This window comes from Diuraphis noxia, unplaced genomic scaffold, assembly GCF_037042655.1.
Source record: "Diuraphis noxia isolate RWA-SAM2 unplaced genomic scaffold, SU_Dnox_SAM2 contig0005, whole genome shotgun sequence".
NCBI lineage: Eukaryota > Metazoa > Arthropoda > Insecta > Hemiptera > Aphididae > Diuraphis > Diuraphis noxia.
The window spans coordinates 23,825,351-23,888,884 of NW_028301715.1; the positions used below are offsets into that span (position 1 = coordinate 23,825,351).

The 63,534-nt window shown below is 30.1% G+C and overlaps 6 protein-coding genes across 7 annotated transcripts; 3 read left to right on the forward strand and 3 right to left on the reverse strand.

The window, feature by feature from the left end:
* Positions 1–4,061: 4,061 nt before the first annotated feature.
* On the reverse strand, positions 4,062–46,384 carry LOC149055099 (uncharacterized). The gene is made up of 8 exons (XM_089228924.1): positions 46,264–46,384; positions 45,972–46,124; positions 6,450–6,575; positions 6,225–6,351; positions 5,509–5,624; positions 5,145–5,396; positions 4,823–4,968; positions 4,062–4,504 (listed from the first exon to the last, which is right to left on the reverse strand). Exons 1-8 carry the CDS (start codon positions 46,282–46,284, stop codon positions 4,249–4,251), a joined length of 1,197 nt encoding a protein of 398 aa, XP_089085050.1. The 5' UTR covers positions 46,285–46,384; the 3' UTR covers positions 4,062–4,248.
* LOC149055100 (uncharacterized) lies at positions 11,326–16,199 on the forward strand. 2 transcript variants are annotated; one of them, XM_089228925.1, is made up of 10 exons: positions 11,326–11,663; positions 11,801–11,961; positions 12,027–12,125; positions 13,229–13,375; positions 13,487–13,585; positions 13,645–13,764; positions 14,259–14,402; positions 14,494–14,744; positions 14,810–14,969; positions 15,967–16,199. In XM_089228925.1, exons 5-10 carry the CDS (start codon positions 13,510–13,512, stop codon positions 16,077–16,079), a joined length of 864 nt encoding a protein of 287 aa, XP_089085051.1. In that variant the 5' UTR covers positions 11,326–11,663; positions 11,801–11,961; positions 12,027–12,125; positions 13,229–13,375; positions 13,487–13,509; the 3' UTR covers positions 16,080–16,199. The 2 variants fall into 2 exon arrangements, with proteins under 2 accessions (XP_089085051.1, XP_089085052.1); XM_089228926.1 differs by having other exon boundaries at positions 11,326–11,961; positions 13,487–13,573.
* LOC149055101 (uncharacterized) lies at positions 26,747–27,601 on the forward strand. Its single transcript, XM_089228539.1, has 4 exons — positions 26,747–26,867; positions 27,007–27,159; positions 27,234–27,359; positions 27,458–27,601. The coding sequence occupies exons 1-4, from the start codon at positions 26,847–26,849 to the stop codon at positions 27,599–27,601; spliced, it is 444 nt and encodes a 147-aa protein (XP_089084665.1). The 5' UTR covers positions 26,747–26,846.
* Positions 28,184–29,920, forward strand: LOC149055102 (uncharacterized). Its single transcript, XM_089228705.1, has 4 exons — positions 28,184–28,300; positions 28,413–28,664; positions 28,842–28,987; positions 29,327–29,920. Exons 2-4 carry the CDS (start codon positions 28,473–28,475, stop codon positions 29,580–29,582), a joined length of 594 nt encoding a protein of 197 aa, XP_089084831.1. The 5' UTR covers positions 28,184–28,300; positions 28,413–28,472; the 3' UTR covers positions 29,583–29,920.
* LOC149055103 (uncharacterized) lies at positions 31,642–33,429 on the reverse strand. Its single transcript, XM_089229775.1, has 2 exons — positions 31,851–33,429; positions 31,642–31,784 (listed from the first exon to the last, which is right to left on the reverse strand). Exons 1-2 carry the CDS (start codon positions 33,337–33,339, stop codon positions 31,726–31,728), a joined length of 1,548 nt encoding a protein of 515 aa, XP_089085901.1. The 5' UTR covers positions 33,340–33,429; the 3' UTR covers positions 31,642–31,725.
* A 5,725-nt stretch (positions 46,385–52,109) lies between the features above and the next one.
* Positions 52,110–53,815, reverse strand: LOC149055104 (E3 SUMO-protein ligase ZBED1-like). Its single transcript, XM_089229501.1, has 2 exons — positions 52,563–53,815; positions 52,110–52,483 (listed from the first exon to the last, which is right to left on the reverse strand). The coding sequence occupies exons 1-2, from the start codon at positions 53,791–53,793 to the stop codon at positions 52,110–52,112; spliced, it is 1,605 nt and encodes a 534-aa protein (XP_089085627.1). The 5' UTR covers positions 53,794–53,815.
* Positions 53,816–63,534: the final 9,719 nt, after the last annotated feature.

The window sequence follows — 63,534 nt, forward strand, 5'->3', positions numbered from 1 at the left end:
AAGTTAAGATTTATCCAATCAAATTAAGACGTCCGATGCCAATGTGATTTTGTCCTCAAAAACACAGTTTACCGGAATATTGATCCTCTCTTGTAGAGTTGGTAGTAGCCCATTCGGCTCCCGTTTCTCTAAATATTAAATACAAATTATAAAATTTTACCTTTCGGGATCTTATAAAATAATATGAACTTTTATTGGCTACCCTAAGTTGGCCCTTGACTTGATAGTAAGTCTTGATGGTAACTCTACCATCTAAACCGTTCAAAGTAACTTCTGGTTTAAGGCAAGGGGATGCATTATCTCCAATCCTTTTTAACCTAGTTCTGGAAAAGGTTGTCAGAGATATGAACATATCAGAGGAAGATCAAGTCAAAGATAGGCCTGCTAACATATTATGCCGACGATATTGCCATCTTAGGAGACAATATTGAAATAGTAAAAATACATTGTAAAAAACTGATGGATGCGGCGAATAAAGTTGGTCTCAGAATAAATGATAAAAAGACAGAATATATGAAACTAAACAGAAAAGACAGGACGTATCACCACGGGGAGAGTATGAATGTAGATGGACATATATTCCAAAGAGTTCCACATTTTAAATACTTCGGTGTCCTCTTAACTCAGGACAATGAGTTAAAAGTAGAGATTTCCAAAAGAATGCAACTGGCCAATAACTGCTATTTTGGTGTGGGAACCCTGATAAAATCAAGATCAATATCTTTGAACTTAAAAATAAAAATATAAATGACATTAATACGTCCTGTCGTCCTATATGGGTCAGAAACATGGGCACCAAGAAAAATAGAGGAAATAAAACTAGACACATTTGAAAGAAAAATTTTAAGACGTATATACGGACCTTGTTTCGACTCAAGAACCCAAGAGTGGAGAATTCGAACCAATGAAGAACTACAGAACTTGTTTCAGAGACCATGTATTTCAAACGAAATCAAAAAAAGAAGACTGTTGTGGGCAGGCCACGCCTGGAGGAAAAAATACGCTATGATTAACACAGTAATCAGGGAAGAACCGAAAGGAAAGAGTAGGTAGACCACGCCTAAGATGGGAAGATTGTGTGAGGAAAGATGTTAAAGAGGTTGATCCAGGAGCAAACTGGAGAGAAATAGCAGAAAATAGAATAAATCGGAGGGAAATTTGTTTTGCGGGATGGTCTTAAAGGCCGGAAAACCCCCCCAAAAAAAAATAAAAAAAATACCAAAATGGTAACTAGTAGAGCTGACTTGACACGCTATCAAACCGTACCGATCGGTAGGCGTGTTAGTGTGCCGCGGCTGGCGGTTCATGTGCCGCGGGACAATTCGTTCCGTATATTCACGTGCGGGTGTTGATTCTGACAACATGGTACTTTATTGGTGGGACGGTTATGGTACTTCTGGTTGTGGTTCCGGTGTGACATACCCATCTCCGGACATCGCATTGTCTCTGCTATGCGACGTTGGTCGTCGCCAAAGCGGATCATGCGGCCCTCAAGCATGGCCAGTCGTGATTCCAAACTGTGCGCATGCGTTGAGGTCACTGCCGATTGCCGTGCCTCCTGAATTATGCCGCGGGCAATTTGGATCATATCGTGGCTTGTTGGTTGGTTGTGTTTTTGTTGATTATTGTTGGTGGTGTTTAGCGGCTGGCGTGTGTCGGGTGTCTGTTTAGTCGTCCGCTGTGGTCACGGGTGGTCCGGCATGGTGCGCCTGACTCGAATCCGAGACACTTCCCGTTGGCCCAATGGTCTCCATAGGCTGGAACCGGGGACGGCGTTGGCCTGCAGGTCCATGTCAGCGAAATGCTGAGACAATCGGATTTCGAGAGCGTCTATCATGCCCCCTTCCGGAAGCCTACGCTGTCTACACTTGTAACGAGTTGACTTGTAACGGTCAACTCATTAATGTATTTCCCCGATATCTCGTTCAGTTGTTTTTCCGGTGTTATTGACGGGAAAATAATTTAATGCGGTTGTTGTTGTTATTGTTGCTGTTGACCGTTTATCGGTGTTTATTTACTTACGAATGTAGGTCAGAGTGGGTCTGTTGTTGTTATGCTTGCCGGGTGATAACACTATTCGGTTTTCGTAACGTTTGTCGTTTTGTGCTCGGTCCAGTCGACTATCGCGATTACGAATGCAGTCCGATTTTGGAGTTGTGGTGCTGAGCGGTGGTAGTGTGACTTTCTCGAACTCTAACCTAACCTTACCTAACCTAACGTTCCTACCTGTCCTACTCCGTGTGTGTTTGCGGAGTCGCGCACGGCAAAGTCGGTGCGTCCGTAAGTCGGGTGGCGCAGACCGTCGTTAGTCGTCACGTACTTCAAGACTACGTTACGTAACGCCGGTTTTTCCGTTATAGCCTGTAAAACACGTTTCCGTCGTCTGGAATCGGGAGTTTTTTCACAAGTTGTACAACAGGGAAATGTGATGGGGGTAGTATGGGGTAAGTCAAGATAAACAGCGTTTACTTACCGGTGATTCCTGTTCGGGAAGCCAACATTTGGCGGTCCTGGAAGGATGCCGCGTGGGTCACTGGTGGAGGAAAAAAAACACAAACAGTTCGCGGTAATATGACTTTTTATTGTGGTGGTTGTAAATACAACCACAAGACAATAGTCAACACGGAAAAAAACAAAGAAAGAATGTTCTCTCAATATGATTGTCGTATTCGGGAAGGTGAGGCCCGTGTGTCGGTCAGGAAACTCACTGTCGACCGGTTCGGAGTCTCGGCGGATCGACCGTTCCAGGGGCGCTTATCGCGCGTCGGTGTCGTCCGTCGTCGTTTGGCGGTTGAAAAGAGAAGTAATAGCGCGGGGTTCCGCACAAAGGCCGTTTAATTTCAAACGGCTATTACGCGGGCCCCCGTCAAGTTATATATGGGTGTAGTATTTTTTTCTACATGTTCACATGTTAATTATTTTAATTATTATAACATTCTATTTTAAGAAACAAAAAAAATTACATTCATATTTTCGCGTTTAAAGAACTGCACATTAATTTAGATTTCAATCAATTATATGTGACAGTGATAATCAATATAAAATATTGTGTGCGTAAAATTTAAGATCATGTAAAGAGAGATACTAAAATTTAAACACTGAATATCAATAAATATGATGTGTACACGATTGATACATTTAAATTTTAGAATATGCATTATAATACGTTTCTTGAGGATGATCGTTCATTTTTATCTTTTGACGATAGTCGAAAATTTAATACGATAATAAATATTAAATATATGTATAATAAACGTGTTCTATTTTGTCTTGCTCAATATAAATGTTAATTGACGGTGTGATAGAAAGTTAAAGTTTTACTCTTCAAAATTCTATAAATTGGTTATAAGCATCAATGATTCATTCAAATTTTAGAATATGTGGTTCTCAGAAATCTTTCTTCATTTTTTGTGAATATCAAGAATTTAATGCGAAAATAATAATAAAAATTCCATGTGTACAAAAAATTATATCATCCAATATAAATGTTAGTTTACAGTAAGAAATTAAGTTTTAGTGAATAAAATACAACACATTTTTTATGAGTAATATATTGATTCATTTAAGTTTTCAGAATATTTTCTTTTGTGAACAATTTTGGTTCATATTTTATCTTTTAGAGATTATCTTTTAGAGAAAGGTATCTGAAAAACCACATATTCTAAAATTTGAATGAATCATTTATGTTAATAACCAATTTATAGAATTTTGAAGAGTAAAACTTTAACTTTCTATCACACCGTCAATTAACATTTATATTGAGCAAGACAAAATAGAACACGTTTATTATACATATATTTAATATTTATTATCGTATTAAATTTTTGACTATCATCAAAAGATAAAAATGAACAAACATTCTCAAGAAATGTAATATAAAACATATTCGAAAATTTAACATAAGTACCTTTCAATCAACCCTATCAATATTTATTGACTTTCAATAGTCTAATTTTATTATTTTTTTTTATTTTAATTAAAAAGAGGAATACAATAAGAAAGTAAATTTATTATTGTACAACATATAGAAAGTTATAATTATTAAACTTCTATAAACATGTTAACATCATTTTTAATATGTTAGGTATTAAATAATATTTTCTAAAAATATTAATTATTAATGATAGTAAAAAATATACGAACATTTTCAGAAAACGTTATTTTATATATAACGTATTAAAAATGATTTAAACACGTTTATGGAATTTTAATAATTACTTTAATTAATTGCTTTTTGTAGCAAGCTGATTACATGTTATCAACTTTGACCATATGATTGTATAGGTCCAACAGTCTTTTTGAATATCCCATCTCGTTGTCATACCAAGCACCGATCGACACAAATTTGTCACCAATAACCGACACTTGGTTAAAGTCAACTATAGCCGAACAATAACTGCTAATGAAATCGGAACTGACAAGTTTTTCGTTGACGCATGTTACTATGTCGGATTCCCAAAGTGCTGGAGACTTCAAATCCTCTTCTTTTACCGGTGTTTTAACACTGTTAAAATAATGAAAAATGAGAATCAAACAAATAAAATCTATTAAAATTATTTGATTCCTATGTTATATCGGGCACATCTACGGTTTAATACTAAAAATATTAATCTAATTATAAATCGCAGCACTCAGTGTTTATAAAATAAATATGACCATATGAGTTTTTCAATCACTGTTTTAGATTTTGATATTGTACTACTCTGAAAAAACGCATTGTCGTTTGAACACTCATCTCTCGCATACAGCGAAAATTACCATATAGACTAGGTATTTCAGTACTACATATTTAACGATATAATAAAAATATATTTTACGTTACCTTATATATAATTTAAGCAGTGAAACGTCCAACACAGGTACTCTTATCGAGTCTCCGGTCACTTTTCCTTTTAATTCTGGAATGACGATACCCACGGCCTTCGCGGCGCCCGTTGTGCTGTGTACAATGTTTCCCGCGGCCGATCTCTGAAATTCAAAATCATAATCATTGTAGGTAATACATTTTTGTTTTCATTTAATCGTGATCGATGACAAAAAAATATCTCTAATTACACAATGATATGAGTTCATCATGATGTACGAAATAAAAAATAAATAAATACATATTGTTATTATTCGTCTTATAAAAAATAGCTACTCACTTGTTTAACTCCATCCAGGACTAGCTGAGAAGAGGTCATTGCGTGAACAGTCGTCAGTAGACAGTGTTCAACGCCAAAGTGTTTGTTGATTATGTGCATTAAAGGAGCCGCACAATTAGTTGTACACGAGGCATTCGACACCACCATCATGTCTTTTTCATACTTGTCGAAGTTGACACCCTTCACAAACATCGGCGCGCTTTTGCTCGGAGCGCTGATGATGACTTTTTTGACACCCGCTGCAATGTGTTTCTAAAAAAATTTAACATTTATCATTAAACGTCTAATTCTAATAAATTAATAAAATACAAATTAGAAAAATTATAAGAAATATCCCACGTAAAACGTATTTCAAAGCATTTACCTTGGCATTTTCAACTTCTGTAAATTTTCCCGTCGAGTCTATGACATAATCAACCGGCAACTCACTCCATTTGATATTTTCGGGATCCTTTTCGTGAAATACCTTCACGGTTTTTCCTGTCGGAATCACGACACATTATTAACCGTTATACTCACATTTGTTTTATAGTAAAAACAACGTATTTAAATTATTACAGTATACAATAATATTATTCACAATACCTACATATTTTGACAAATTTTATTGAATTTTTCGACATATTACAGTTTTTGTAACATACTTTGAGTTATAAACGGAATATTTCTTATCATAAATTAACATATAACTTAAATGTATTATGTTAAACAATTAAATCCTATTCTGATTCATAATAAAACAATAAGTTCTACGATTCTACACGATTCAATAACTTATTTCTCAGTCAATAGTGATAAATGCAAAATATAGTAACAACTATCAAGATTAAATTTTGACATATTGTTTAGTATTGAATTTCAAAATATTATATAGTCATGAGTAGATAAAGCCGACTCAATAATTAAAATTTCACACGCAATATATATACCTAGAAGTTAGTATATTTGACATTAAAAAACGTTAAGTGATTTGAAAGTTGATTGATTTTTTAATAAATTTTGTTTTCGTGGCAATATTTTACAATATGGTATTTAGCAGACATAATTCCTATTCCTATAATCATTAAATGTTGTTTTTACCGTCGATGTCTAGAGTGTTATTGTCCTTTATTGTAACGGGTTGGAACATCGATCCGTGCACGGTATCGTATCTTAACGAGTGGGCGACATCCTCTATTTTAGCACCAGGCTCGTTGATGGCCACCACCTGTGAGTGACGAATGAAGAGTTTATAAAACAATTAACGAATAACAAACGATCGCTTGTCAGACAAATATAGGTCGACCAACGTGCAATAAGACTTACGTTCATGTTTTCATAAAGTGCCAACCGGAGTACGCATTTACCTATTCTACCGAACCCATTAATCGCAAAAGGTGGTGTGCTGATACCTGTTACGCTATTTGAATATGTCGATACTTTATCTTCTCTCTAATTAAGATTATTTAAAACAATTAACGATGAACTTAAATTGAAAATTCTCCTTGAAGTTAGATATGACTTACATTATTGATGATTTGGATGGCTATATGGTGAACACCGCGATGAGAAAAAATATTATTTCTTCTGCTACAAACTCCTGCAGATGGCACTTGCTTAGTTCTCAATGAAGTTGAAATTAAACGGAATGCGTTTTTAAACATTGTGGAGCTGCTGTTCTGTGAATATTTTCAGTGATCAGAGATTAATAGTAATTCGATAATAATGAAAGATTGAAAAGTATTATTTTCTTCAACTACAAAATGTAAACTAATAGAGAAATAAACTTATATATTATATGAATGTTTGTTGAGTTACCTTAACGATATAATGTTTCATGAATAACAATATATAATCCGTGTTTGCATATTAATTGAGCCAAATAATTATTTTTTTATAACGTCTTTGAACGCGAAAACTTGTAAAATATAAGAAATGAAAATCATAAATTTATGTTTTTAATTATTGTACGTATGAAACGGATTTTGTACTTAATAAGCATTGCCTGAGACTTTTTGATACAGAACTACCTGTGAACAGGTGAATTTTATCGACATCATATATACTCTTTGCTCTAGCACAGCTAATATGGTCGAAACAGGCAATATGCTGAAGAGGGTTTCCCGAACGTGTCGAGATAATGACTGACCGAGACTCCAGGCAGTCGAAGCGTGTCACGAATCGGAAGGAGACTCCACGAACGACCAGCTCTCAACTCACATTAGTTATTTGCACTCACGCACCACGGCCCGGATCGGAAACCCTCATTTCATATTATAATTAATTCATAATGATAAACTGTAATATTGAGACAATAATTATAAATTAATACCTAATGCAATACACCTATATATTATGTCGAGTACTTTATTTTACTTAAGATAACCTTGGTCTCTAGTAATAAAATCAGACACCGAGGTCGAGTCCCCAAGACCTCGTACATATAAACAAAACGCAGATCTAAGGCGTGCCAGGGCGACAGAAGGACGATGAGTCGTTAGAGTACAAAGTAGACAATCCATCGGTTCTGCTCGGTCGATAATATGAACTACAATTAAAACAATAAACAGTTACGTTTTGGTTTTCTTTTACTAATATTATGAAACGTGATATTTTTATGTTTTTTTATGATTTTCTAAGGTATAGGTACATGTTTTTTTATGATTTTCTAAGGTATAGGTACATAGAAAAACACCTTTTGAACTTATATAGTATATTTTATTTATATTGTACATACATCTAATTCTGCAAAATATGATATAACATAAATAGCTACCTACTATAAGCGAAGTGAAGATATTAATTTTTATACCTAATACTTCTCATATTTTATAGATTAGGTCAGTGGTGCTCAAACGTGCTGTGTGGAGTCCTAGAGCTCTGCGAGAGTAGTCTAGTGTTTCAATGGTCGTATATGTATTAACTAAATTCAAATTATTATTAGATTAGATTCTGAACGGAGTGATGAATGTATTGATTTTACAATGATGTGTGTGTTTTTTTTTGTGTACAGCATAACTAGTCGAAATAATGCTTCAATTTAAAACTTTGGGGGTGGATTCCGATGTAGAAGTGAATATCCTTGGTGCATTTTAGAGGTCAAAAGTAAACATTTTCCAACAGTTTTCAAAAAAATCGAGAAAAAAAAAAAGACAGATAAACGGGAATTTTTACGCAAAACCAGTTTTCGACCAAATCGATTTTTTATATGGTTGTAGTTCAAAAACTAATCACTGTAAATACTTGAAATTTTCACCAAATGTTTATGTTAGTGAGTAGGACAAAAAAGTATGTTCTGAAACCTGAGCCAACTGAGCCTGAGCCATCTCTATTCATTACGCCACCGCATCCTCACCGCCGCCACCAACGCCACCACCGCCGTCTCACGCGGTTTAATATTTAAACCACAGGATACTAATAACTTGCAGCTGCGTACACAAATAATATCGATGAATACACCATATAGGAGACATTTGACCACAATGGCGCCACCGTTGTATATTTCCTGCCATTAGGATTATTCGATATTAAAATACCTAAAAGTGAATAACTTATTAATGACCGATTTAGTCGCCAGGATGTCACCCGTCTTAACATTAGTCCACATAAATTAACCTAACCTATTATAGAGACTCCTGACTGAAAGAGCCGGTAGCCGTTTAGGCCGTCTGCTGTCTTAAACTGGTGTACACGTATACGCTCCGTCTGTATAAATTTTAGTGAGTTTTTATTTTCAAAAATAATTTTAATCATGGCTGGTTCAATTGTTAACATGCAAGCAATTTACAATAAGAAGACGTTCACTTAGGTGCCTCCAGCACCGCCCACGGATCTCATCAACTGCAGTAATTTTACACTTGACTTCACCGGCCGCAAGTTTTGTAGGACTTGATCCTACGGACGAATTCAATATCGTAGTCCAAATAATCACACCATTACGGTATATATTAATATGCCCGTCGATTTTTTACGACGTATATTTTCCTTGATGGGAAATATATTGTCGTTTATACTTGACATACCTCAAAAATACAAGCGAAATTTATTCCTGGAAACAGAAAATATTTCGCTATCTAGTATGGTGTATCAAGGAGAAAATATGCTTGTCGTAGAATCAAAAGCACAAGCCGGGTGTCGAGTTTTGCTAGATCGTGCAGATTTAATAAAATTACAATATTTAGAATGGTCAATTCATGAAACGCATTTCCAATAGCTTGCTGTAGGTTTCGATAATGTATCACATAATTTTTTTTCGATTATTCTAGTGTTGCCATGCGTTTCATTACTTTAGAACCTGATGGAACACTATTTTGAGGTAGGAATGGTAAGTCATTATGTTTATCATGTAGTTCTAGGCCCTAAGTCGAACGGAGTGATCACCGATACAGTTTCGCCTTATGCTAGCCCAGTACTGCTCGTGAAGCATGCAGACAAGAGCAGGCTGTGCGTGGACTTCCGCAGACTGAACAAGCAAACTATTAAACAACATTACCTATTGCCGGATATGCCCGAGCAGCTCGAGTCGCTGGCAGTTGGACAATTATTTATCCAGTTGGACCTGGCTAGTGGTTATTTACAAATTCCTTTGACAAGGCAGGCGGCAGAGAAAATTGCCTTTATCACGGCTGACACGACTGGCCTGCAATTTACGGGCATGCCTTTTGGACTGTCGGGCGCGGTGGCAGAATTCACATGACTTATGCAAAACGTATTGGGGCCATTGCAAGGTAAGGTTGTAAGAAATTATTTAGACGACATGGTCATTGACGGCCAGGACTGGCCAGACTTGCTGGGGAAGTTTGAGATTGTGTTAGAGAGACTCAAGGATGCTCAGCTGACGTTGAAACCGTCAAAATGTTCTTTTGGCAAGGAGAGCATCGAGTTCCTCGGATTTGTTGTAGGAGGTGGCGAGATAAGGCCGGGATCTAAGAAGACACAAGCCATCAGCGAATACCCAGTCCCGACGGACGCGCATTCAGTAAGGCGATTCCTTGGGTATAGTGAATGATTCTTGTTTTAAAAATTTTATGGCCCTTAACATAGGGATAATAATAATATGATAATACTTTTAAGTCCTCATCACAGTTCATTTGTAGATTATGCACGTGAAATGTTAAATTATTTTGTAAAGCATTTGAAAAGATTTATGGTCAACATTTAATGTCACACAATGTACATTGGATAACTGTGGCACATTTCCCTTTTGAGAATTATATGCAGACACTTAAGAGTATGCTCAGAAAGCCACACAAACCTTTAGAGCAGGTTATAATGAGGTACAATGAAGGGGCTAATTTAAATTCTACCAGTACTTGTGAAAAAGAACCACATGGCTTATTATTAAGGCCACATAATAAGGGACCTTTATTAAATGGTATAAGTACTAATCCCCAGTATAGCAGTTTTATATTGGGTAATTGTAAAATTAAAAGCAAAATTGATGCGGATTCTTATTTCTGTACTAAAAAACATGAAATTGTTAAATTAGTAAATATAACCTATTCAAAAATTTCTGGAAATGTAATTTTAATTGGACGACAGTTTAAGGAAAAAGAAAATTTCTATTTACAACCAATAAATTCATCATTATTTGAAATATAAAGGGTAAAAAACTTATCTAATGATTTGAAGCACTGGGATATAAAGTGAGGCTAAAACAAAAATGATGATAATGCCTTGTAATAATGAACTTGTTGCAGTCCCATTACTACACTCTATTTAGTTTTATTTTTTTTTTTATAAAGTTTTCCTGACAATTGGTCATCTAAACTTAAGGCTAAAAGAATATAATATTTTGACGTTTTGAAAAAGGTTAACATAAAATATTTACAGAATAGTAATAATTGATAATATAGAAATTAAACAACGTTTGATAAACTTAGAACTAATTATATTATTATATACAGAATAGGTATGAATAATTAAGATTTATTAAGAATTAATAAATGATAGAATACTTTAGTTTTATAAATAATACAATTTTAAGCTAGGTATAATTTAAGTAGGTATAATTAAACGTATTTATTTACTAGGTTTAAAACAATATTTTTTAACAGGAAACAATTTTTGGTATTACCTACATTGTTTTGTTATAGGAAAAAGTACTTTTTATTTTTTAATAGTTATATATTTAGAATTTAATTTATGTAATATTTTCCCTTCTGACAATATTATTCAAGTATAATTTTTTAGTTTTCAATAATAATACAATACTTTTAAAGCTGTATTTTGATAAGATATTTATAAACAATGTGGTGAGTCAATAGTAACAAGTTAAAATGTTTAACTGACCTACCTACCTATATAAGTTGTAATTTTAACTAAACATATTTAATTTGTTAACTATAGATATTTAATATGTGGTCTATTGTTGAATTTATTGATGAACATACAATTGAAGTTGTGCCAGCGCATTGGGTAAAGAACAACAAGTGCGCTTGGCCAAAAAAAAAAATGTAAAATCTAATATTGAAAAAAGAATGATTCCAAATACTTTTGATTTTAAATATTATTCTCCTAGAGTAATTAAAAAAAACATTGGTACATTTTTTTATTTTTAAATATTCATTATCTTTTAGAAATTAATTTACTCATATTTAAATTAAATGAAAAACATTAAACTATTAATATTTTTTCTTAAGCTTTTAGTGTCTTTATATTTATTTTAATATGTTTAGAAACTTTACAAGTGGCTATAGGGCTAAATTGAAGAATGCTGAATATACTTCAGACTTATCAAAAACTGAAGAAATTTGTTATAGAGGGAAAACCAAAAAAACAACAATTCCTGACCCTCCATTTTACTTGTCACATATGGAGACTTCTAGTGTTCAAAAAGGTAAACAAGTATTTAAGATTTTAATGTGGACTATATTTGAGATACCAATACATTTATTATTTCAGATCATGTTAATAATAAATTTGAGACTCCAAGTTTGAAAAGTGTACCATTAGCAAAAACATGCAAAAGAAAGCTTTTTGACTCCAATTATATTTTTGAAGGTAATAATTATATACTATTAGACTTATTCATTTTAAAATCTATGAATAATTTATATGTAATTTTTATATTTAGAATTAAGAATAAAAAATAATTCTTTAAGCTTTAAATATTTAAGTATTCACTAATAAGTATTTTAATGTTGGATTTGTGTAAATTAAGTGTAATAAATTATACAGAAATACTTACCTACATTTCTTTTAAGTTTTTTTTTACATTTAGTTGATTTTGAAAACATAAGACTGTTAAACTTTTAATATTTACCTATAATTTCTTTTAAATAAATTGATTTGTTGTTGATTTGTTTTTTAGTTGTATAAGTTTAAAACTGTTTAAAATGAAACATTACAATTTTAATATTTACCTATAATTTCTTTAAAAAAAATTTATTTGTTTTTAGTTGTAAGTTTAAATAGCTGAAAATGAGACATAAGACTGTCAAAATGTAAAAATGTTTACCTTTAATTTGTTTTAACTAGAAACTACCTACATTTATTTGTTGTTGAAAAATGTTGTTATTTTGTTAAATACAGGACATATTTATTTGATATTGGTTATTTTTTAGTTGGAAGTTGAAATTAATACTGTGAAAACTATTACCTATACTATTCATTTTTAAAATAAAGGACATATTTAATTAATTGTTGGCTGATTATGAAAAACAAAACTTAAAACTTAAAATGTTATGTAAAAACATAAACATTATATATAGTGTAAAATAATAAAATAATGTATTTGCAATCAAGAAGTTAGTGTAATTTACAGCTAATTTTAATTCCATTAAATTATTCAAAATGAGTAAACATTATTTTAAAATTAGGTTGGGGGAATTCTTATATAATACCATATTTTAATATAGTTTTGTGTGTGTCTCACTGTGTACTGGGTCGGGGTACAGTGAGTCAGCAATTTAAAATTAACTATTTTGATAATATCTTAAAATATACCTATTTAAGTTATGAGTTATGTTATTACATCATTTAAATGCTTAACACAATTGTTAAAATAAATCATATATACACAAAATCATAAAAATTATTAATTTCAATGATATAAGGAAAAGAAAAAAAAATGTCTCACTGTACCCCGGTCACCCCTATTTTAGATGACTCAGATAATTTCATCTCAAGTCGTTCACTCAATTTAAAACGTCATACCAATGAAATTGATTGAAATTCAAATGGTTCAAATTCTCCTGGTGAAACATGTAAATCTACTAATTATTATCAAGCTAAGAATTCTACACGCCAAGGTACCTGAATACTTATTTATGTTTTAAGATTAATTTTATATTATAATACTTCATAGGTATATGTTATTAAAATCATTATATTTATATTATTCATTTTTTTTATTAATTTAGTGCTTTCACTGAACACTCCTCAGATGTCTAATATAGTAAATAAACCATATGCTAATTATTCTACTCAACCGGATTTTACAGTTACTGGTAATTCCCTGGGTAATTATTAGACAAAAATAATGTATATAATATTTAACAGTTAATATTATTATTTGTAGGTTCAAATGTCAAACAATCTATAGTTTATACTTCTTCGTCCCCATTTAAAGTAACTTCGGAAATTAATGATGACTATCCATCAAACAATATGATGAATGAACCGCAAAAATCAAATTCAGGTGGGTATGATATAAAAATTATGTAATAACTAATAAGTGATCAAATCAGTAAAAGTATAAGTACCATAAAATGTAAAAATGTGTGCTCCAGTTCTTAATGCATTTAAAATTGCTGATAGTTCAAAAAAATATAGTTTAATGTTGTTGGTATAAGTTATGTGAGTTTTAGACGTAAGCATTAATTTCAAAGAAACATGTAGTCGTGTAAATTATTTTCATAAATGAACACACATTAAGGTTGAGCTATATATATAATCTTATAAAATATTAATTAGGTATTTCTGCATCTCAAATACTTATAGTTAAAGCCAAGCTAAGTAAATGTATGTATATGTATAGATCAGCTGTTTATATTAAATAGTCATAAAATATAACAAAAAATTTCAATTATATTTTGTTACTAAAACGCCAATTATTAATTGTATTCAATTTGCATTTTTATATATTTTTTATGCACAACAAAATAGGGAATATATTAGTTTGGTAATTTTTAGGTTCAAGTGGTATAAATAGAAGATATACAGAGAAGCATATGTATAAAGAAGGGTCTACTGGGAGGTCTACACCTTTACTACAAGATAACATTGAAATAGTGGCACCATCAGTACTTCCTTCTACTTTGCAAAGTTTTGATACTGGTTAGTATAAATTATAGAAGTGTCCTTCTATTTATTGGTTTATATTATAAATTGGTTCTTATTGTTAAATACCTTTTTTTCTTTATTACAGAAATTGTTAAACGTATATTACAAGTAGTTTTAAAAATAAGGTATGATGTTGAAAGCTTGGGTCAAAAACTGCAACAAATTGATAAAAAAATAGAAGAAAGTTGTTTAATTAAATCAGCTGTTAATGAATCAACTTATATTGAAACAATAAATCAAGAAAACGATTTTGAATCTCTACTTCCTTTAATGAATGAAGATGATCTTAATATGTTTGAAAACAAGCTCTCTAATAGAAATTTTAGATTGAATGTGGTAAGTTTAATAATGTATAATCTGTATGTTTTTAAGTATACAAATTCAAATTTAATGTTTTTCAGGTAAATGGCCTCAAGCATTTAGTTAGAAAAACTTTAGCTTCATCAATACGCCAAGTAATGTGTAAACTATTTTCTGATGAATTATTAAAATACTATAGTTACATTGGTAAAAAAAAAAAGAAAATATTCTCGACATTGTCATCTTGTACAATTATTTTTGGTAAGATTGTTATAGTACACTTATAGTGACCATATTTTTCCATATAGGTACATACTATAAAAAAAAACTGTTTTAGCAGACTATGTATTTTTAATAATACATACTTATTAATACCAATATAACACACTCTTAAAACTGAAATTATAATAATAATAATCCCATAGGTGCAAATAATGGTTGAGGTTAGGGGGGGGGGCAAAGCCCTAGCTACTTAATGAGGCATTTTTGGAAGTTATAAATGTTTTATTAATAACAATTTGTTAAAATATTTATAACAAAACATTGTAATTTGGTAGTGCATTTTTATATTGGAAATAATTCTTATAGTGCAATTTTCCGTAATTTTTAATGCAATACTACAATAAACTTTACTAGTTTTTTACTATTACAACGTCCGTGCTCATATCAAATTGTAAAAGTTTACTTATAATATGCTAAATATTGAATATCAAAAAATATATTGCAGTACCTTTTTAGATACTAAAATAATATTAAACACTTTTATGTTGAAACCTTGATGTTAAATTTATCCTTTATACAAACACAAAATAGTTTTTAAAAAAGTATTTTTTATAATATGAAATTCACAATTTATAAGTTTTTGCAAAACAACATACCTTCTTATCAAATGGAATGAAGACTGTTGAAAGTTTAATTTAAATAATTGTATACATTGCTGTTAAATTTGTAAGCTCTATTCTGAAAATCACTAATCAGGTACTCAAATATTAACTAAAATTGGTTAGTAAAAAAAAAACTGAAATGAAGAAATGTTAGGAGAGGGCTATGCATTTTTTAGGTGGGGGGGGGGGGGGCTTAGCCTCTAAAGCCTACCATCCTTATTATTAACAGTTTAAACTGTAAGTGAGTCTTACAGTTTAAATTTTCATAGATTAAATAATAGGTAGCAGTAATTGAATAAATTAATATTTTGTAAAAATGTATAAAATTTAACAGTGATCCTTAATAATTGAAGTTATCACCAATTATTTTTCAGAAACCATAAGAAAATGTAAAGATTTTCAAAATGCTTTGAATACTGAAATAGAAGGACCTATTAAAATATACATCGCTGGGGCAGCATTTAGAAAAAATAATAATCTTATTTAATTAATTTGTTGTTAATTTCTTTATTATTATAAATAAAAGTAATGTTTATAATACTAATTAAAATGTATGTAAATATATGTATCCTCTACCTGTTATTTGGGTGTTGAGCAAAATATTGGAGGGACAATAAATACCCAAACCTATATATGCTTTGTACCTATATAGATATGGTTTTTTTACTGTATTAAAAAATTAAATAAAGAATATCTATACAAATGTAAATGTTCTTTTACTTTATAGTGGTATAATTGTAATATCCTAATAATATATACCTACTTAAAAAACTGCATTGTTTTAAAGCATACAATATGATAAATAACTGTAATATTAGGAACTTACAAGGTTTGATTTCAGTCCTCTAAAAAATATCAATGTAATGTAACTTTTTTTGTCCTATTCTCCCATATTTGGACCAGAGTTTAGATTTCAACTAATTTTAACTATTGTTCTGACTGCATGTCCAAGTAGATTTAAGGGATTCCCATTCCAACCCTAGCAAAATAGTTTTAAAAAGTATGACAAAAAAATATTTTAATTAAATACTTTTTATATTATATTAATATTTAAAAAATAATAATACAATATTTATTTCAAAATAATATTTAATATATTTTTTTTTTAATATTATAATAATAATACAAGTATAATAATATAGTAATAATGTACACCTGGCAGAATAATAATACTAAAATATTACAAAATCATTTTTATTTTGTATTTATACTGAAATAAAAATGATCAAATAATATTATTCATTATATTTGTAATTTTATAAAAACATTATTATACGTGTTGTGTATTATGCCAGTCGAAAAACGAGCGACGCCGAGACCAGATATCATTCTAGTAAACTAGAACTATTGTGTTTGGTATGGTCTGTACACAAGCTAAGACAGTTCCTCCTTGGCGTAAGGTTTGTTATTTATACTGATTGTCAGGCATTGATGTATCTCAACAGTTCTAGGAGTACAAATTCACAAGTGGCGCGTTGGCATGATTCGTTATTGGATTACGATTATGAAGTGAAATACCGGCCGGGGGTCCGTATGGGACACGTGGACGCTCTCTCTCGCGCACCTGCTTTTTCTGATGAAAGCAACCTAGACGACGAGTTGGCTGAGAGTATAGTGTGTGCGTGATGTTAACCGAAGAGGAGCGGGTGTTGATGTGCCAGACTGCTGACCCTGATATAGCCATATTGTCAGAAGCGGTGAAGGCAGCGCCAGAAAAAGAAGGGAACAAGTATCAAGTTTTACAAGGTTTGTTGTACCGAAAACATGGGGACAAGTTGTTGTTTGTTATGCCCATGTCGACGCGCAAGAGTCTCCTGGTGTCAGCGCATGACTTGAGTGGGCATCCAGCTGCGGATCTAACCATGTTTAACCTGCTCCAGGATTTCTGGTTTCCGAAGATTAAAAGGTATGTCCGACAAGGTATTCGGACAAAATCCCGCAACAAAAATCCCGCCGGATCCCGCCCGAATGAAATTCCGCCGGGTAAAATCCCGCAAAAAAAACGTATTGTACGTAAATTCATTATAACGTAATTCGTTAAACTGTATCAAAAGTCGTCTACTGCTGATCTGTATCGGTTATTGTTGTTATTTATAAAAGTATATTATAGTATATGCGGAACTGGTAATAATTAGGAAATTCGTATACAGTATAGCCATCATAGGCGTGCGTAGACTTTATTAGTAGGAGATGCCAATATAATCCAAAATAATTCAATTTTTTATCTTAAATAAAAAAATAACATAAATCAGAATTTTTTCTAAAAAAATGTAATACATAACTAAAAATCTCTCTGTTACGTTTGTGATAAAAATTATGATAATATTGATAGTTTTCACTATTAAAAGTAAAAACATAATAAAACAAGCTATCTGAGTAGACTGCAGGGGATGCTATGGCATACCCAGCATTCCCCCTGTGCACGCCTATGATGGCCATATAGGTATATATATATACGCAATTAACTGACGCGCGTGAACGATCTATTAATTGTACTTTATTTCCGAATTTACGATATTAGTATGATATGACGTTTGTAACATCAAATAAATATATCAGTATACAGTACAAACACACACGCATTTCACGTCACACGTGTCTCTCGTCATAAGTTTTAAGTATAATATGGAATTTGTAAAAAGTGTTAAAGGTAATAATTTATTAGTGTATAGAGGTTTCCTATACGCTAGAGCGAAACCACCAACAATTTAATGAACTTTTTGCGGTATTTCGTCCGAACGGGATGCCGTCCGACGGGATTTTGTCCGAACGCGATTTAGGCGGCGGAATTTCGTCCGGCGGAATATTGCTGGCGGGATTTTGTCCTAGACTCGCAGAGAACAAATGGTCGAATCAAAAAGAAAGTCTAAGTCTGCTTTTGACAAGAGCCGTCACGATAACATCAAGTACACCGTTGGGGAGGTTGTTGTGATGAAACGTGCGTCTACATCAACGGGTGAATCAACCAAACTGCAAGATCGGTACCGTGGTCCGTTAGTTGTCACCGAAGTGCTGCCAGGTGATGTGTATCGGGTTACAGACCTAGTGGGCTCTAAGAAGAGTCGTTTTGATACAAATGCACACGTCATGCAACTTAAGTCGTGGAAGTTACACGAAGAAGTGGAGCCTAAATTGAAGGAAGACGATGAAAACGAGCAGTAAGTAGACAGGGTAGCGTTTGACCGGGCTAAGGACTATGTAGAAAGAGTTGTTAATTGTTGAAAAAAAAATGTTATATAATTTTTTTTATTATTAATATTATTATTTCTATTTCACGTTATTATAATTAATATTTTTTTTGTTTGGAGTCTTGTATTCTCTTGAGTAAAGAGTTAATAGTTGAAAAAAAAATTTGTACTGATTTATATATTATGATTTTGTATTTAAGTTGTTCTAATTGTTAAATTATTATTAATTTGAATTTTGTCTATTTAATCTAAGAGAGAGCGAAATGAGGCAGTTGAAAGAATTGGACTGATATTTATATATCATGATAGTTATTTATCTAAGTTGTTCAATTGTTATAATATTACTAATTCGAATTTTGTGCCCATTTAATCAAGGTTAGCTTGATAGTTTTGAATTTTAAGTCTTTTTTATTGTTATTAACCTATAAATTGTAAATGCTGAGGACAACATACTTTTTCGCAGGATGGTCGACTGTAAACTCCGCTAGATAGCGCATCGCCGCATCGGCTGCTGTTCATGTAGTTTTAGTTGTACTACTTAGTAGTGTCCCGTCTCCCGAGTGTCCTTTCCGACGGTGTAGTGAGTTGACCTGCGTTGTGTAGCGAGGTCTGCCCTACTGTTATGTAACAGTTGTGTTGAATAAAGTTGTTTAATGCGCCCCGACTAAATCTCCGATAAATCGAGATTGTTAGTCGGAACTCGCATCGATGTTAGGACGAACGGTTACCAAATTTCAAACGGTTTATGTTCCGTATAAGTATAAGCAACTACAAGTATTATTTAATTGGTGGCCAAGCACCCAAACGATGTATAATATAATGAATGATAAAATTGATAATAATTATTAATTATAACAGAACAATTGTTCAGGGCGCCCCACTAAAATGATACACACATTATAATAATATAAGTATAAAATAAAACAACAAATGTACGAATAAAGAACAATATAATACAACCCCGTATCTAGCATACAATTTGATTAAGCAAATACACTGATCATTGCCGATGTTCCGAATTCATTCGTGGCTTCGTCTCGCGTAACACGGCAGCAATCTCTTTATAAACCACGTGCTGGATTCCGGGTACACCTTGAAAATTATATGCGGCCGCCGTCTGGACCAGTAACTCGCGAAGATGAAGACTCGAGTACAATCGACACAACAAGACGCATAATAGACGATATGGTTTTGCGGCGCACTAAAACACGTGCACGAAGCCGATCGCATAAAACACTGCACGTGGGACAACTTCTGTGTGTCGAACGACGATCACGTCGGAAAAATAATACAAAACACACTACCGGTCGGTAATGTCTGTTGGTATTTGCATATTCTAAACAGCTTCAATTGTATTAAGCTGATCACAGCATAAAAAAAAGGAAGGTCCAACAACATGAGACGATCACGTCACACACAGACGGGTACATGGACGTACCGGGGTAAGAAGAAAGTCCGGTCGACGCGCGATGGTGGGGTCGTCGTTCGTCACGAGTAAACGTTTCCAACGTACACGCACACAACTTCAAGTTGCGGCCTAGTGGCGCGAAATTCCGACGAGTTTGAACAAAAGTTGTCTTAAATAGTGAATGCCGTGAATGCAGGGGTTAAAGTGGAGGGGGACGCAGGAGGACTCAGTCCCCTTACCTATGACGGCGGTTAAAAAGCGTCCCCTTTAACAAATTAGGATTTTATACATTAGACATTATACCTAAAATTATATATGGAACGCTTAAAACTTTATGGAGACATCAGTCCCCTCTGGAATTTTTCCCCAATTTAACTTCTGCGTGAATGGTTGTGTTTCCTTTGTTTTTTTAAAACGTGTGAAATGCTAATGAAAAGTTAACAATATTTAGTATAATTAACCATAATATACAGTTAGCATAATATTGTTTGTTTCAATAGTTTTTTTTTTAATTTCCTACCTGTTATCACGTATTATGCTAAAATTCATTATTATTTAGTACGTAGTTGACGGAATTTAGATATCGAAAATCGGAGTAAAAAATATAACCAAGATGAGTTTCTTTACATTATTTGCATTTATATTTGTCCATATTTATAAAACCCAAGGACCCTGATATCCCTTAAATCCGTATTAGGTAGGTAGTAGAATTATAGCCTTTTGCTAAGAAATTTGCGTTTGAATTCAATTTTTGGAGACGTCCAAGTCTAAGAATACATAGGCACAATTTTTTTTATTAGCATTTGAAATTCAAATATTGACTTAATACGTAAAAATTACTCAAATTATGCTCAAATGCTCAAATGATCTTAGATAGAAATTCATAAAAGTTTTTCTTTTTAGATCTAAGATTTGAAAATTAAATACAAGGCTCCTAACATATTTTTACAATAGCAGTTGAAAAATAAAATAAATATATAGTCACAATTTTATTTTATAAGCATTCAAATTTTAATTTTGACAACATACGTTGATTTTGGTGTTTCTTGAACAGATGTGTTTCTATTTGAGAAACACGCTTTTTTAGATGAGTTAATTGTTGCCAATTTACTACAAAATAATATATAAAATATAAATATATACATATATAATTTAACAAAAGATGGGCAAGTGGATATTATAATATCATTGTATACAACAAACGATTCTGAGCGAAGACTGTATGTCAACTGCCTATAAGATTACTATAGGTAGGCATATTTTATGATATTATTGCAAGTAAAGTAATTACCTAACTTTAGTAATAGTATTTAGTACATATTTTGGTTAAATTCATTTATTCGAAAAAAAAAATATTTTTGAAAATGTCACTGTGTATACCTATATAAACCATAACAATTAATATACTTTAAAATTTTCATATATCAACAAATAATATTTTTAAATTACAACAAATTAACTGAAATCGTTATTCTTGGTTTTAATATGTAATTTTGCCCAAATTTGAATTTAACATGTCTGTAAAAAATAATTGTGATAAAATATTTTTTAGATTTTTTGGTTACGATATGAACTATTTATGAGAATCTTTGTTTTAAATTTTTAATCCTTGGTTATAAAAAATGAACATTTCATAATTATTTAACTATAATGATTGATAATTTTCGAGATTTTGATAAATTTTGTCAAAATTCGAACTTTAAATGCCTATGTATTTTCAATATTTTTCAACTGCTATTGTAACAATATATCAGGAGCCTTGTGATGAGAAATCGAGAAGTTTAAACGCTCATAAAAATTTAATTGGATTTATGTTTAGATATTTTTTTTTTTATAAAAGTAAACAAATTTATGAGAAATCTTGTGTTACGTTTCAAAATCTTAGATCTAAAAAGATAAATTTTTATAAATTTCCAACTCAAAATTATTTGAAAATTTTCTTCATTTTTACATAATTTGTCAAAATTTGAATTTTAAATACCAATCAAAAACATTATTACCACGGTTTTTTAATATTTTTTATCTGCCTTTGAAAAAATATATTAGCAGCTTTCTATTAAATTTTCAAGATTTTTTACCCAACAAATAAAATTTTATTGATATTTATAGAAATAAAAACTAAAAATATTGGAAATTGATAATGTTCGTAAACAGCTCAAAATAAGTAAAAAAGTTTTGAAAATGTTATGGTATATAGATAATGCTTATATAAATCTATGGTTGTGTTTAAAACGAAAATCATATTTGCGCAAAAATTCACATAGGCACCGGGAGTCTTAATTTTTCATTGGTATTTCACGAGGCTGAAAAACAGAAAATTTTTACTTTGAAAAAAAAAACAACTATAAATAGATTCATTTTCTTATCATAAAAGATACTAATGAACAAAATTTAAACATTTGTAGTGTTCTAAAAGGTGGTGACAGACACAAAAAAAAAGTAAAAATAAAAAAATATATATTATTATTGTAAAATCAATACATTCATCACTCTGCTCAGATTCTAAAATTCTAATTCTACAATCGTAAATAGAATAAATTACCTAATAGTTTGATCTATAGTTTGGTACAATATTTTAAACTTTATTGTTTAACTCTATAAATCTATAATAAAATATGTATTTTAGTATTTACAATTTTTACTTATACCGTGCGATTTTTCCGCCCTTTTTTTCCCTATAAGCTGCAACTGTTTTAGATTTTATATGGATATATTACTGTTGTAAACTTCGGTATTTTTACGATAATAAATGATTTAGTAATGTAATTTATTTATTTTTTATTTGAAATTATTATTATTATTATTAAAAAAAACTGTTTTTAAAGCATGCATCGAATCTGATTGTCACATATTGACATTTTTTAAGAGCAACGAAGTGCCATAAGTGTAACCAACAAATAACCCATATGGCACCACGTACTCCATTGACAGTAATATAATATAATATGTTTATGTTGTTATTTGTAAATTAATTAATTAATTATTATTATTTTTTTTTTAATTGTTTGAGGCATCAACTAGCTGCATGGTTATTAGTCGGATTTACATATTTAATTTACACTCATTTCTTACATACTTGCTTAGTTGGTTAATTTCTACTTATTACCTATATTTTAAGATTTACATTTTAATCTAGTTAGAATATTCAAATCAGTTGACGCAGTTCTGTTGAGTTGACGAAATCGAGGAGTTTTTTGGTCGTCTCGGGTTTGGGTGATAGCATCTCGTATAGTGTCTCAAGTAGTTTTAGTTCAATGCGCCTTTCACTGAATTTGTATAATATAATATTATCAAGATAATCATTATAATAATTTAGTATTTTGGAAAATATATGTGATGTATATTTATAGAGTTTCCGGTACAGCTCGCCGTGATTGTAAAAAAACCTGTTCGGTTAAATGGAAGACGAGTAGAAGGGATTCACTTACACTAATAACCATTTTACTACTACATACTCACAATATATATCGTGCGACACCGAGACGATAAGTGAATCAGGTTTTTAAAAATAATTAATAATTTGCTCCTTAATAAATTTACGGCACCGTGGGCCAGCATGGATTACCGGAATACCGTATGAATTCCATCACCTACTTGCAGATGTACCGAAAGTGCTTATGCGATGCGCCAAACACCTCACAACAGGACTGCCTGGTTTTTTTTTTTAAATTAATTTATTCAAGGAATAATTAATTGTATAAGTAGGTAACTTATAGTAGAATTTTTACAATAATTAATTTGGTCATACTAGAAGCGACCGATCATAATGATGATTGTGATTAACGATAGGTACGTAAATGAGTATTCCGGTTGGCGCTGTATGAAGACAATAGACAGGAACATAAATCTTATCGTACGTCTGTTGACTTATATTTGTCTGGCAGGTGGTCGTTTGTTTTTCGTAAATTGTCGTTTAAAAACGCATTCCCCGTTTAATTTCCACTTTATTGCAAACTATGCGAGTGCCATCTGCAGGAGTATGTAGCAGAAGATATAATATTTTTTCACATCAGTGTGGAGGTGTTCGCCATATGACCACCAAAATCACCAATAATGTAAGTCATATCTAACTTCGGTTGACGACGTATATCGTCTGGTCGGGAACTTTCAATTTAAGCCTATCGTTAATTGTTTTAAATAATCTTATTGTATTAAGTATTAATTTATAATTATTATCACAATATTACAGTTTTTCATTATGAATTAATTATAATATGAAATAAGGGTTTCCGATCCGGGCCGTGATGAGTGATTGCAAATATCTAATGTGGAATGAGAGGTGGTTATTCGTGGAGTCTTCTTACGATTCGTGGCACTCTTCGACTGCTTGGAGGTACGGTCAATCATTATCTCGACACGTTCGAGAATCCCTATTCAACATATTGACTGTTTCGACCACACTCGTCATTCCTCACACTCAGCACATTAGCTGTGCTAGACCGCTAGACATAAAATTTATATACGATGTCGATTACGACAATCATTACAGTGGCACACTGGCGTCTGGCTCCGCACAGTTGTCTACAACTACAGCAAGTATAAGAGAATAATTTTTAACTAATAAATACCGACTATTTAACTGATCTAAATCCTAAATTGTTCAACACAATATAGCGATGTATTCTTAGTTTTCTTTGAACTTTTTAAACACACTTTTCTAAAAAAAACATTAAAAAAAATTATATTAAAAAAAATAATAAACAATTTAAAAGTGTGTGGTACATCATACAAAACATTTAAAGCCGAGCTGAGTCTCGCATACACTTCTTTGTTCAATCCAGTTTATAACAAAGTGACTGGGAGTATATGTCAAGTGTAAGAGCAACACACACTTTTAAATTTTTTTTAAATGTTTTTCTAGAAAAGTGTGTTTTTATTAAACGTTTAAAAAATATTTATGAAACAAAGTTTGTATCACTGCAGAAGCACACAGTGGAAACGGGGTTTTTACGGTAACGTCGTGGGGACAATCCGTTGCTATACGGGGATCTGCAGCTTGAGCTGTAGGTACAGTCTTATTCTGCTGTACCACTGCAGAATCCGTGTAGGGGGGATGCCGAAAGTTCCTCTGCAACGCTGATTTTTTTTTTCGGCGCCCGAGTAATGGTTAGGTTAATTCGCCTTGACCCAGAGAAACCCTTCGTACCTTTACTTCCTCGGAGATGACTTTGCACACCCGTCATCGCCTATCTGGAGGTCCGTGTCCCAAAATGACAACAGATTATTGTAATGTCATCCAAGACCAAGGTCTATACCAATTTTCAGAAATTTTCATCGTCAAAAAGTGACTCAAATCGAGTGCGCAAGATTTGATTATAGACAAACAGACGTGAAAGCGACCTTAAGAAAAGTGTGTAAAAAATCAATATATTTTTTAGCATTCTTTTAAATAAAAGAATGTTGACCATACGTTGGACGAGAGTCATTATATATGTTATGTCGTTATGGTTTACTTAACAGTGGCGTATTTAGGAATTTTGCTAGGGGGGGGATGAAATATATAATAATACATCCTAACACCCATAAATCCGTACATAATATACATTTTTAAAATCCCCTAACTTGTTACCTATTGAGGTTAGTGTGGATCAAGGCAAAATAAAAATTAACACAAATAATATATAAGTACCTAATAGCATTTATTATAAGTTCATACTAGCACCAATCCCGTGTTTAATACGATAAAAAAAAAAAAATAATAATAATAATAAAATATATATATATATAATATATAGTTACAATACAAAATCCAATTTTCTGTTTTTTTGGATGCTCAGTTCATCGATAACCTCATCAGGCATGATTTGTATCGACCGGTGACATGCCAATAAAGCCAACCCATTAAGTCGGTTCTTATAAACAAAGTATATAATAATTACTAATTTATAATTATATTTCAGTATTAAATAAGAAAATTGATAAAATATTTACTTCTGTCATACTATTTCTTAGGTAAGACTTAATCCTCTTCAAACTTGAAAAACATCGTTCAGGTGTAGCAGTCGATACAGGCAATGTACAAAAAATTTTCAACAAAAGTTTTGTTTACCGATTGCTTATCGGGTTTATTATAAACACTCTTGCATGAAAAATAATTCACAGAAACGTACAAAATACAGTACACCATAATATAGGTATAGTTATTGTTGCCTGATAGTCGTACATGCCGCCAACGATTAGTGGCGATTAGTATATCAGACTATCAGAGCGGTACAATTACTACAATTACCACGACTAGAACATTTATTAAACATACATGCTTGAAAGTAATTTCACTTATAATTATATCATATTAAGAATATTAGAGAAAATGAGACAACTTAGCTACCTAGGAAAAAAAAAAGGTCAAGGGGGGGGATCTATCCCCCATATCCCCCCCCCCGTAAATACGCCACTGTTACTTAATAATTTATATAATATATATAAATCAATAGTCGAATACCTCGAAGCTTTCAACTCTATTTCAATACAAACTGTATCAAAAATCCTCCGGCAATGCTTATTAAGTACAAAATCCGTTTCATACGTACAATAATTAAAAACATAAATTTATGATTTTCATTTCTTATATTTTACTAGTTTTCGCGTTCAAAGACGTTATAAAAAAATAATTATTTGGCTCAATTAATATGCAAACACAGATTATATATTGTTATTCATGAAACATTATATCGTTAAGGTAACTCAACAAACATTCATATAATATATAAGTTTATTTCTCTATTAGTTTACATTTTGTAGTTGAAGAAAATAATACTTTTCAATCTTTCATTATTATCGAATTACTATTAATCTCTGATCACTGAAAATATTCACAGAACAGCAGCTCCACAATGTTTAAAAACGCATTCCGTTTAATTTCAACTTCATTGAGAACTAAGCAAGTGCCATCTGCAGGAGTTTGTAGCAGAAGAAATAATATTTTTTCTCATCACGGTGTTCGCCATATAGCCACCAAAATCACCAATAATGTAAGTCATATCTAACTTCAAGGAGAATTTTCAATTTAAGTTCATCGTTAATTGTTTTAAATAATCTTATTTAGAGAGAAGATAAACTATCGACATATTCAAATAGCGTAACAGGTATCAGCACACCACCTTTTGCAATTAATGGGTTCGGTAGAATAGGTAAATGCGTACTCCGGTTGGCACTTTATGAAAACATGAACGTAAGTCTTATTGCACGTTGGTCGACCTATATTTGTCTGACAAGCGATCGTTTGTTATTCGTTAATTGTTTTATAACCTCTTCATTCGTCACTCACAGGTGGTAGCCATCAACGAGCCTGGTGCTAAAATAGAGGATGTCGCCCACTCGTTAAGATACGATACCGTGCACGGATCGATGCTCCAACCCGTTACAATAAAGGACAATAACACTTTAGACATCGACGGTAAAAACAACATTTAATGATTATAGGAATAGGAATTATGTCTGCTAAATACCATATTGTAAAATATTGCCACGAAAACAAAATTTATTAAAAAATCAATCAACTTTCAAATCACTTAACGTTTTTTAATGTCAAATATACTAACTTCTAGGTATATATATTGCGTGTGAAATTTTAATTATTGAGTCGGCTTTATCTACTCATGACTATATAATATTTTGAAATTCAATACTAAACAATATGTCAAAATTTAATCTTGATAGTTGTTACTATATTTTGCATTTATCACTATTGACCGAGAAATAAGTTATTGAATCGTGTAGAATCGTAGAATTTATTGTTTTATTATGAATCAGAATAGGATTTAATTGTTTAACATAATACATTTAAGTTATATGTTAATTTATGATAAGAAATATTCCGTTTATAACTCAAAGTATGTTACAAAAACTGTAAAATGTCGAAAAATTCAATAAAATTTGTCAAAATATGTAGGTATTGTGAATAATATTATTGTATACTGTAATAATTTAAATACGTCGTTTTTACTATAAAACAAATGTGAGTATAACGGTTAATAATGTGTCGTGATTCCGACAGGAAAAACCGTGAAGGTATTTCACGAAAAGGATCCCGAAAATATCAAATGGAGTGAGTTGCCGGTTGATTATGTCATAGACTCGACGGGAAAATTTACAGAAGTTGAAAATGCCAAGGTAAATGCTTTGAAATACGTTTTACGTGGGATATTTCTTATAATTTTTCTAATTTGTATTTTATTAATTTATTAGAATTAGACGTTTAATGATAAATGTTATATTTTTTTAGAAACACATTGCAGCGGGTGTCAAAAAAGTCATCATCAGCGCTCCGAGCAAAAGCGCGCCGATGTTTGTGAAGGGTGTCAACTTCGACAAGTATGAAAAAGACATGATGGTGGTGTCGAATGCCTCGTGTACAACTAATTGTGCGGCTCCTTTAATGCACATAATCAACAAACACTTTGGCGTTGAACACTGTCTACTGACGACTGTTCACGCAATGACCTCTTCTCAGCTAGTCCTGGATGGAGTTAAACAAGTGAGTAGCTACTTTTTATAAGACGAATAATAACAATATGTATTTATTTATTTTTTATTTCGTACATCATGATGAACTCATATCATTGTGTAATTAGAGATATTTTTTTTGTCATCGATCACGATTAAATGAAAACAAAAATGTATTACCTACAATGATTATGATTTTGAATTTCAGAGATCGGCCGCGGGAAACATTGTACACAGCACAACGGGCGCCGCGAAGGCCGTGGGTATCGTCATTCCAGAATTAAAAGGAAAAGTGACCGGAGACTCGATAAGAGTACCTGTGTTGGACGTTTCACTGCTTAAATTATATATAAGGTAACGTAAAATATATTTTTATTATATCGTTAAATATGTAGTACTGAAATACCTAGTCTATATGGTAATTTTCGCTGTATGCGAGAGATGAGTGTTCAAACGACAATGCGTTTTTTCAGTGTAGTACAATATCAAAATATAAAACAGTGATTGAAAAACTCATATGGTCATATTTATTTTATAAACACTGAGTGCTGCGATTTATATTATTTAATTATATTTATTTAATTAGATTAATATTTTTAGTCTTAAACCGTAGATGTGCCCGATATAACATAGGAATCAAATAATTTTAATAGATTTTATTTGTTTGATTCTCATTTTTCATTATTTTAACAGTGTTAAAACACCGGTAAAAGAAGAGGATTTGAAGTCTCCAGCACTTTGGGAATCCGACATAGTAACATGCGTCAACGAAAAACTTGTCAGTTCCGATTTCATTAGCAGTTATTGTTCGGCTATAGTTGACTTTAACCAAGTGTCGGTTATTGGTGACAAATTTGTGTCGATCGGTGCTTGGTATGACAACGAGATGGGATATTCAAAAAGACTGTTGGACCTATACAATCATATGGTCAAAGTTGATAACATGTAATCAGCTTGCTACAAAAAGCAATTAATTAAAGTAATTATTAAAATTCCATAAACGTGTTTAAATCATTTTTAATACGTTATATATAAAATAACGTTTTCTGAAAATGTTCGTATATTTTTTACTATCATTAATAATTAATATTTTTAGAAAATATTATTTAATACCTAACATATTAAAAATGATGTTAACATGTTTATAGAAGTTTAATAATTATAACTTTCTATATGTTGTACAATAATAAATTTACTTTCTTATTGTATTCCTCTTTTTAATTAAAATAAAGAAAAATAATAAAATTAGACTATTGAAAGTCAATAAATATTGATAGGTTTGATTGAAAGGTACTTATGTTAAATTTTCGAATATGTTTTATATTACATTTCTTGAGAATGTTTGTTCATTTTTATCTTTTGATGATAGTCGAAAATTTAATACGATAATAAATATTAAATATATTTATAATAAACGTGTTCTATTTTGTTTTGCTCAATATAAATGTTAATTGACGGTGTGATAGAAAGTTAAAGTTTTACTCTTCAAAATTCTATAAATTGGTTATTAACATAAATGATTCATTTAAATTTTAGAATATGTGGTTTTTCAGATACCTTTCTTCATTTTTTGTGAATATCAAGAATTTGATGCGAAAATAATAATAAATATTCTATATGTACAAAAAATTATATCATCCAGTATAAATGTTACTTGACAGTAAGAAATTAAATAATAATGAATAAAACACAATACATTTGTTGTGAGAAATAAATTGATACGTTTAAGTTTTCAGAATATTTAATTTTGTGAACAATTTTGATTCATATTTTATCTCTTAGAGATTATCATAATTTAAAAGTTATAACCTCTAAAATATTAACGAAAATTGTTCACAAAAGAAAATATTCTGAAAACTTAAACGTATCAATATATATTGCTCACAACAAATGTATTGTATTTTATTCATTATTACTTAATTTCTTACTTTAAAATAACATTTATATTAGATGAGATAAATTTTTAAGAACAATTTTCGTTAATATTTTAGAGGTTATCAATAATTATCACGTTTAATTTATGATAATCTCTAAAAGATAAAATATGAACCAAAATTGTTCACAAAAGAAAATATTCTGAAAACTTAAATGAATCAATATATTACTCATAAAAAATGTGTTGTATTTTATTCACTAAAACTTAATTTCTTACTGTAAACTAACATTTATATTGGATGATATAATTTTTTGTACACATGGAATTTTTATTATTATTTTCGCATTAAATTCTTGATATTCACAAAAAATGAAGAAAGATTTCTGAGAACCACATATTCTAAAATTTGAATGAATCATTGATGCTTATAACCAATTTATAGAATTTTGAAGAGTAAAACTTTAACTTTCTATCACACCGTCAATTAACATTTATATTGAGCAAGACAAAATAGAACACGTTTATTATACATATATTTAATATTTATTATCGTATTAAATTTTCGACTATCGTCAAAAGATAAAAATGAACGAACATCTTCAAGAAACGTATTATAATGCATATTCTAAAATTTAAATGTATCAATCGTGTACACATCATATTTATTGATATTCAGTGTTTAAATTTTACTATCTCTCTTTATTTATATTTTAAAAGAGCAAGAAAATATTAACGTAAGAGTTAGAATACGTTTATAATATGACAACGATGTATTGTGATAATATTATATTATGAAGTATATAATAACACGCTAACAAATTAATTATGAATAATAATCTAATAAATTGTTAGAGCTTAATGATAAATTTTAAACATAGAAATAAATACTACACTGATAAAGTGATAACTTATTTGATGTTTCCAACAATTAAATATTATTGTACAAGTTTTATAGTCTTTATTTTATTTTCCATTTCATTTTCATACCATGCACTGATCGCCACAAATTCGTCATTAATAACCAGGGCTCGGAAGTTGTGGCACTAAAAATGGTAATTTTTAGCTCCTTAATAAGCACTAAAAAACTCCAAAATATGCGCTATAAATAGCATGAAAAATCAAAAAATATGCATTTAACTTGAAAAAATTATAATTATAAATTTATTACAAAAAAAAATGAATATACTGTTACATAATTATTATTTATTATACTGTTTTATAAAACGTTTATGTTCATTGACGGTTCAGAGACTGGCTGGACTGGTTGAATTAAAACTGTTAACAAACATGTTAAATTATTTAATTATGTGTGCTTATAATTAAATTAATTCATATATTTACCCTGGGAATTACACTGGATTATTAAATGTTTTCGTAAATTTTCGAATTTGAAAGACCTGCGGTTATTTGATAGTATAGTCTTGTAAGTAGAAAATGACCGCTCAACGTCAACGGACGTTATTGGTGCGTACTTATAAAATACCAAGTCATTACAGTTTAGATCTTCAGGTAGCCCGTCTAGATTTTCAGATGTTTCACCCGTTAAAATATTAGATATTTGTATTAAGGCCGACAAACCATGATTTTTTTCAAGAACTTGGTGTAACTTTTTGTTCACAGCTCTCCCATTCTGATCCCTCAAAGTTTCAAAGCTTCTTTTTATATATTGAACTACTTTAATGGACTCGGACAATGGTATATTTTGCTGTTGTAAATTATCAATAGCCATAGTTAATTTAACAAAGTTTGATTTAATGTACGTAAGATTATTTTCTAAACCAGGTTTTACAATATAATGTTGTGCATCTCTTATAATGATTGCTTCGTCTTTATCTAACATAAAAATAACATGGTGTATAATCTTGAAATTTTCACAATAATATACTGCGGCATCAATCCAACTTCCCCAGCGGGTGAGAATTGGTTCTGGGGGTAAGCTTATGTTTGGTGCTTCTGTTTTAAATAGTAGTAAACGACTTGGTGCTTTTCTAAATATTTTTTTCACACTCGAAATAATTTTGTCGACAGTACTAAATTGACCTCTTACTTCTTCCGCGACCCTGTGGAGCCCATGAACTGCACATGTTACGTGAATCATTTTTGAGTAAAACGATTTCAGAACTTGACCCGCTTTGACCATGTAAGGTGCGGCATCGGATAGAAACAAAAGCACGTTATCATGGTGGATACTACCTGGCCATAGCATATTCATTGATTTATCAAATAGTTTACATATGGTAGAATGGTTAGCTTTATCCAACTCATCAGAATTAAGTAAAAAAATTTCACCTGAACAATGTTCTTCAAGAGTACCAACAATTACATTTGCGATGAAACGACCGTCGATATCAGTGGTCTCGTCAATACTGACCCAAATCATTTTGTTGGAAATTTTTTCTCTGATAGCATTCAAGGTCTCCGTGTAAATATCGTCTACATATCCTTTGCGTAATGTGGCCTCACAGGGAATTTCATTTTTTGTATATGTTTCTAAAAACATTTTAAATTTTGGGTTTGATAGTTTATTTAACGGAATGTTTGCGGAGATTAGAGCTTCACACAAATCTCTATTAAACGATGATTTTTTAGAGATATTAACAGTCATTAATTGTTGTTGTTTTCTTTGTGTTTGTTCTTTACATCGATTAATGCCCTTGAGATGTTTGTCAGTTTTTAAATGTTGAGACACGTTATATTTTTTATCAGAATTTACTTTTGTTTCACAAATTTTACAAAATAAAATACTCGAATCAATTTTAAAAATATCGGAACCGAATTCATCAACATAAAAACGAAGGCGATTTAATAATGTTTTTTTTTCTTTAGGCATTTTTAATTGATATTAAAATACGTATCTAGATTTACGATTTATTTCACGACGACAAGGTTCGACAACGGCGGAATCGGGAGTACTAAAATTAAAACTATAAAGGATAAAGTATATACCATACAGACATATCTGTAATCGTATTTAATTGTTTTGATAATCTATTGCAAAGATACAATAAGGGAATAACACTGACGTCACGAACTATTAATACATCGGACCGTCGATGAATTGTAGAACGGTAAAAACATGAAATATTATTCGCTTTATTTCCAATAATTTGAATATTTTTAAAAATATAACCAAATAAAATCGTTATTTTCAACTAAATGTGGTTATTTTCCAAATTATCTGATAATATAACCAAAAATAGCACTAAAAACCTTAAAATGGCAAAATAGCAATAAAAATCATAAATATGCAAAAAATGGCAAAATAAAATTTCGTGTATGACATCAGATAAGTGTGAAACATATTTGTATCTTACTTTGGGTGTTCTAGGACAAACCAAAAAAAATATGCATTTGCCACAACTTCCGAGCCCTGTTAATAACCTATGCTTGGTTAAATTCAACTATAGCCGAATTATAGCTGCTAATACCGATAATCCAATAACTTGAATGAGGTATAAAATAATTCATTTTATACAACAAAGTAAGCGGTATATTGCATGTTAATTGAGCCAAATAATTTTGTATTTTGTTAATATACTATACAGGGTGCTCCATGAGGATTTACCCATTATGATACTCCTATGATAATAAATATGCCATTTTTTTTCTCTATACTTTTTACATAAACAAGGGCTGCAAATATTTTATTTTTTACCTAGCTAAACTCATGCACTTCGTAGCCCGCTAAAAATCGTACCTCTTATAACCGTGTGTTAACTTCGTTTCCTGTAATTTTACTAGCAGTATACTTCCATACATTTAAATACATAACGGTTATAATAATAAAATATACTGAGTATATCCTACAACGATACTCGATTTAGTTCATTATTATGTAATTTTATTCTTTTAATACTTTTATCTATCGAGAACAGTCTGACAATTCAAATATTTGATTGAATGATATTTGGGCCTACCACTTTTTATTTATCCTATCTTCTGCCTATAGGTCAAAATATCTCTGTACTAAATTTCATCGCGATCGGTCCAGCCGTTTAGAAATGCATAAAGACAGAAATCAATTTATACTCGTATATATAGAGATAGAAAATTAATTAAATTTTTTGGTAAAAAAGTTTAAAAAAGAATAAAGATTAGCTATTTTATGGAGTTTATTTTGCTGAAAATGTTGACCTTTCAGTATTTTATTTTCATTAATCTCATTATTTTAATAATTCTTTTAGTTTATAGATAATACGGTGAAAAACTGGTTTTTTCAGAGCGGCGGGTCCCACTCTATGGCTAATATATATATCCTCACGGGACATCCCTTTATATAGGTACGTATATGTTTTTGACAATATTTGAAAGTACACTATAATCTCTTCACAACAGAAACGCTCATTATCAATTAGTTTTTCCGTCTTAGGAATACTAAAATTTAGGACTGTTATTAATTTTGATGAACGGTGATTTCCATCTTATAGTGAGGTCTGTTATGAGAAGGTTATATCGAAGTTAAGATTTATCCAATCAAATTAAGACGTCCGATGCCAATGTGATTTTGTCCTCAAAAACACAGTTTACCGGAATATTGATCCTCTCTTGTAGAGTTGGTAGTAGCCCATTCGGCTCCCGTTTCTCTAAATATTAAATACAAATTATAAAATTTTACCTTTCGGGATCTTATAAAATAATATGAACTTTTATTGGCTACCCTAAGTTGGCCCTTGACTTGATAGTAAGTCTTGATGGTATCTCTACCATCTAAACCGTTCAAAGTAACTTCTGGTTTAAGGCAAGGGGATGCATTATCTCCAATCCTTTTTAACCTAGTTCTGGAAAAGGTTGTCAGAGATATGAACATATCAGAGGAAGATCAAGTCAAAGATAGGCCTGCTAACATATTATGCCGACGATATTGCCATCTTAGGAGACAATATTGAAATAGTAAAAATACATTGTAAAAAACTGATGGATGCGGCGAATAAAGTTGGTCTCAGAATAAATGATAAAAAGACAGAATATATGAAACTAAACAGAAAAGACAGGACGTATCACCACGGGGAGAGTATGAATGTAGATGGACATATATTCCAAAGAGTTCCACATTTTAAATACTTCGGTGTCCTCTTAACTCAGGACAATGAGTTAAAAGTAGAGATTTCCAAAAGAATGCAACTGGCCAATAACTGCTATTTTGGTGTGGGAACCCTGATAAAATCAAGATCAATATCTTTGAACTTAAAAATAAAAATATAAATGACATTAATACGTCCTGTCGTCCTATATGGGTCAGAAACATGGGCACCAAGAAAAATAGAGGAAATAAAACTAGACACATTTGAAAGAAAAATTTTAAGACGTATATACGGACCTTGTTTCGACTCAAGAACCCAAGAGTGGAGAATTCGAACCAATGAAGAACTACAGAACTTGTTTCAGAGACCATGTATTTCAAACGAAATCAAAAAAAGAAGACTGTTGTGGGCAGGCCACGCCTGGAGGAAAAAATACGCTATGATTAACACAGTAATCAGGGAAGAACCGAAAGGAAAGAGTAGGTAGACCACGCCTAAGATGGGAAGATTGTGTGAGGAAAGATGTTAAAGAGGTTGATCCAGGAGCAAACTGGAGAGAAATAGCAGAAAATAGAATAAATCGGAGGGAAATTTGTTTTGCGGGATGGTCTTAAAGGCCGGAAAACCCCCCCAAAAACAAATAAAAAAAATACCAAAATGGTAACTAGTAGAGCTGACTTGACACGCTATCAAACCGTACCGATCGGTAGGCGTGTTAGTGTGCCGCGGCTGGCGGTTCATGTGCCGCGGGACAATTCGTTCCGTATATTCACGTGCGGGTGTTGGTGTCTTTATATGTTGTCGATAGTTCCGGTGTATTCCGGTGTTGTCCTGACAACATGGTACTTTATTGGTGGGACGGTTATGGTACTTCTGGTTGTGGTTCCGGTGTGACATACCCATCTCCGGACATCGCATTGTCTCTGCTATGCGACGTTGGTCGTCGCCAAAGCGGATCATGCGGCCCTCAAGCATGGCCAGTTGTGATTCCAAACTGTGCGCATGCGTTGAGGTCACTGCCGATTGCCGTGCCTCCTGAATTATGCCGCGGGCAATTTGGATCATATCGTGGCTTGTTGGTTGGTTGTGTTTTTGTTGATTATTGTTGGTGGTGTTTAGCGGCTGGCGTGTGTCGGGTGTCTGTTTAGTCGTCCGCTGTGGTCACGGGTGGTCCGGCATGGTGCGCCTGACTCGAATCCGAGACACTTCCCGTTGGCCCAATGGTCTCCATAGGCTGGAACCGGGGACGGCGTTGGCCTGCAGGTCCATGTCAGCGAAATGCTGAGACAATCGGATTTCGAGAGCGTCTATCATGCCCCCTTCCGGAAGCCTACGCTGTCTACACTTGTAACGAGTTGACTTGTAACGGTCAACTCATTAATGTATTTCCCCGATATCTCGTTCAGTTGTTTTTCCGGTGTTATTGACGGGAAAATAATTTAATGCGGTTGTTGTTGTTATTGTTGCTGTTGACCGTTTATCGGTGTTTATTTACTTACGAATGTAGGTCAGAGTGGGTCTGTTGTTGTTATGCTTGCCGGGTGATTACACTATTCGGTTTTCGTAACGTTTGTCGTTTTGTGCTCGGTCCAGTCGACTATCGCGATTACGAATGCAGTCCGATTTTGGAGTTGTGGTGCTGAGCGGTGGTAGTGTGACTTTCTCGAACTCTAACCTAACCTTATCTAACCTAACGTTCCTACCTGTCCTACTCCGTGTGTGTTTGCGGAGTCGCGCACGGCGAAGTCGGTGCGTCCGTAAGTCGGGTGGCGCAGACCGTCGTTAGTCGTTACGTACTTCAAGACTACGTTACGTAAACCCGGTTTTTCCGTTATAGCCTGTAAAACGAATGGCGGACATTTTCCCCCCGGCTGTTTTCGGCGTAGTAGGACATTTTCCCCCGAAATATTTTTGGATGCGGACATTTTCCCCCCGTATTTTTTTCTATTATTTACCTTCGAATATAAAATTATTATCTTTAACACATATTTTTTAGCTTTTGTTCATATATTTTTTTTTTATTTTTGTAAAAACTGTACGTTAACTAAAAAGTCTCTAATCTTAATTTCAATAAAAAAAAATAAGCGGGTAAGTCGTGGATGTCGCTCTGCTGTACAGTAGGTTACTGTAATGGATGGGTTTAAATTTGAATGCAATGATAGGTATCATTGTATACGAAAAACGATTCTGAACGGAGATGATTTGTCAGTCTACGATATATTATATTTAAATATTGTCATATATTCTATTTTGAAACAAATATTTTATTTTTCAATTAAGACGCATTTTGCATAAGGCACGGTTAATTAATTAGTGTAGTTATCATAATTCATAATACCTTATATTATCATAGATATACGAATACCTGGTTTGAGGATAAATACACAGCATTACGCGATTTCATAAAAATTTAAAACTCAAACGCTCAAAACATTTTTCCTATAATGACACTTCAAATTTTCTCTATAGCTATTTGAAGCAAAACTTATGGAAAACTTGGTGTTAAATTGTATAACCTTAGATATAAATACAAACAATATTATGAATTTTGAACTACAAAATAATTTGCAAATATTCATAGTTTTGACGAATTTTTGTCAATATTTGAAATTCAAATGCTAATAAAAATTTAATTTGAATTTCCGATGGACATTTTTTTTGTGATAAAGATTGAAAAACTTGTAAGGAGCCTTGTATTAAATTTTCAAATCTTAGGTATAAAAGGAAAATTTTTTATGAATTTATAGAATAAAATAATTTACGAATTTTCGTGATTTTTACGTATGTTGTCAAAATTAAAATTTGAATGCATGTAAAAAAAAAATGTAGCTATATATTTCTTTTATTTTTCAACTGATATTGCAAAAGTATATTATGAGCCTTGTATTAAATTCTCAAATCTTAGAATTAAAAAGAAAAACTTTTATGAATTTCGATCTAACATACTTTGAACATTTCCGTAATTTTTACGTATTTGGTCAAAATTTGAACTGTAAAATCTTATAAAAAAAATTTTTGACAATATATTTCTTTTATTTTTCAACTGCAATTGTAAAAATATATTATGAGCCTTGTATTAAATTCTCAAATCTTAGAATTAAAAAGAAAAACTTTTATGAATTTCTATCTAAGATAATTTGAACATTGCCGTAATTTTTATGTATTTAGTCAAAATTTGAACTGTAAAATCTTATAAAAAAAATTTGTGACAATATATTTCTTTTATTTTTCAACTGCTATTGTAAAAAAATATGATAGGAGCCTTGTATTAAATTTTCAAATCTTAGATCAAAAAAGATTTAGGGCCAAAAAAATTTTATCGACCCTTCCAAAAAAATTTTCAGAAAAATTGAAAATTTCAGTTGTCTATAAATATCTCAAAAAAAGTCAAAATATTTTGAAAATTAAATCATGTAAAGAAAATGCCAATCTTAATAACTGGTAAAATTTTCAAGTATCTAGGACTTATACTTTTTGAATAATAACAAATATTTAAAATCGTTTCAGGATAAATCGTTATCGTTACGCTATTTCGTAAAAATTTAAAATTCAAACGCAATTAAAATTTTTCCTATAATGATGCTTCGAGTTTTCTCTATAGCTACTTGAAGTAAAACTTATGGAAAACTTAGTGATGTATTCTTAATCTTTAGTTATAAACACAAAAATTTTTATGATTTTTCAGCTTCAAAATTACTTGCAAATTTTCACATTTTCGACAGATTTCGTAAAAATTTGAACTATAAACGCTTATAAAAAAAAATTGTGCTTATGTATTCTTATAATTTTTTAATCACTTTAAGAATAACTTATGAGGAACTTTGTATTAAATTTTCAAGTATTTTGATAGGGCCAAAATAATTTTATCGACACTTCAAAAAAAAATTTTCAGACAAATTGAAAATTTCAGTCGTCTATAAATATCTCAAAAAAAGTCAAAATATTTTGAAAATTTAATCATGTAAAGAAAATACCAATCCTAATAACTGGTAAAATTTTCAAGTATCTAGGACTCATACTTTTTGAATAATAACAAATATTTAAAATCGTTTCAGGATAAATCGTTATCGTTACGTTATTTCGTAAAAATTTATATTCAAACGCACTTAAAATTTTTTCTATAATGATACTTCAAGTTTTCTCTATAGCTACTTGAAGGAAAACTTATGGAGAACTTAGTGTTGTATTTTTAATCCTTAGTTATAAACGCAAAAAATTGTATGATTTTTCAACTTCAAAATTACTTGCAAATTTTCGCGTTTTCGACAGATTTCGTAAAATTTTGAACTATAAAAGCTTATTAAAAAAAATTGTGACTTACGATTTTTAATTTTTTTTAGCTACAATAAGAAAAACTCATAAGGAACCTTGTATTAAATTTTCAAGTTTTTTTGATCGTCCAACATTTTTTTACCGACACCTCAAAAAAAAATTCTCAAAAAAAGTGTAAATTTCAGTGGTCTATAAATAACTCAAAAAAAGTCAAAAATTTTTGAAAATTAAACTGTATATAGAGAACACTAACATAAACATTTGGTGAAAATTTCAAGTATTTAAAGTGATTATTTTTTGAATTACAACCATATAAAAAAATCGATTTGGTCGAAAACTGATTTTGCGTAAAAATTCCCGTTTTTCTGTCATTTTTTTTTTGTTTTTCTCGATTTTTTTGAAAACCGTTGGAAAATGTTTACTTTTGACCTGTATAATGCACCAAGGATCTTCAATTTTACATCGGAAACCACCCCCAAAGTTTGAAATCGAAGCATTATTTCGACTAGTTATGCTGTACACAGACACACAAAAAAAAAAAAAAAAAACACACATCATTGTAAAATCAATACATTCATCACTTCGTTCAGAATCTAATAATGAATAATATTTAAAACAAAAAAATTTAAAAGTAAAAATATAATTTTAAATAGATTGTCTAAATAATATAATATAGTACAATACAACTGGCCAAAAAATCCGACATAAAAATAAAAAAAGATTGTATCATATTCAACATGACTTTTGTTACTTCTACTTGTGCTGAAGACGGTGGATGGTTCTCGTGTCCAATATTTTTTAATACATTGACAATCATTTGATCAGTTGTTACACTACCTTTACAATTTTTCTTTTTCTTTTCCACACACTCCCATCTAATTTTGTTATTGGCAAGATTTTTTTGTTTTGTATACATATAGTCTTTAAAAACAATTTTTAAACCTCCTCTGTTTGTTTTAAGAATTAGTATTTTATCCATGATCACAAAACAAAAATGTACAACAATAATTCTTATTTTAAAACGTATATAACCACTATAACCACTAAACCACTACTAAACTGCTTTGAACAGTTTTGATATAAAATATTGAATCAATCCTCATAACGATGTAAGATTGTATAGAATGTTATCTTAATAGTCTTAGTAATTGACTGGGGTTTGGACACAATTTTAGATTTCAATGTTAACCATCTAATTCAATATTAGTATACTACTATTTTACTTTTATTTAAAATTATATTTTTACTTAACTTGTTTTAAATATTATTCATTATTTTTTTATTGAAATTAAGATTAGAGACTTTTTAGTTAACGTACAGTTTTTACAAAAATAAAAAAAAAAATATATGAACAAAAGCTAAAAAATATGTGTTAAAGATAATAATTTTATATTCGAAGGTAAATAATAGAAAAAAATACGGGGGGAAAATGTCCGCATCCAAAAATTTATCGGGGGAAAATGTCCTACTACGCCGAAAACAGCCGGGGGGAAAATGTCCGGATACCCTGTAAAACACGTTTCCGTCGTCTGGAATCGGGAGTTTTTTCACAAGTTGTACAACAGGGAAATGTGATGGGGGTAGTATGGGGTAAGTCAAGATAAACAGCGTTTACTTACCGGTGATTCCTGTTCGGGAAGCCAATTTTTGGCGGTCCTGGAAGGATGCCGCGTGGGTCACTGGTGGAGGAAAAAAAACACCAACAGTTCGCGGTATTATGACTTTTTATTGTGGTGGTTGTAAATACAACCACAAGACAATGGTTAACACGGAAAAAAACAAAGAAAGAATGTTCTCTCAATATGATTGTCGTGTTCGGGAGGGTGAGGCCCGTGTGTCGTTCCGTGTCGGTCAGGAAACTCACTGTCGACCGGTTCGGAGTCTCGGCGGATCGACCGTTCCAGGGGCGCTTATCGCGCGTCGGTGTCGTCCGTCGTCGTTTGGCGGTTGAAAAGAGAAGTAATAGAGCGGGTTTCCGCACAAAGGCCGTTTAAATTCAAACTGCTATTACGCGGGCCCCCGTCAAGTTATATATGGGTGTAGTATTTTTTTCTACATGTTCACATGTTAATTATTTTAATTATTATAACATTCTATTTTAAGAAACAAAAAAATTACGTTCATATTTTCGCGTTTAAAGTACTGCACATTAATTTAGATTTCAATCAATTATATGTGACAGTGATAATCAATATAAAATATTGTGTGCGTAAAATTTAAGATCATGTTATCTTACTCTTTTAAAATATAAATAAAGAGAGATAGTAAAATTTAAACACTGAATATCAATAAACATGATGTGTACACGATTGATACATTTAAATTTTAGAATATGCATTATAATACGTTTCTTGAAGATGTTCGTTCATTTTTATCTTTTGACGATAGTCGAAAATTTAATACGATAATAAATATTAAATATATGTATAATAAACGTGTTCTATTTTGTCTTGCTCAATATAAATGTTAATTGACGGTGTGATAGAAAGTTAAAGTTTTACTCTTCAAAATTCTATAAATTGGTTATAAGCATCAATGATTCATTCAAATTTTAGAATATGTGGTTCTCAGAAATCTTTCTTCATTTTTTGTGAATATCAAGAATTTAATGCGAAAATAATAATAAAAATTCCATGTGTACAAAAAATTATATCATCCAATATAAATGTTAGTTTACAGTAAGAAATTAAGTTTTAGTGAATAAAATACAACACATTTTTTATGAGTAATATATTGATTCATTTAAGTTTTCAGAATATTTTCTTTTGTGAACAATTTTGGTTCATATTTTATCTTTTGGAGATTATTATAAATTAAACGTGATAATTATTGATAACCTCTAAAATATTAACGAAAATTGTTACTAAAAATTTATCTCATCTAATATAAATGTTATTTTAAAGTAAGAAATTAAGTATAATAATGAATAAAATACAATACATTTGTTGTGAGCAATATATATTGATACGTTTAAGTTTTCAGAATATTTTCTTTTGTGAACAATTTTCGTTAATATTTTAGAGGTTATAACTTTTAAATTATGATAATCTCTAAGAGATAAAATATGAATCAAAATTGTTCACAAAATTAAATATTCTGAAAACTTAAACGTATCAATTTATTTCTCACAACAAATGTATTGTGTTTTATTCATTATTATTTAATTTCTTACTGTCAAGTAACATTTATACTGGATGATATAATTTTTTGTACATATAGAATATTTATTATTATTTTCGCATCAAATTCTTGATATTCACAAAAAATGAAGAAAGGTATCTGAAAAACCACATATTCTAAAATTTAAATGAATCATTTATGTTAATAACCAATTTTTAGAATTTTGAAGAGTAAAACTTTAACTTTCTATCACACCGTCAATTAACATTTATATTGAGCAAGACAAAATAGAACACGTTTATTATACATATATTTAATATTTATTATCGTATTAAATTTTCGACTATCATCAAAAGATAAAAATGAACAAACATTCTCAAGAAATGTAATATAAAACATATTCGAAAATTTAACATAAGTACCTTTCAATCAAACCTATCAATATTTATTGACTTTCAATAGTCTAATTTTATTATTTTTCTTTATTTTAATTAAAAAGAGGAATACAATAAGAAAGTAAATTTATTATTGTACAACATATAGAAAGTTATAATTATTAAACTTCTATAAACATGTTAACATCATTTTTAATATGTTAGGTATTAAATAATATTTTCTAAAAATATTAATTATTAATGATAGTAAAAAATATACGAACATTTTCAGAAAACGTTATTTTATATATAACGTATTAAAAATGATTTAAACACGTTTATGGAATTTTAATAATTACTTTAATTAATTGCTTTTTGTAGCAAGCTGATTACATGTTATCAACTTTGACCATATGATTGTATAGGTCCAACAGTCTTTTTGAATATCCCATCTCGTTGTCATACCAAGCACCGATCGACACAAATTTGTCACCAATAACCGACACTTGGTTAAAGTCAACTATAGCCGAACAATAACTGCTAATGAAATCGGAACTGACAAGTTTTTCGTTGACGCATGTTACTATGTCGGATTCCCAAAGTGCTGGAGACTTCAAATCCTCTTCTTTTACCGGTGTTTTAACACTGTTAAAATAATGAAAAATGAGAATCAAACAAATAAAATCTATTAAAATTATTTGATTCCTATGTTATATCGGGCACATCTACGGTTTAAGACTAAAAATATTAATCTAATTAATTAAATATAATTAAATAATATAAATCGCAGCACTCAGTGTTTATAAAATAAATATGACCATATGAGTTTTTCAATCACTGTTTTAGATTTTGATATTGTACTACTCTGAAAAAACGCATTGTCGTTTGAACACTCATCTCTCGCATACAGCGAAAATTACCATATAGACTAGGTATTTCAGTACTACATATTTAACGATATAATAAAAATATATTTTACGTTACCTTATGTATAATTTAAGCAGTGAAACGTCCAACACAGGTACTCTTATCGAGTCTCCGGTCACTTTTCCTTTTAATTCTGGAATGACGATACCCACGGCCTTCGCGGCGCCCGTTGTGCTGTGTACAATGTTTCCCGCGGCCGATCTCTGAAATTCAAAATCATAATCATTGTAGGTAATACATTTTTGTTTTCATTTAATCGTGATCGATGACAAAAAAATATCTCTAATTACACAATGATATGAGTTCATCATGATGTACGAAATAAAAAATAAATAAATACATATTGTTATTATTCGTCTTATAAAAAATAGCTACTCACTTGTTTAACTCCATCCAGGACTAGCTGAGAAGAGGTCATTGCGTGAACAGTCGTCAGTAGACAGTGTTCAACGCCAAAGTGTTTGTTGATTATGTGCATTAAAGGAGCCGCACAATTAGTTGTACACGAGGCATTCGACACCACCATCATGTCTTTTTCATACTTGTCGAAGTTGACACCCTTCACAAACATCGGCGCGCTTTTGCTCGGAGCGCTGATGATGACTTTTTTGACACCCGCTGCAATGTGTTTCTAAAAAAATATAACATTTATCATTAAACGTCTAATTCTAATAAATTAATAAAATACAAATTAGAAAAATTATAAGAAATATCCCACGTAAAACGTATTTCAAAGCATTTACCTTGGCATTTTCAACTTCTGTAAATTTTCCCGTCGAGTCTATGACATAATCAACCGGCAACTCACTCCATTTGATATTTTCGGGATCCTTTTCGTGAAATACCTTCACGGTTTTTCCTGTCGGAAGGTAGTTTTTGTAACATACTTTGAGTTATAAACGGAATATTTCTTATCATAAATTAACATATAACTTAAATGTATTATGTTAAACAATTAAATCCTATTCTGATTCATAATAAAACAATAAGTTCTACGATTCTACACGATTCAATAACTTATTTCTCAGTCAATAGTGATAAATGCAAAATATAGTAACAACTATCAAGATTAAATTTTGACATATTGTTTAGTATTGAATTTCAAAATATTATATAGTCATGAGTAGATAAAGCCGACTCAATAATTAAAATTTCACACGCAATATATATACCTAGAAGTTAGTATATTTGACATTAAAAAACGTTAAGTGATTTGAAAGTTGATTGATTTTTTAATAAATTTTGTTTTCGTGGCAATATTTTACAATATGGTATTTAGCAGACATAATTCCTATTCCTATAATCATTAAATTTTGTTTTTACCGTCGATGTCTAGAGTGTTATTGTCCTTTATTGTAACGGGTTGGAGCATCGATCCGTGCACGGTATCGTATCTTAACGAGTGGGCGACATCCTCTATTTTAGCACCAGGCTCGTTGATGGCCACCACCTGTGAGTGACGAATTAAGAGGTTATAAAACAATTAACGAATAACAAACGATCGCTTGTCAGACAAATATAGGTCGACCAACGTGCAATAAGACTTACGTTCATGTTTTCATAAAGTGCCAACCGGAGTACGCATTTACCTATTCTACCGAACCCATTAATTGCAAAAGGTGGTGTGCTGATACCTGTTACGCTATTTGAATATGTCGATAGTTTATCTTCTCTCTAAATAAGATTATTTAAAACAATTAACGATGAACTTAAATTGAAAATTCTCCTTGAAGTTAGATATGACTTACATTATTGGTGATTTTGGTGGCTATATGGCGAACACCGTGATGAGAAAAAATATTATTTCTTCTGCTACAAACTCCTGCAGATGGCACTTGCTTAGTTCTCAATGAAGTTGAAATTAAACGGAATGCGTTTTTAAACATTGTGGAGCTGCTGTTCTGTGAATATATTCAGTGATCAGAGATTAATAGTAATTCGATAATAATGAAAGATTGAAAAGTATTATTTTCTTCAACTACAAAATGTAAACTAATAGAGAAATAAACTTATATATTATATGAATGTTTGTTGAGTTACCTTAACGATATAATGTTTCATGAATAACAATATATAATCTGTGTTTGCATATTAATTGAGCCAAATAATTATTTTTTTATAACGTCTTTGAACGCGAAAACTAGTAAAATATAAGAAATGAAAATCATAAATTTATGTTTTTAATTATTGTACGTATGAAACGGATTTTGTACTTAATAAGCATTGCCTGAGACTTTTTGATACAGAACTACCTGTGAACAGGTGAATTTTATCGACATCATATATACTCTTTGCTCTAGCACAGCTAATATGGTCGAAACAGGCAATATGCTGAAGAGGGTTTCCCGAACGTGTCGAGATAATGACTGACCGAGACTCCAGGCAGTCGAAGCGTGTCACGAATCGGAAGGAGACTCCACGAACGACCAGCTCTCAACTCACATTAGTTATTTGCACTCACGCACCACGGCCCGGATCGGAAACCCTCATTTCATATTATAATTAATTCATAATGATAAACTGTAATATTGAGACAATAATTATAAATTAATACCTAATGCAATACACCTATATATTATGTCGAGTACTTTATTTTACTTAAGATAACCTTGGTCTCTAGTAATAAAATCAGACACCGAGGTCGAGTCCCCAAGACCTCGTACATATAAACAAAACGCAGATCTAAGGCGTGCCAGGGCGACAGAAGGACGATGAGTCGTTAGAGTACAAAGTAGACAATCCATCGGTTCTGCTCGGTCGATAATATGAACTACAATTAAAACAATAAACAGTTACGTTTTGGTTTTCTTTTACTAATATTATGAAACGTGATATTTTTATGTTTTTTTATGATTTTCTAAGGTATAGGTACATAGAAAAACACCTTTTGAACTTATATAGTATATTTTATTTATATTGTACATACAGGCCTGTCGCTAGAGCATAAGCAGGTTAGGCCATTGCCTAAGGGCGGAAACATTTTCAATGAAACTGGGGCGGCATTTTTCCACACAATATTAGACACAGCCATTAATTCTTTACAAGAAAGATTTGATCTGTTAAACCACCATTGTTTAAATTTTGGATTCTTATACAATATTAACTTACTAAAAAACTTGGAGCACGAAACATTATTAAATCATTGCAAAGATTTGGCTATTTTATTATCAGCAAATGAAACATCTGACATCGACGCAATAGAACTATTTGAAGAACTAAAATTATTTTGTCAACTTACCTAACCAAATAGTTCTGCCAACAAAAATCTTGAGCTTATTTATAATAAAAAATTACAAGAAATTTACCCTAATATTACGATTAGTTTGAGAATCGTCCTAACGATTCCGGTCACTGTAGCGTCAGCTGAGAGGAGTTTTTCTAAGTTGAAACTTATTAAAAACCACCTCAGATCAACCATGAGTTATGAAAGGTTAACCGGGTTAGCATTGTTATCCATTGAGTCCGACTTGGCGGAAGAATTGGATTTAGAAGACATCGTTCAAGACTTTTCTTCAAAAAAAGCAAGGAAAGTTAATTTTTAGTTTAGTACTACGAATTGTAAACATAATAACTCAAGTTGAAGTACATATTTATATTAACTATTTTATTAATATTATAACTTTATAAGATTATTATTTTTATCATTATAGGTATAAGACGTTTATTAATTTATGGAAATAACAATATTGTATTAACTTTTTAAAATTTATGAAATACAACAATAATTTAAAATTAAATTTGTAAAATGTTATTCATTATATTAATAATGTGATAAAATTGTATACTGTAATATATTTAGCTTTTGGTTGAAAAGGGCGGCATTACGTTTGCCGAAGGGCGGAAAATTTCTTGCGACGGGCCTGTGTACATACATCTAATTCTGCAGATTATGATATAACATAAATAGCTACCTACTATAAGCGAAGTGAAGATATTAATTTTTTATACCTAATACTTCTCATATTTTATGGATTAGGTCAGTGGTGCCCAAACGTGCTGTGTGGAGTCCTAGAGCTCTGCGAGAGTAGTCTAGTGTTTCCATGGTCGTATATGTATTAACTCAATTCAAATTATTAAATTATTATTATATTTGTTACTTACATGTTTCGTCTAAATACATGAATTTCAATACAGTGGCATATATGTATACAGTTTACAAGGTGTTTTGCACATGATTCCTACCCTACTGATCATATATCGCTATTTCCTATTTTCCTCTATAACTATATTATATATGAAAATGATCTACTCATCCTAACACGTAATTTTTTAGGAACTTTTGTCCAAAAGTTTTCTATTTTCCAATTTTTTTTTATGACGTTTTGTGACCAGTCAACAATAAAATTAAATACTTTAATATTAGTTCTATATACCTAAAACTTTCAAGGTTCGAAGCAGAAAAATACCTAGATCAGTTTTCAATTTTTAAAAGTTTATCAACTCAATTATCAAGGGGGGAAATGTCGCGTTAAAAATTTGAATTTTTCAACGAAAAAATTGCCGGAAAATTTTATTTTGCCAATGTACCAAACATTTTTTTCCCGCTATGTTGAGTATTCTATTCATGTAGTTCTGCAATTTATGATTTTTATATTCAATTTTTTTTATTTTACAGTTTGTACTTTAAGGATTTGCTATACTCAATTTTTTTGTAACGGAGCTATCACCGTCACCAATTAGCTTATGGTATATTATATTTTTCGTGGCAATACGTTGTTTGAATTCTTCAAGAATCATATCAGATTCCACACCAGTCGATGTACCGTCCCAATTTTTATAGCACTGGTGGCTTATAATAGGTTCTTTGAAGTCTTTTGGGGGTTTTAAACATATTAAACAATATTTGTTTCTAATCTCCAAAAAAAGGACTTTTTTAGTTTTAGCTCCAACAAAATAGCCCTATATTAAAAAACAAATAATTTACGTAAAAATTAATTACTGGTAAATATCCTAACCTCATAGAAAATGATTGCAACTTTACGGTAACATTTTTAGATTCTGAACGGAGCAAAAATGTTTGTTTTTTATTTGTATCATCTGTTCAGACGATAAGTACTCACTTACTTAGTTTTTAAAAGTGTCGGGGAAAAAAAATTAAGAAAAAGTGGAGAATAATTTTTTTTTGTAAGCATTTAAAGTTCATATCTTGATAAAATACGATAAAATCACGAAAATGTACAAATTATTAGTTAGAAATTCAGATTTACTTTATTTAGATTCATAATATTTATTATGATATGTAATACAAGATTCCTCATACATTTTTCTACCTTTATCGAAAAAATATGTCTACAAGAAAATCAAATTATATTTTATGATTGTTTGAAGTTCTTATTTTTACATTATTGTGCAATCAATAAATTTAACCTTGCTTTGAATCTAATAAACTAACTATATAATAATTAATAGTAAAATCTAATATATAAGTTTAGGTATAATATAATATTTTGTAATTACAACGGCAGGTAATGCATTATAGTTTGTTCTATAACTTCTTTTGGACCAAGCATCATCAGCTATAACTGTGATCATAATAACTGTAATAATAAATATAACTGTGGTACTCCATTTTAATTTACATCGCCGTTATCTATAGCTAATTGAGCCTCATCATCTGCGGCTGCAGAAGACATTGATTTCCAAGCGGTATTATGTGTAAATTGTTCAACTTTTTTATGTATTTTTTGTTATAATTTACTGCTCATATTTGGCATATTCAATAGAGCAGAGAATATTTCTAAGTTCTAACTGTACATAACCTTGTCCTGAATTTACTGATGCTGTAACAGTTGCTGTATTAACATCCATTAATGATATACATGGGATTTTCAGATTCAATAATTTCTTGTTTCCGACACATAGCACGATTGAAAATATATTCACCATAATACAAATCATTTCTCTTCTAAACGACAAAAACCAAATTTTTAAAAGTACAGTCAAACGGTTGATTGATTTTTGATATTTTTTCAAAAAAATAGTCAATATTAATTATACGAAGGAAATTTAAATTTAATCTAAATATCATAATTACCAAAGTGATAAAAGTATCAAGAAATGTGATTTTAAACGAAAAATAAATATTTACTATTCTTTTTCAATGTTGGTGTTAGTTTCATATAATAATTTGTCCTATTACTGCTTGACTAGTTGAAGGTACCTACACCATTATCAAATAATATATTTGATTTTGGAGTTTCTTGGACAGATGTGTTTTTGTTTGAGAAACACGCTTTTTTAGATGAGTTAATTGTTGTCAATTTACTACAAAACAATATATAAAATATAAATATATACATATATAATTTAACAAAAGGGGGCAAGTGTATATTATAATGTCATTGTATACAACAAACGATTCCAAGCGAAGACTGTATGTCAGCTGCCTATAAGATTACTATAGGTAGGCATATTTTATGATATTATTGCAAGTAAAGTAATTACCTAACTTTAGTAATAGTATTTAGTACATATTTTGGTTAAATTCATTTATTCGAAAAAAAAATTATTTTTGAAAATGTCATTGTGTATACCTGTATAAAACATAACAATTAACATACTTTAAAATTTTCATATATCAAAAAATAATATTTTTATATTACAACAAATTAACCCTTTGAAGCATGGTGGTATTTATTTTATACCACTTTTAAAAAAAATTATCCTACTCTTGCACGGTGGTATAAATTTACTACCACTATAGTATTGTATTCTCTTTGTTGTTATAATTGACTGGTAGATGGCGTAGTCGTCAACAAAATTATTAAAAAACATATCGATAAATGTTATCACGCCTCAATTAACAAAATTCATTCACTATTTAATTATTATCAATAAAACATTGCGATTTGTTTGTTCTATTTGGTTTATAAAATAGTAAAGAACCTATACAAACTCAAATAATAAAGACAAGTAACAATTTAACATTAAAAATTTATATATTCTGGTGGTATATTATGTATACCACTGTGCATCTATAACCATTCCTAGACTGTGTCATTTCTAACATCAACCTACTCGTGGTACACTAAGAAGATGTGCACTATGCAGCACAAAAGCAAAACAAAAAAGAACTGAATGGTTGTGTGAGACATGTAACATTCCATTATGTTTGGGGAAAAAAAACTGTTTTTCATTATGTGGTAACACTGAACTAGTGTTATCATATTTTTGTATATCATTATTTTATTTTGAAAAAGGTTAGCTTCATAGTAGAGATGGGCAACATTTTGTGAACATCGATGTTCGATGTATCGATATATCGAAATTTAAAACATCGATTAGTTCTTGAAATCGATTCTAATAGTGAAAACATCGATGTTCATAGGAATAACATCGATGTTTTACTTAATATAAAAAATGCACAGAACATCTAAATTTTAAAAATTCTAAGAATAGTCATCATCTTGTAAGAAAGAAAAATTTGTATTTTAATTGTAATTTTCATATTAATATTATTACATACATTCAAAATATTAAATCTTAGAATATAAATTTATAAGTAAACAACAAATACATTTTTTTTTAAGATTAAAATATAACATAATATTCAAAATATAGCTCCTTGAATATAAATTTATAAGAAAACAAAATATACATTTTTTTTAAAGATAATAATATAATATACTATTATACTTAAAACATAACTGGTTGAATATAAATTTATGAGAAAACAACAAATAAATTTTTTTTAAAGATTAAAATATAACTTCTTGAATATAAATTTATTAGAAAATCACAAATACATTTTTTTTAAAGATAATATACTATTATATTTAAAACATAGCTGATTTTCATAAATGTATTAAAAATTACAAAAACATTTTAATAAAAAAAAAATTATAATATTATATTATTTAATTTGTGAAACAAAAACAATTACCTATTCATAATGACCACAATGCGTTATCAATGGACTGCAAAAATAATAATTTATTCAGGTGTTTGGAAGTAAGACGGTTTCTTTGTTTATTTAATGTCAGCCCAGCTTTTGAAAACAATCTCTCACTAGGAACAGAAGTAGCTACTGTTGATAAGTATTTGATCGCAATTTTTGATAAAATTGGATAGACGCTTGTCATTTCTTTCCAAATTTGGAGAGGGTTGTCAGATAACCGTGCAACACTGGATTTTAAATATAAATTAAGTTCGCTTGGGAATCCTATTTCATCTGACTGACGCTGTCCCCTGCGACCAGAAGATTGTTGTACAATTTGTTCATGATCTTGCCACAAATCGAATGGTTTTGCCACATCATGCTCTAAAAAAAATTATATATATTATATATTAAATATATTATAATACAGTTTATTTATTATTTTGACTTGAATTTTTTATACCTATGATGTCATCATCAGAAGAGCTCTCACTAACATAATTGTTTTGCTTTATCTCATCAGAAATATATTTTAGCATGTTAGATAAAGCTAATGGATCTTTGAAATAAATTTTTTTGAAACGTGGATCTAAAATTGTTGACATGCCTAAAAGAGCAACATTCTCCACTGCACAAAATCTCTGTTCACAGCAGTACAAAATTTCTGCTTTAAGCTGAGTACCTATCTGCTGTGTAGGTTTAAATTGATTAATGTTTTTTGTCATCATGTAGATCATGGGAATAACCATACTGGTTGTCACAAATTTTTGGCCACAAAGTTGTTTGGTAGCTGCTTCTATTGGTCTTAAAATGTCGATTATTTCAGAAATATCTTTAATTTTTTTGGCTGAAATCATAGGTGGAGCTGCAATGTGTCTATGCACAATATCATTAACTATGTTGCTTAAACTAATGAAACGTTCAAGCATGTAAAAAGTACTATTCCATCTTGTAGGTACTTCTTGGAGTAATTTTCCCTCACCTTTGGTCGCTTTCCTTAATTCATCACTTGCTACAACACTTTGTTTAAACCATCTCACAATGTTTTTTACATCTGAAATTAAATGTGTGAGTTCAGGGACACTTGAAATGGCATGCTGCGCAACAAGATTTAACGTGTGAGCAAAACATAATATATGGCGTTTTTTTCCATATGATAAATCAATTGCTTTCAACATATTAGCTGCTCCATCAGTAACCACAGCAATTATTTTTTGTTTGGAAATGTTCCATTCTTTACAGACCTCCACTAATTTGGTTGCTATGTATTCACTTGTATGCCTTTCATCTAATTCATAAACTCCTAACAAAGCAGAATTTAGTGTATATTCTTCAACAAAATGAATAGTTACACCAATGTAACTTCTGGTTTGAATGTCAGTCCAAATGTCGGTTGTAAGAGTAAAATATTGAATATTTTTGAATTTTGTCATAACAATCTCCTTCATAGTATCATATTTGTCATAAATTTTGCGGGAAATGTATCTTCGACTAGGTATTTTGAAATTTGGAGATACTGTTTTCATTAAGTACTTGAATCCTTCATCCTCAACAATACTTATAGGCTGGTTGTCCTTACAAATCATATACATTATAGCATGAATAAGTTTATCCGATTTTACTCCACCTTCTTTAAAACTTGTCATAACACCAAATGATTCAGCAATTGTTTTTTGCCGCTTAAATGAGCCCATAAACGTTTCATTTGATACATGATTGTCCTCGGTTTTTTCATTAGTACTAGGTGTACTAGGTACATCAGGGATCTTAGAAGTCGATGCCTCAGGTTCAGGATTATCCAGATTATCCTTATTAGCAATATTAGCCAAAGCATTTTTGTGTTTGCTTTTTAAATGGCCGTTCAAATTAGATGTGTTACCTAAAATCATTAATCAGTATTATTTATTACAAACATTATAATATAATTTACAAATACCTAATTATTTTAACAAAGATATTTTTTATTAAAAAATTTAATTGAATATTATCATAATAATATTATTCAATTAAAAAATTAATTACAGTTGTTACCTATTAATTTAGTCTACATTCTATAATATTCAAAAATCGTTTTATAAAGTCAAGAAGGTATTGATGAATAATTAAAAAATATAACTATTTATCTGAATTATCTGTATAATAAATAAACATATTTAATATTATTAAAATACAAATTATTTTAAATATGTAAATTATTTTTCCATAGAAAAAAAAAGATTAGCTGAGATAAAAAAAGTAAATTGATTAATTTAAGAATGCATAAAATTATTAAATAAGCAGGAATTTAGTGTTCATAAGATTTCTGATTATACAATAAAATTCAGATACTTTACCTGATGTTTTGATCTTTTTTTGACATAGTGAACATGTTGCAGTTTTATCATTGTCTTTAGTGAAAAATTTCCACACATTGCTAGTTCTATTAGTCATGTTATTTACCTAAAAAGTATTTTACAATGTATATTATTTTAAATACATATTATTTATAAATAATTATTATAACTAAGATTTGTATTATACATTACAATATATCATCCCTTGTATTAAATATTTAAATTTTAAATTAAGTGTACATTAAGTTGTTTTGTTATTAATACATTCTGTGTAGGAAGTTAGTAGTTAGTAGTTACTTATTTCGGGTAAGTAATTAAATTACACTACTAATTTCTTATCAAAATGTAACTAAATTATTTTTAAGTTACTTTTTTATCTGGTCAAGTTACATTACTTTTGAGTTAAAAAAGAATCTCAATTACAAAAGAAGTTTCTTTTATTTCTTCAAGAATATCACTGGAGCTTAAGTTCTAAAAATGTATCAAACCAAAAAAATGTAACGAGTAATTTAGAAATAATTACTTAAATTACATTTAAATTACTTACTTTATTTAAATTAATAAATTAAATTACCCCCTAACAGGCCTAACTTCTACAACATTCATACATCATTTATAAAAGTCAAGAAAAGTCCTTAATTAGGTTTTGTGGGGCCCTGATGCGAAAACTGTTATAAGGACCCTGTACTTGAACTTTAATAGTCTAATATAAAGAAAAAAAAATGAGTGCACCTACTAATCTTTGGTAAACCCCAATAAAACAATTAATATAACGAACTTGTGCTCATTTACTTTAAACTAACTTAATTATTTTTATTTATTTACTTACCTTTGGGTATTATACAAAATTTGTTAGAATAACAAATAAGTAGTAACAAAAATGTACTGTGTTCTCTCTCTCTGATGCCTGAAGAAAATGAAAAAAACTGAAAAGTATTTGGAACTAGAAATAGTTCACACAGAATTACAGAAATCACGAATACTAAATGTTATTTAATATAAACGTTTTTTACTGAGCGACGCATGTTGCACGAACTACGAAGTCGAAGGATAAAATGAATTATAAAATATAAAATTTTAAATTACAAAATATACTATGCAATATGCAATATGCATATAATGAAACAATTTACCCCACTTAATTAAATGTAATACTAGTGTTATATAGAATATTCTTATTCTTACTTCTTAGTATTTCAGTAGAGACAATGAGACAAAAGACTAAAGAGTCAATAAAGATTAAAGGGACAATAATCTTCAGGTACATATATAGTACGTATATAATTGGACCCGCACCCGGTTATAAGAATTCAATAGCGGTCTATTACAGTCGTGTGTTCCAGGTATTTATTAATTGGAATTCTAAAAGTCTTAATATTACGCATAGCTAATAATAATATGTATATGTCGCATCCACATAGTGAAACTGCTCATTTCATGAATTGGATATCCCGATAGTGAAATTTGTCCAGTTCATGAATTTTGACGAAAATAGGTACATTATTTGGAAATCCATATCATGAAATGGACAATACCTATATCGTGTACTTTGTGTAATTATTATAAAACAAAATTATTATTTTATTATAACCATATAGATAATTTTCTATACTGTTCTATATACAAAAATATAGCAATTTTAGTCAATAAATTATATCATATTACATTATATTTTATTATTATAAAAACCATTCGTATATTATATTGTATAAACAACAGTTATGTCCGATATTAAGTGTTATAATGATGTCATAATCAATTATAATAAAAATAATTTGTGGATGCACAAAAAGTGAGGAACTCACAGACCCGTGGCAGATTTGCCACCACACCACTTATTTCTTGATTTCGAGAAAGAAGTTTGAATTAAGCATGTTCGGCTGTAAAGTATAAATATATAATAATGATTGTTAATTGTTGTACCACAAATAACTATGTATATGTGACATTGTGGCATGTTATAACTTACAACTTATAAAGTTGTATCATATTATATAATATATTTGTACATAATACAGACATTAGATAAATATAATTACTTCATAATACAAAATATTTATATAGCTGGGAAGTGGGAACATAATAATATTATGTATGTATAAGGTAAGTACTAAGTACTTATTTATATAGGAAATAGGAATTAGGAAGTAGTGTAGTACAAAAGTTAATATATTCAATTGAATGATGCACGATAAAGGTATAATTTCGTGGTTTTGGAGATGTTGTACAGCAGACGATAACATCGAAAAATTTACTGAAGAGGCCGAGAAATTTACTAGCCAATTCACTAGAAGCCCAAATTTATGCCCGAGAGGCGAGGACATCATGGGAATAATTAATAAAAATAACAATAATATCGGCAATCTATGAATATAATTAAAAAATTTAAATAAATACGTTTTTGAAAAAAAAAAAAAAACATCGGACATCGGGATAAAAATCGGTTTTTTTCTCGATATATTGAAATGAAAACATCGATGATGAATATCGATGTATCGGTCAGAAACATCGATGTTTTTAAACAATCGATGTATTTTGCCCACCTCTACTTCATAGACCTTATACTCATAGACGGAGCAAGCTAGTAGTTCCCGCGGTAATCGGTGGCTGCGCTGCACATGTTGTTTCATACTTCTGCGCATGTGCGTAGGACAAACCAGGTTGTGCATAAAACGCTTATTATTATCGTATCGTATTATCAAATTTAGTATAACTATACCTACACCACTTAAAATTATAACTTGCGTTAGACCATAGACAAATATATATTCAGTCTAGACTATTTTTTATAATAATTAGCAGGGCTTTGGACTTGGGACTATGTGCTTAAAATCACAAATATATGTACCTATTTAAGCATCCAACAATATAAAATGTGTGTTAATGTAAGTTATTCACAATTTTTAGAAGACATAAATCATGAGTATGCTTTAAATATCAAAAAATCTATCACCGTTAACTTTTTTTTACTTTGGTGAGGTATAATATATTTATAATGGTTTTTGTCTTTAAGTTTCATTAGTTTAAATGCTGTCCTTAAAAACAAATACTTATACAGAAAATTGAATTTCATAATTGTATTAATAATTTTTATACATATACAAAATGAATTTATTATGTAAATAATTAAAAAAATTCCAATTTATAAAAAAAGATAAAATATGCAGTATAAATTTTTAAAAATATGCATATATAGGAAAAAGTTGGAAATAGGTAGGTATGCTTAAATATGTGCAAAAAACTTTTAAATTTCAAATCCAGACACCCCAAAACAAATTTATAATGAATCAGATTTATTCTATTTGCTTTCTGGACAAATGTTTTGCAAATTTGAAATTTGCAAATGCATAATCCCGAGCCCTAATAATTATTTTACAACATTAATATCTTAATAATATAAATAAATAAACATATTTTATGTTATCAGAAATGACAACACTGCTAAGGTGATAGCTATGACCGCACCACCCAACCCCGCCAACCAGTGATGCTCCGTCTATGAGTATAAGGTCTATGGTTAGCTTACAGTGTTCGTCGTTCGTACGTTATGTTTTATATATGTAATTTAAAAGTCAAAATAAAACAACGTAATTAAATATTATATTGTTAATTGTTTTTAGTATTTTTGATTAAGTATTAAAACACCACATGGCGCAGTCGGTATGTGTTATTATTAATAATTAAATAGTGCAGATCAATGAGATAAGGATGGATAACTTAAGGCCACCAAAGGAACTGAATATCCATGAAGCACATGTAGAATGGCCGAAATGGAAAAAGAATTTTAATATATACAAAGTAGCTGCTGGTATATCAAAAAAGAAAAAGGACGAACAACTAGCCATCTTCTTACATATAATAGGGGAGGATGCTAGAGATGTGTTTGATACATTCGAGACAGAAGGAGAGGTAACAGAACTTGACAAAGCAATTGAACTCTTTGATGTGTTTTATAAGCAAAAAATTAATGAATGTGTCGAAGCATATAAATTTAACATTCGTGAACAGAAAGTAGGTGAAACTTTCGGAGAATATCTTTCTGCGTTAAGAAAATTAAGCGAGAACTGTAATTTTGGAACAATGAAGGACTGTCTTATTAGAGATCGAGTAGTGGCTGGCATTGTTGATAAAAAATTACAAGAAAAATTTCTGTCTGAGGCTGACTTGACATTAGAAAGAGTAATTGATTTAACTAAAAAATATCAAGCAGCTCAAGATCAAAAACAACTTATGAATAGCACGGTTGTAGAAGAAAAATCAATAATGAAATTAAGCAAGCAACAATTTAAACAAGGTCAATCAAATGCAAAAAAGGTGACAGTTAAACAAATAGAAAACTGTTCAAGGTGTGGTAGAACACATGATGTCAATAAATGTCCAGCTTATCAACAGGAATGTATGAAATGTCATAAACCTAACCATTTTGCTATAAAATGTAAGTCTACTATTGGCACAAATAACAGTAATAAAAGTGATTGGAAGAAATCGAAAAAAAAGGAGCACTATTAAAGAAATATCAGTTAAAAACAATATCGTTTCTGCATCTGATAGCTCAGGAGACCTATGTCTAGGAGCAGTATTTTGTAATGTCAACAAATGTGAAAAGCGCAATTCATCCAATACAGCGGTTCAGTGGTATGAAGAGCTGCAGGTTGAAGGAAGAATAATCCAGTTCAAACTAGATACAGGAGCAGAAGCCAACGTAATTCCATTATCAGTGTTGAATGAGGTGGGATTAACGCCTATCACAGTGAACAGATGCAGAGAAAAACTTGAAAATTATTCAGGTACTGATATTAATGCTTTAGGTAAAATTAATTTATTATGTAAAATTAAGTCGAATGAGAAACAGTATTTAGAGTTTTTTGTTGTAAATAATGAAAATTGTGTACCAATATTAGGATTAAATACATGTGTGGAACTTAAGCTAATTAATAGAGTAGACATCTGTCAATTAAATCCTGATAAATTTAATTTAGAATCTGAGATTTATAAAAAGTTTAAAGATATTTTTCATGGGGTTGGTAATTTCAAACAAAACTATAATTTAGAACTAAAAAGTGATGCTAAACCAGTAACGCATGCACCAAGAAAATTTGCTATCTCCTTATCAGATCAATTAAAAAATGAATTAAATAAATTAGAAAATATGGGCATAGTTAAAAAACTTAATGTCCCTACAGAGTGGGTTAACTCTATGGTAGTAATTAAAAAACCTAATAATGAGTTGAGAAGTTGCTTAGATCCACAGGATTTAAACAAAAGTTTAAAAAGAGAATATTTTCCTATGGCCACAGTAGAAGAAATTATGGGTAAAATGTCAGAAGCATGTATTTTTAGTAGACTAGATGCGAAAAAAGGGTTTTATCAAATTTCATTGAGTGAGGAAAGCTCTAAACTAACAACTTTTAATACTCCGTTTGGAAGATATTGTTTTTGAAAACTTCCTTTTGGACTGAATGTAGCACCAGAGATATTTTACAAACATTTTTCTCAGTTATTAGAAGGTCTTGAAGGAGTGCCGGTATATATGGATGATATATTAGTTTTTGGAAAAAACGAAGAAGAGCACAAGTCTAGATTAATGAATGTTCTACATAGATTGGAAAAAAATAATGTTAAATTAAATAAAGATAAGTGTGAATGGGCGGTTAGTAAATTAATTTTTATTGGTCATGAATTTTCAAGCACTGGTGTTAGGCCAGACCCTGATAAGGTAAAAGCAATTAAAGAAATGGCACAACCAAGATGTAAGAAAGATATTGAAAGATTCTTAGGAATGTATAATTATATATCAAAATTTATACCCCATGCATCAGACAAAACAAAACCACTAAGAGATTTTCTAAAACAAAATTCTAGTTTTCAGTGGAGCATAAACGAGGAAAATATGTGGAATAGATTAAAAGAAGATTTATGTAAGGTTCCGGTTTTGCAATATTACAATCCAAATAAAGAAATAATATTAACTGTTGATGCTTCACAGTATGGAGTAGGTGCGGTTCTGCTTCAAGATAACTTGCCGGTTGCTTATGCATCTAAGGCATTAACAGAAGTACAGTCAAGGTGGGCTCAAATCGAAAAAGAGACGTATGCAATAGTTTGGGGTTGTGAGCGGTTCCATCAGTTTATTTATGGTAGGAAAATAATTATAGAAAGTGATCATAAACCGTTAGAGTATATATTCAAGAAGCCATTGATAGATACACCTTTAAGATTGCAGAGAATGAGAATTAGACTTCAAATGTATGAATTTAGTATAAAATTTAAAAAGGGTTCCCTTACGTATATAGCAGACACACTTTCAAGAGCATTTATTGAGGATTTGGATGAAAAAAATGATGTTTTAAAAGTAGCAGAAATTGAAATGCAAGGCACTTTAGAACATTTTCCTATGTCAACAGCAAAACTGGATGAATATGTAAAAGAGACAGAGAAGGATAAAGACTTAGGGGTCATAAAAGAATGGGTGGTAACAGGTTGGCCATGTTATAGTAAAGTTCCAGACAATTTAAAAGTTTATTGGAATGTGCGTAACTCATTGATAATTAGCAACGGGCTATTGTTAAAAGACAATAAGATAGTGGTACCATTATCCTTGCAAAAAGAGGTTTTAAATAAAATACATTACAATCACCTAGGTATACAAAAATGCAAATTGAGAGCTAGAGGAGCAGTGTATTGGCCAAACATAAATAAAGATATTGAGTTAAAAGTGAAAAGTTGTGAATTATGTGCAAAATATCAAGACTCAAAGTGTAAAGAGTTTATGAGACCAAGTGAAACTCCAGATGATAGTTGGCAGATAGTAGGTATAGATATATTTCATATTAATAATATGAATTTTCTTTTAGTAATAGATTATTTTTCAAAATATGTGGAGATAGCATTATTAAAGAAAATTGATTCTAATCATGTCATATCAGAATTGGTCCCTATATTTGCCAGATTTGGAATACCAAGTGTTTTAAAATCGGACGGTGGCAGACAACTTACATCAGAGCAGTTTAAACAGTTTGCTAAGGAGTTTGACATGGAATTGGTAAATTCTTCTCCAGTATATGCACAATCTAATGGAATGATTGAGAGAGCCATACAAACGGTAAAAAAAATGTTAAGTAAAGCTTTAGAAGATGGTCTTGATTGGAATAAATGTTTGATGGAATACAGAAACACTCCAATTAGTGAACTTATTCCAGCTCCAGCTGAGATATTATTTAAGAGAAAAGTTAAATCATTAATTTCCAGTATGAGCAATTTTAAAGTCAAAGGTACTAATCAAATAAAAGAAGAATTAATTAAGAGATCAGAGAAACAAAAAACAATGTATGACAGAACAGCAAGAAAAGGTGAACATTTTGAGGTAGGCGATACTGTATGGATACAAATAAGAAATGAAAACAAATTCTGGAGTAAAGGGTTAATTGTAGGGAAAGGAACAAATGATAGGAATTTCAAAGTAAAGGTCGTTAATGGGGGAACGCTATTAAGAAATAGGAGGTTTTTAAAACACAGGATAATATTAAATGATGTAGAAAAAAATATTGTGAATGAAAATGATTTGGAAAAAACAAATGTGTCAGTTAAAAGGTCAGAAAGAATAAAAAAGACACCTGGTTATCTTAAGGATTATAAGTGACAGGATGGATGCTTATATTAGTATTAAGTACAAAATATTAAATTATAATGTGTTGTTATTGCAAATTGTATTAATGTTAAGTAACTAAAATATTGTGATATGTGATATATCTTAAAATATTATCTTGCTTAAATAGTTTTGTTTTTTTTTAATATTTTGTTAAAGGAAGAGAGATGTGGTAACACTGAACTAGTGTTATCATATTTTTGTATATCATTATTTTATTTTGAAAAAGGTTAGCTTACAGTGTTCGTCGTTCGTACGTTATGTTTTATATATGTAATTTAAAAGTCAAAATAAAACAACGTAATTAAATATTATATTGTTAATTGTTTTTAGTATTTTTGATTAAGTATTAAAACACAACACATTATATCATAAAAAATAAATTGAAAACATAACATGTTACAATACTATTTTATTATTCTATTCTATAAAAAAAAATACTTATGTATAATAATGTTATTTTATAAAAAAAGGTTGTTTTTTTAATTTTTATGTTTTTTACTAAGAAGCATTCTAACAAAGGTCACACTTATGATCAGCTTTATTTTATTATTAATATTTTTACTATTATATACTTTTTTTTTTTTGGAAAATTATTTTAGTTGATCTTGGCATTATAAGATAATAAAGATTTATATTTAAATTACGAGGAAGGTAATAGTTTAATATTTTTTACCAAACATAATATACATATTGTTATGATATTGAGCGATGGATAATGCATGGTGGTAAATACGGTATATCACCTGTTTTAAGTACTTAAGTTTTATTTTTTATTTATTTTTTCATTTTTTTCATAATATGGTGTAACCAAATAATAGAAACACAACGTCAAAATTAAAAAAATCAAAAAAAAAAAAACTTGTGCTTCAAAGGGTTAACTGAAATCGTTATTCTTGGTTTTAATATGTAATATTGCCCAAATTTGAATTTTACATGTCTGTAAAAAATAATTGTGATAAAATATTCTTTAGATTTTTTGGTTACGATATGACCTATTTATGGGAATCTTTGTTTTAAATTTTTAATCCTTGGCTATAAAAAATGAACATTTCATAATTATTTAACTATAATGATTGATAATTTTCGAGATTTTGATAAATTTTGTCAAAATTCGAACTTTAAATGCCTATGTATTTTCAATATTTTTCAACTGCTATTTTAACAATATATTAGGAGCCTTGTGATAAGAAATCGAGAACTTTAAACGCTCATAAAAATTTAATTGGATTTATGTTTAGATATTTTTTTTTTTATAAAAGTAAACAAATTTATGAGAAATCTTGTGTTACGTTTCAAAATCTTAGATCTAAAAAGATAAATTTTTATAAATTTCCAACTCAAAATTATTTGAAAATTTTCTTCATTTTTACATAATTTGTCAAAATTTGAATTTTAAATACCAATCAAAAACATTATTACCACGGTTTTTTAATATTTTTTATCTGCCTTTGAAA

Coding starts and splice junctions, on each gene's coding strand:
- LOC149055100 (XM_089228925.1), top strand. CDS start 13,510: ATGTCTAATATAGTAAATAAACCATATGCTAATTATTCTACTCAACCG. Junction 13,586..13,644: donor AGTTACTGGTAATTCCCTGG/GTAATTATTAGA, acceptor TATTATTTGTAG/GTTCAAATGTCAAACAATCT. Junction 14,970..15,966: donor ATCTTGTACAATTATTTTTG/GTAAGATTGTTA, acceptor ATTATTTTTCAG/AAACCATAAGAAAATGTAAA.
- LOC149055101 (XM_089228539.1), top strand. CDS start 26,847: ATGAAACATTATATCGTTAAG. Junction 26,868..27,006: donor TGAAACATTATATCGTTAAG/GTAACTCAACAA, acceptor AAATATTCACAG/AACAGCAGCTCCACAATGTT. Junction 27,360..27,457: donor CACTTTATGAAAACATGAAC/GTAAGTCTTATT, acceptor CGTCACTCACAG/GTGGTAGCCATCAACGAGCC.
- LOC149055102 (XM_089228705.1), top strand. CDS start 28,473: ATGTTTGTGAAGGGTGTCAACTTCGACAAGTATGAAAAAGACATGATG. Junction 28,665..28,841: donor TCCTGGATGGAGTTAAACAA/GTGAGTAGCTAC, acceptor TTTGAATTTCAG/AGATCGGCCGCGGGAAACAT. Junction 28,988..29,326: donor CTGCTTAAATTATATATAAG/GTAACGTAAAAT, acceptor TTATTTTAACAG/TGTTAAAACACCGGTAAAAG.
- LOC149055103 (XM_089229775.1), bottom strand. CDS start 33,339: ATGCCTAAAGAAAAAAAAACATTATTAAATCGCCTTCGTTTTTATGTT. Junction 31,785..31,850: donor AATCCAGTGTAATTCCCAGG/GTAAATATATGA, acceptor GTTTGTTAACAG/TTTTAATTCAACCAGTCCAG.
- LOC149055099 (XM_089228924.1), bottom strand. CDS start 46,284: ATGAAACATTATATCGTTAAG. Junction 46,125..46,263: donor TGAAACATTATATCGTTAAG/GTAACTCAACAA, acceptor ATATATTCACAG/AACAGCAGCTCCACAATGTT. Junction 6,352..6,449: donor CACTTTATGAAAACATGAAC/GTAAGTCTTATT, acceptor CGTCACTCACAG/GTGGTGGCCATCAACGAGCC.
- LOC149055104 (XM_089229501.1), bottom strand. CDS start 53,793: ATGGGCTCATTTAAGCGGCAAAAAACAATTGCTGAATCATTTGGTGTT. Junction 52,484..52,562: donor TTCTGATGATGACATCATAG/GTATAAAAAATT, acceptor AATTTTTTTTAG/AGCATGATGTGGCAAAACCA.